The 70,809-nt window shown below is 48.8% G+C and overlaps 1 protein-coding gene across 4 annotated transcripts; it reads left to right on the plus strand.

Moving 5' to 3' along the window:
- The first annotated feature begins 610 nt into the window (after positions 1 to 610).
- Positions 611 to 55,491, plus strand: DUSP22 (dual specificity phosphatase 22). 4 transcript variants are annotated; one of them, XM_087820689.1, is made up of 8 exons: positions 619 to 896; positions 10,352 to 10,385; positions 17,993 to 18,075; positions 39,755 to 39,804; positions 50,103 to 50,177; positions 52,500 to 52,671; positions 53,115 to 53,187; positions 55,028 to 55,491. In XM_087820689.1, exons 1-8 carry the CDS (start codon positions 876 to 878, stop codon positions 55,072 to 55,074), a joined length of 555 nt encoding a protein of 184 aa, XP_087676815.1. In that variant the 5' UTR covers positions 619 to 875; the 3' UTR covers positions 55,075 to 55,491. The 4 variants fall into 4 exon arrangements, with proteins under 4 accessions (XP_087676814.1, XP_087676815.1, XP_087676816.1 ...); XM_087820688.1 differs by lacking the exon at positions 55,028 to 55,491 and having other exon boundaries at positions 611 to 896; positions 53,115 to 53,601; XM_087820690.1 differs by lacking the exons at positions 17,993 to 18,075; positions 55,028 to 55,491 and having other exon boundaries at positions 861 to 896; positions 53,115 to 53,601.
- The last annotated feature ends 15,318 nt before the right edge of the window (positions 55,492 to 70,809 follow it).

A 70,809-nucleotide genomic window follows, 5' to 3' on the forward strand; every position in this document is an offset into this window, starting at 1 on the left:
GGGTCATTCCGGAGATGAGTAACCGAGCCCACCTTTCCTCAGCGGGCGCGCCTTCTCGGTCTCCGTGGGCGGGGGCGGCCCACAGGAATCCCCTACCCGGCGCAGCCGGCCGCCTTGGAACCCCGGGCGGGGCGGGGCGGCGCGGCGAGGAGCCCCAGACCCCGCGAGCCGGTCCCTGCGGGGCGGCGGCTGCTCGGAACCGCCCCCGCCCCGCCCCGCCCGTCGCCCGGGGAGGAGGCTCGCGGAAGCCGGGGCGGCTCTGACCTACCCCAGCGGGGAGCGGGGCGGGGCGTGACGCCCGGCGGCCGGGAGCGGCACCCAGGCCCGGCCCGCCCCCGCCCGCGCCCGCGCCCCCGCGCCCCCGCGCCCCCGCCCGCAGCTGGAGAACCCGGGCGCGCTCCAGCAGCCCCGCGCCCGGCCCCGCCCGGGCTCGAGAACGCGCGTGCGCGCCCCTGGCGGCCGGCCCCGCCCCCCGGCGGTCGGGGACGCGCGTGCGCGTTCGAGGCCGCCGGCCGCCGGGAGCCGGGTCCGCGCCCCTCCCCCCTGGCCGCCGGAGACGGACGCCGAGTCCCAGGGAGCCGGCGGGGAGGGGGCGAGGGCCTGCCTCGGGGCGCACGGGCGAGCCGAGCCGCCCGGGAGTCGGGGCGGACGAGCGGGAAGCCCCAGGGCCCAGGCGGGACCGGGAGCCGGCCCCGCCGCCGGACGGCCCAGATTCTCTGGTGGTTGTTTATACTCTGAGCCCGAAATTCCTCCCCAGCGCCAGCGCCTCCTCGCTCCGCCCCACCTGCTCCGCGGCCTCCGCCGCCCGCCACTGGGGAGCCTGCGCCCTCAGAGCCCGGGAGCAGGAGCGGGCGCCGGAGCCGCGTTCGGCCGCCATGGGGAATGGGATGAACAAGGTAACTGTCTCGGCGGCGCCGTTCCCCCCGCTCGCGGGCCTCCCCTCCGGCGCGCGCTGGGCCTCGCTCCCACGCGCCTCCCCGGGCGGGCGGGGGCCGGGGCGGCGCGGCGCTGGGGGCTGAGTTGGGGCGCCCCCGCCCGCCGCTTCCGGCGGCAGCCCCGGCCCCCCGGCCCCCCGGCCCCCGCCCCCCGGGGGCGACCCGCCTGCGCGGCGGCGGCCGTCGCTCTGCAGACGCGCCGAGCTCGGGCTGCGGTTTCTTCCCCGCCCCCCTCGCGCCCGCCGGCTCCGGGGCGTCACGCGGTGTCATCAGTAGACGAGGGGACCGCGTCTCCTCGGCCGTCAGCGCCTCGCCCCAGGTTTCCCCCCGCGCGCAGGCTCGCCTCCCCCGTGGACGGAGCCTGACGGGCGAGCCCCGGTGTCCGCACGGCCGCGGCGGGCGGGTCAGCCGACGGGCCCGCGGCCTCTGCAGCCAGTGCGCGGCTGCGCCTCCGGGGAGCCCGCGCCCCGACCCCCGCCTCCCGGCCGTGCGCCCGTCGGGCGCCGGCCCTGCCCCGCACGGTCCCTGCTCCAGCTCGTGCAGCTGGAGCTGCCTGGGATGCGTGCCGTGCCAGCCGCACGTTGAAGGGTTGGCGATCTGGTACCGTTTGTGATCTGGCAAAACTTTCTTAAAGCGCACGACGAAGACAAGTCCACAGGCCCCCGAAGCGGCCCGGGTCAGAGACTAGCACCTGGGCTCCTGCCTCTGTCCAGGGAGCTGCGCTCGCCGCTTCCCCGCGTGCGCTCAGCTCACTCACGTTCGTGGGTGTCATAATGGGGCTTAATTTTTTTTACTTGTTTCAGCACCGGGGCCAGCATTGACTCGGTTCCTTTAGCCTGAGTGTCAGGGTGGGGCAGGGAGTGTTAGGCGACAGGTGGGGAAGGAAAAGCGCAGCAGAGGTAGCGCCGTGTACCTGCCTCACTCTTTCCACCTGCCCACATTGCTTCTCGTGTCCGGCAGATCCAGTTGATGAAAGAACTGTTGTGTGTTTTGAGCCTGCATATCCGAGGGATTTTGTTCGTTGTGTGGGGGGTGTTTTGTTGGAGGGAGTGGGTGGCAGGGCAGTGATCAAGCTTGGAAACAGACTACTTGCCATTGGATAAACACTTGCATTGTTATGTCCCCATTAGTACTGGAATCCATCAGCACCACGAGTCTTCTGCTGCTTCTTAAATTAACACAGGACAGTGGAGCCGCTTTCACAAGTTTGTGGGCCCTGCCTGCTTTCCCAGTGATTGTGATCATACCTCAGCTTTCCTTTGGTTCTGTTGACAGTTTTATCCACTTAAATTGTTGACTCTCCAGCTCTTTCAGCATTTAATTTATTACATTTATATTATAATTCAAAGCCCATATTTCAAAATACAAATGATTGCCCAAGGGTTCAAAATTAATTTCAGGCTTTTCAGCAAAAGCAACCATATTCATACTATAATTTTACCTTTCAAAGAAAGTAATGAATTTCTTGATGATGTTATCATCCTAACCATCCAAGGCAGAGAGGGAGAAACATGTACAGGCAGATTTAGAGACGTCCTTAATTCAACAAATATTTACTGTGACTTGCTATTGTAGTCAGGTGCTGTGCTAGTTGAGGGGGTGGGTGAAAGTATAAAGGTAATGACATAGACCAAGGTCCTTCACAGAACCTTCATTATAGACCAGTGATTGCCCAATAGAAATATGTGAGCCAAATATTTAATTTTTTTTAGTAGCCACATTAAAAAATTAAACAGGTCAAGTTAATTTTAGTAATATATTTTATTTAACTGAAATACATTCAGAATATTATCATTTCAGCATGTATTTAATATGTAAAGTTATTCATAGAATGGTTTACAATTTTTTGTACTAAGTCTTAAAGTCTGGTATATATTTTATACTTAAATCACATCTCATTTGGGATTAGCCACATTGTAGGTACTCAGCCACTGTGGCTAATGGCTACTGTATTACACAACATGGGTGTGTGTGTGTGTGTGTGTGTGTGTGTGTGGCGGAGGAGGGAGGTTAGGGAGGAATACAGGCTCCAGATAGGATGTGATGAGAGAAAGCTTGAAGTGTCGTTCAAGCCAGGCCAAGGATCCTGCTGGGGTAGAGATGTTTAAGCTTAGATCAGAATGAATTGCTCAAAGTTACAAGGTTAGCTAGTGGAAAGTAGGTTGCTAGAAGCCAGAAATTAAAAGCCTTAGCTAGAATTTGTTTATTTCTTACTGTGTGACTTGGAACTAGGCTTCGTATTTTCCCTATCTGTAAAAAACAAATGGTTGATTTCCAGGATCAGTGGAATTATTAAAAGGTGCTAACCAAAGAAATGCTTTTCTAAGGACATTGATAAGGAACGTACAATGCCCTTAGAACTGGAAACATCATTTATAGTGTGTGTGTCCTAAAGTTACTGGGACAAGATTTCTTTCCAGTCTCAATAAAGTTGGTCATCCTTGACCAAAGAAAACTTATGAACTAAACAGTGCAGATTCCATTGTGACTGTTCTGAGTGTAGCAGTTTTTCTTTCTTTTCCATGCCCTCAGGGAGGATCTTATGCATGTATGTGTTCCAGTCTCTGTGGGAGAGTGTCATGCCCATCTCAGTTCAGTATACACAGCATGTTACACAGAGTATAAGGAAGAGAGGCTTCTGTGTTCTGGCCAGTTGAAGATGCTGAGAAAATACAGAAAGAACACAGCAGTTGTGATCTATCATTTCTTGAGCTTCATATCATGTGCCTGCAGTTTGTAAAATCTAAGCCTCACTGCAGTCCTGGGAGGTCAGCCTGTCATATCCTTTTGATACAGATGGGAGATGGAGACTTGAAGAGATGAAGTGGTATGACTAAGGTCCTGCGTAGCACTAGGAAACAGCAGAACTGGGTTTGGAACCAGTTCCCACTGATTTTGAAGGTCACTAGAAGTCTTTCCTTTGAGCTAGGCCACCAGAATTCTGAAAAATAATTTGAGAAAGCTCCCAGAATTCCAAATGAATTGCAAAATAGGAAAGCCACCTCCTCTCTTTCTTCATGTTTGACATTGATAAAGCAGAGGAGAGAAAGGCAGGCAACTAAAACTATCATTTCATTGCCTTTTGTTCAATTCCCAAATAGATTCTCTGAACTGGCCAAAATTATAATCACTAATAATGAACTTATTGTGTGCCAGGCCGTGTCTTGAGATTTTACCACATAGAATTCCCCTGATCCTCACCACAATCCTGTAAAGTAGGTACTGTTATTTGTATTCCTATTTTACAGATGAAGTACACAGAGATTAAGTGACTGGCCCAAAGTTACCCACATGGTGAGTGGCAGAGCCTGGACTCTAAGCAGATGATTGGTTTCACAGGGGTAACACAAAGTGGCTCTCTGTGCTGCTAAAGGGATCAGTCCAATAAATGTCTGTGAGGATTAGGGTTAAACTAAACAGGCTATTGCATGCAAATGTCATGTTGCTGTGGAGCCTTTACAGACTCCTAATTGACTCAGAGTTCTCTCAAGTGTCTAAACCCCCAAATCTTTTGGGGAAGACCTATAAAGAAAATGACTTTCCTCATTGTCATCTTATTTGTCTGAAGTAGCACTACCATTCCCTCATGTGTTATGTCAGAGAAATAGGCCCCAGGTGCTTCTCCATGTTCATGTTTTTATCTTGATCAACCTGAACTAGTGACCTAAAAGTGGGCTGAAGTGTTACCATTCTAGGGTAGGATCTGAGGACCTTCTGGCTCTGGTGTCTTTTCCCCCACTGACTACAGGGTTGGCTCAATTCATCCAGCACCCAGCTGCCCAGTCTGCTGGCCCCTTCCTTCCTCCTCGCTTCCATGTACTCTGAAAGCATCCTTCCTGATGGAAAAAGGTGCTGTCCCAGTATTTCATGGGAAGCTTGCTTACGGTAGCGGGAGTCAAGCACTTCAATTAGTAAGTCACTTTTTGATGATAAGGCCACTATTGTAAAAGAAAAAGGGACTGGGTATCAGAAAGCCTGACTTGGAGCGTCTCCCACTCTGCTGCTTCATGCTGTGGTCTTGAACAAGTCTCTTAATGTTTCTGAGCTTCAGTTTCTTTATCTCCCTCGACTCATAGGGGTGGTGGGTAGCTCATCTAGTCTCCTTACCTGCTCTAAAGTGAGTTTAATGTTACTTCCCCCAGTTTCTGCTCAGATTCTTAAGAGAAGCAAATGAGAATTTATTAGAAGTTATTGTTGCAAACTGTAAATTGCAAATCTGCACTTGGATTTGGCGCATCAGTAGTTACAGTGTGATGGCATCTGCCTTGGGGTATGGCTGATACCTGCTGTAGGATGGCTCTTTTCTCCGTAGGAAGATAAGGGAATATCTTTGCAAAAGGAGTAGAGTTCAAGGGGAAAAGAGCAACCCCCCCCCCAAGGGGTAGACCCGGGTTTCTCAGCCCCTGCAGTGTTGAGAGTTTGTGCTGCATAATTTTTTGTCGTGGGGAACTGTTCTGTGCATTGTAGGAGGTTTAGCAGTATCCCAGGCTTCCACCCATTAGATGCCAGTAGCCCCCTCCCTCCATGTGACAACCAAAAATATGTCCAGGTATTACTGCTAGATGTCCCCTGGAGGGCAAAATCATCCCCCATTGAGAACCACTGGCTTAGGGTTTTTCACCCAGAATCTCCTGAGGCCTGTGTGATCTGGAACTGAATTATTCTAAGAAGGCAGAAGAGGGCCTAAGAGGTTGACAGCACTGTTTAGTATGGGAAGGAGCTATGGGAAGGTCAGACATCTCTGTGCTGTTAGATGCTGCCATTCCCACCTGACTTGGCTAACTTCATAATTCATTTGTTTGTCCATTTACCCACTCATCAAATTAAGTTGTTGCACACCTGCTATTGTCGAGAAACTATACTAGACCCTGTAGTGGGAAATAAATGTGAAGGACAAGAAGATCCTGCCACCCAGGTTGGTCCTAGGCAGGTTACAGGGCACTCCCTCTGTGGGAGGCGAATGTGGGGCTGATGGACAGGTGATGCCATGATAGTGGTCTTTCTGTCCTCTTTCCACCACCCCTTGGACATTTTCTCTTTTCAACATGGTAGTTTTATTTCATGTTGAAGGAACAAATGCTTAAGACATATAACTGCACACAACAGTATTCTCAGATTCTTCCTTTTATAAGTACAAACTGATTAAGTCCATAGCTGAGTGGCATTGAGAAAGTCTATGAGCCCAGCTGGGCGTGATTCAGCGGTTGAGCGTCGACCTAGGATCCAAGCGATCGGGGTTTGATTCCTGGTCAGGGCACATGCCCGGGTTGTGGGCTCGATCCCCAGTTGGGGGCGTGCAGGAGCCAGCCGATCAATGACTCTCTCATCATTGATGTTTCTCTCTCTCTCTTTCCCCCTCTCCTTTCCTCTCTCTAAAATCAATAAAGATATATTTTAAAAAAAAAGAAAGTCTATGACATTTAACCCCTCAGGAATCCCCCAGGGTTCTCCCCCTCACCACTGGCTTCAAAATTCAGAAAGTCCTTTCTGATCTAGGGAGAATTATAAGTCTTCTCACCCCCATTACCTTGTACTGCTGCTTAATCAGGAATCTTCTCCCTTACATCTGTTTGGGTGGTATTCTTAGATTCCATGGCATTGTGAAATCTAAGAGAAATGTTTAAAAAGTAAACTCAGAATATATCCTGCCTTAGAAACAGTATTCTTTTGTGCTTAAGATCTTTTATTGTGGCTAAGGGTCTCATTTTATGCATTTCTGTGTGACCTAAGTGTTAGTAAAGTGTGGATGTGAACAATACTGACTAAGATGAGCCATCAGCCATGGAACATGTGTAGCATGGTCTCAGTATTACTACAGAAGGAATCTACCTCCATCATCTACCTCCAGACAGTCTTTTAACAGAAAACAAGAATATTTTTTGACCAGCATTGCCAGAGAGCATCTTCCTTCATTGATTATCTCTTTGTGTGCCAGATTCGGTGGCAGGCTTTTGGGACACAGTAGGGCACAAGACAGATATGTCCCCTGCTTCAAGGTCAGTCAAAAAAGTAAGCAAATAAAATAATTTTAGGTACTGACAAATGCGACGCAGAAAATAAAGCAGGGTGATGTGATAGAGAGTGTTAGGGATTTCAGTGGTCAGGAAAGCCCTCCTTAGGAGCTGTCATCTCATGGGAGACCTAAGTGACAAGGAACCACCTGTGTGAGTGACGGGGGAAGAACACCCTTTGCAGAGGGAAGGGACCGTTGCTTCTAAGGCCCGAAGGTGATTAGGACCAGTTCTGAACTTGTTCCTCTAGCGTCATAAAGCATCCCAAGTTGCATTTACAGACTTTTTTCCCTGTCTGTCCCTACTTCCTACCAGGTGTGAACTCACTGGGCAGTGTGTTCCTCTTCCTGGGCTCCTCTGTGAGCAGCTCTCTGCTAGAAAATTGTTTCATTTCATTTTCTCCTTTTCTGTACTTAGAGATTGCTAGCAATAATAATATTGGGGAAGTAGGAGTAAAATTTTTTGAGTTTTAAGTTTGAATTACAAAGCTGATTGGTATAGAAATTTAAATATTCATGGGCTTTTTATTCTCTTTGAAAATAAAAATGTGATTTTTCTCCCTGCCTATGGTCAGTCCTCTAGCCTTCCTTGACCTTGTTTTGTAATTTTATGTGGCAGAAACTACAGAAACTGAGATTGAGCAATTTGCTTTTTATTTCTAGCCCTTGAAACTCTAGCTTACTCTTCTGGTCTGGAAAATGGAGTTAAAAGTTCACTGACACAGCTCTGTCCACTCCTTATATTACTTTAAAATATTTTAACTGCATGCAGAATGTGCATCTTAAATGACTTTTCGTAAGTTGGCTCCTTGATTTTAGTAAGTTCAGACCCCTGCCTTTGCCAGCTCTCTGCCCGGGCATCCCTCAGGGTGCTGCTTTCCCCCAGCCCGGCCCAGCCCAGCCTGGCTCACTGACTGCACAGGGAAGCCCGCCAGGGCGGAAAAGGGCAAGTTTGATGCCCGTGGCCTCATTCACTGTTGTCTTCATATCTCTCCTTCCCCTGCTCCCCTCCTCTCACCCCACATTGTTTATTTGTTCATTGAAAAAACATTTACTTGAGTACCTACAATCAAGGAAAACCATTTGAGTTTAGAGAAGACATATTCACACATATGCAGGCAGCAAGTAAATTAGACTGTCGTGGGCCATAGCCAGCCTGCACGTTTTACTTATCTGACACAGCATGTAAGGTGGGTTTTCTTTCTTTTTTTCTTTTTTTAAATATATCTTTATTGATTTCATAGAGAGGAAAGGAGAGGGAGAGAGAGAGATAGAAACATCAATGATGGGAGTCATTGATCGAGCCTGCAACCCAGGCATGTGCCCTGACCAGGAATCGAACCCCGATCGCCTGGATCCCAGGTCGACGCTCAACTGCTGGGCCACGCCTGGCTGGGCTAAGGTGGTTTTTCTTAATGTAGTTGACAGTATTTGAAAATTGGGCAGTTTCCCATAAAACCTGGATGCTGGGGTGGGGGGCCTGCCAGTGTCTCTGTGTCCTTGAGGAAGATTGGGGAAGGTGCTAGGCATAGGGCAGAGGCTGTAGACATAGCAACCTCAGTCCTTGGTCTCATCTGCTGAGGTGTCGAGTTTAGGCGACATCTTGATAACTACTTCGAGCCCTAAGATTTTAATCTGAAATATCACATGATCAACTTTGCACCTTGGAGGCCTTGTTGAGGAATCTTTGAAACTGTCAATTCCAAAGGTAGGGAGATATCCAGGAAGTTGTGGCAGTAAATCAGAGGGGAGGGCGGAAGAAGCTGAGCACAGGAACTGCACTCAAGTTCCACAAGAAGCAAATAAATTGGGGCGAAGAAGGCTATTGAGGAGTTGAAGGAAGTGCTCAATGAGGCATAAGTGGACTCCAAAGGAGGGAGGAGTCCCCTGTCAGTGACCTCCAGCTGGTCCTTGGAGTGCCCATGGGGCTGCTGCTTTCAGAGTGGGTAGGACTTTGCTAGTCTCAGACTTGCCTGGTGGTCTGTGATGCTTATTTGCATTTGTGTATTTTTTCTGGATTGAAAGGCCTTCATCAGGGTCTGTGGTCTCAAAAACAGAACCCAAATGTGGCTGTTTTGGGTAGAGTACGTCAGGGCCCTGCAATGGTTTGTACCAGTGCCAGCAGTTTTTAGCAAGACAAAGACACCTGATGAAATGCACGCTCTGAGAGCCTCACTGCATGGTGCTTTCAGATATCTTGGTAGGAGTGCACAAGGAATGGGGACGGTGGAGCAGAGAGGGTTGCAGGTGGCGGAGCTGACATGAAGGTGTCGCCTGGGCCATGGGGGTCTGCAGGGAAGTTTCATCAAGGCTCGTGTGCTGTGTGCACTGAGAAATCTATCACGTTGGTAACTTCCAAAGCTGTGTCCCTAATTGGACTTCAGAGTTTCTAATTTGGCAAGACAAATTAGTTTCTAGTTTCATATTTTGTAAAGTGGGGGGTGCTTGTGAAAAATACAATCCCCAGTTCTCAGATCTACTGAATCATTTTATATGGGAGCTGGGGCTGGGAGATTGTCCAAAAATTTGAATTTTTAACAGACTCTGGTGATTCTGATGGATAGTTTGGTTTGAAAACCACTGTCTTAGGGGAAGTAGACTTTTAGGAGAAAATGTATGTTCTTAATTAACTTGCCCACTTAGACAGTCCATTTATTCATTTAGCAATTCTTTATTCAGTGATACTCATGGCACAAGCCCTGGGTCAGAGCTGGGTATTTAGCTGTGAGTGACAGACTGTTTGCTGCCCAGAGAGTTTTCCTGCCCAGCAGTGGGCACAGACCTTCACCTCGTGGTGCCCCCGTTACAGCATCACTATAAGGGTAGCACAGGCACTGAAGCAGGACAGACCTCTGGGCAGGAGTCAGAGCTGCCTAACAGCGGCAACAGTTTGCACAAAGGCCTCAGACAGTAGAGGGCGGGTTTGGGAAGCTGTGAGAGAAGCCTGGAATGTGCAGGTGCGTAGGGAGGTGCAGGGCATGTACAGGGTGTAGTGAGAAAAGGAGGAGTTGTGGGGGATCTTGGTCTTTAACCTTTAAAAGACGGCATTTAAAAGACAGCATCATACAAACTCCATATATTTTCCAGGATCAACTGTACAAATAATGGTTTCTTTCCTTTTGCCTGTAAAAAAGAATGTATATGCCTAGATTTCTGAGTATTTAAAGTTCCATGAGTCAGTGGGCACCAGCATGCCATCATCTGTAGGTTACTTGGGCAGGCCAGTGCCCGGAGATAGGATGCCCGCTTGTGCGTGCTGTCCATCTAGGGAGGTGCTGGGAGTGGATGTGGCAGGAGACAAGCCTGAGCTGTGCTCCAGCTATTCTGGTGAGGGCCCAGCCTCTATGTGCAAAGCACTGTCAGTTTCAGGTCTGAAACACTCACCTCTGGTCTGTGTCTCCCCTAGATCCTGCCTGGCCTGTATATTGGCAACTTCAAAGGTGAGTTCTCTCTTTCTTTTCTTTTTGTATTATTGTGGTAAAATATGTATAATATGAAATATGCCATTTTAACCATTTGTAAGTGTACAGTTCAGGGCATTAACTACATTCGCATTGCTGTGTAAGCATCACCACCATCCATCCACAGAACCTTTTCATTTCCCCAACTGGAAGTTAGTACTTCCAACACCCATTTACTACATGACAGTGCCCATTAAACACTGCCACTCCAGCCCCTGGAAACCACCATTCTACTCTCCATGTCTATGACTGACTCCTTTAGGAGCCTCATATAAGCAGAATCATGCAGTGTTTGTCCTTTTGTGTCTGGCTGGTTTCACTCAGCACAGTGCCCTCAAGGTGCATCCATGCAGTAGCATGTGTCTGAATTTCCTTCCTTTGTAAGGCTGAGTCGTATTCCATTGTATGTGTATATGATACATTTTATTTATCCACTTATCTGTTGATGGGCATTTGGGTTGCTTCCACCCAAAGGTAAGTTTACTTTTTAAAAGGTCAGTGTTAGCCTTCTCACACACGATTGAGCCAAGCTGTAAACTCGGTTTATTCAAAGTCTGGGCTGGACGTGACCACCACTTGTGCCAGGCCCTTGCTGGACTGGACCCTGGTTCTTATGCTCGACCCCTTGGCCAGTGCTGACTGAGTGGTACGGAGCTTGCAGGTTCCAGTTCGATCTCTGACCTTCATTTTAATCCTGCACACGTGGGAACGTGATCTAAAGAAGATGGCTGAAAGATACATGTAGCAGCCATGCAATTTATTTATAATCTTTTATCACTTTTTTTGTAGTTATTATTAATAAATTTTTAGAACCTTTTTTTTAATCACCTGGGAAAAATAAGAGACAGTTTTATCTTTAGCAGATTCTTCTCATCTTGTGTTGACTTTTCTTTTTACGCATTTCTCTGAGGCTTATTCAGTATGTATTTATTGATTTGCTGTCAGCTGTTGACTTTTTATTTTTAGCTTATCTGTCTCAAAATGCTCTGTGGTCATAGAGGTGAGTAGAAACCGAAGGAGCCACGTACATGGTGGCAAACAGGCTTTTGACTTCCAAGGAGGGCAGGCTGCCCATGCTGTGGACGCTCTGAGTTTAATGAAAAGGCTGGCTCCTGAGCGTGGAGACAGTGTACTCAATAGGAGGGAAAGCATGGAGGAAACCTGCAGAAACAAGCAGCCTTGTAGGGCTGTGAGAGCCAACCTTCCTCATAGGCATCTGAAACTCCGCCCTCGAGCTGGCGAGAACACACTGCTGTCAATTTCTGGTTGTTGCCTAAATTTGTGAGTTCAGAATCAAGTTGATTGTAGAAACAAGCTGTGTGATTTCTCTTCATAATGTTTGCTTCCCTTTCCCCAGAAGGCTCCAGCGCTGCTAGTCCCCTCAAAGAGAATTAAGCACAGGTAGCTGACAGCTGGCTGCTTGCTAATTGCTACTAAAAGCGTTAAAAATAGTGCTGGGGTTCCTAAGTCAGTGAGCTTTGTAGTTCTGAAAAAGCCCCGAGTGCAGTGCGGTAGGTGCCCCGTGCAGCTGGAACACATTCAGGAGCAATATCTTTAGCAATTTATTTAGTGAGGTAATATTAACCATTTTCATGGGGAGAAGGAAATGTCTGCATGTTTGAAACAGAGTTTAGGATAAATTCTTAGAAGTAGAATTACTAGGTGAAGTTTTACAACTTTAAACTTAAAAGTTGTAATAAATACCAACCAAATGAAATACTTCTGCCAACAATTTGTGAGAGTTCTATCCTTATACATAGGTTACTTTCTTATAGAGTGGCATTATGCACAGCTTAAGGAAATACTTAACTCTTCTTGTACTAAAATCTGTACCTATTTTCTAAATGTTCAGTGACAGGAATCCTTCACAACCCCAGGATGCTTGCTTCGTAGGCTTCGCCCGTTAGAGTCCTGCAGCAACCCATACCTGTCTTTGCTCAGGTGGTGATGTTTTGTCTTTGCCTCTAGTTATTCTTACATTAGTATGTCGTTGTGTTTTATTCACATATTAATTCACCAAGCATTTCTTTTTTTTTTTTTTTTTTAATATATCTGTATTGATTTCAGAGAGAGGAAAGGAGAGGGAGAGAGAGAGACAGAAACATCAATGGTGAGAGAGTCATTGATCGAGCCCACAACCTGGGCATGTGCCCTGACCGGGAATCGAACCCCGATCATCTGGATCCTAGGTCGATGCTCAACCGCTGAGCCACGCCTGGCCAGGCCACCAAGCATTTCTTAAACAATCATCAAATGTCAGACTTATCTACATAAGAAGCTGGGAGAGGGTGTTGTGTCCATATAGTTGCCTGTGAATTAATTCCTCTGTTCCACAAACTTGTTGCAAGTGCCCAGTGTGCAGGGCACTGTGCTGAGTCTGACATGGACACGGGTCCTGGGCCTCATTGGTTCAATCACAGGGAGCAGGTCCTGCAGAGTGGAGAGAAGCTATGGGGGGCCTTGTCTTGAAATTCATCCACCGCACAGCCCACAAACCAGATGTTTGCCCTCTACACTTTAAGCAGCCTATGCGTGAGGGGATGAGCACCTCCACCCTGGGGCCAGTGAGGCCTGTGCCAGACGGTGCAGCCAGAGCACCCGCTTCATGCCTGGAATGCGGCAGTTCAGCCAGGATCCGACCCTGCTCACCCTCCCCATCTGTGAAACTGGACCTGCACCTCCTGTGGGCTCATAAAGCACCCACTGGGTGCCAGGGGTGCAGTAGGTGCAGATAAGCGTTAGACAGCAGGTATACAACCCGAGGTGAGAGGACCATGGCTTCTCCTGGACAGTGAGTCCAATTGCCATCTGTGCTTTGGCTAAATGATGTCTCATTTAGTCATTTCTTCTCTTTTTAAATTACAAATAATGCATGCCTACTGTAACACAACCACCAGTATAGAAATGTATACAGAAAAATTAATGGAATTCTTTTACTCTCTGAGAGACCTTTATTTTTCACTGCACTGCGCCTCAGGCCTAGATCTCCTCTATCCCGTCATCAGAAATCCTCTACACTTTAACTTTGCAGTGAATCACAGACAGTCTTCCCACACCTGGGGATTTTTCCACCTAGAGAAAACCCACAGACAAACCTGACTTCTGGATTCCTATCTTTGAGGAGAGCCTCTCATTTGAGAAGCCTGTAAGTGACAGCTGGGTCTGCCCAGACACAAGGAGCAAAGGCAGGGAGTGGAAACTCAAAGGTCAACTACTCCCTAGGCCAAGAGGGTGGGGTTAGCTGCTGCTTCACAGCTTGGCAAGTTCAAAAGTGGCTGTGAGCAGACACAGGAAGCCGTCTAGAAATCTAGAAAAGTAGGAAACGGCTCAGGCTGTGTGTGCAGGTGATGTATGCGGGGACACATTCGAGGTCCCAGAGCTTTTGTTCAGTGAGAATGGCTATGGTTCCTGGTTGTCAGATGAGGCTGAGATGGTGAGCTTCTGAACATTACCTGCTGTCAGTGTTATCTGTGGTGGGCGCTACCAGCGTAGCCTGGGAGAGCTGGGTGTGGAGTGTGGAGCTGCAGGGTGCAGTGAGAGCTGAGAATCAGATGTCTTGGAAGTAAGCATGCATGTGGAAACATTCAGCTGTGATGGAGACTGAGACCCATACCACAGCCTTGGAACTGAATCTGGTCGTGATGATGATGATGATGATGATGATGGCAACAATACCACTTACCACATGCCAGCCAGGCACTGCTCTCAGCTTTGTGTATCATTTAGTAATTCCAGCAACCCTTTGAGGTGGTACTCTCGCCATTTTCCCATGTCATAGGTGAGAAAAGTGAAGCACAGAAACTTTTGCCCAAGCTCAAGACAAATAAATGTCAGAGCCAGGATTTGATAGAGAAGGGAAGAGGTGGGAACTGTCCCATTCTGGCCCCCACCACCAGTTGAAGATGTATCCACTTAAAGATTGGACCCAATAACAGCTAGTTTATAACTAGAAGTGATTACAAGGCATAGTAATTTGTAACTCAAAGTCATTTTGATGTCAGGGGTGAGGGGAGGGTGTTGGAGATTGGAGAGTAAAAGGGGACAGGCGACAAGGGTCCAGGGGCCAAGGGAGATGCTGGCAGAGAGGAACAGAACATGGTTAGCTGTTTTTACCAGTAAGGGGTTATCTACTCGTTTTACTTATTAATGCAGTTTCTATTGAATTTTCCCTCGTTAGAAGTGTGAACTCATCAACTAAAATAAACTTAAAATTTCAAGAATCCAAACCTGAGCCCTGGCCCGGTAGCTCAGTTGGTTAGAGTGTCCTCTGGATAAGGTTGAGGGTTCGATCCCACATCAGGGCACATACAAGAAGCAATTAATGACTACATAAATAAGTGGAACAACAAATCGATCTTTCTTTCTTTCTTTCTTTCTTTCTTTCTTTCTTTCTTTCTTTCTTTCTTTCTTTCTTTCTTTCTTTCTTCTTTCTCTCTCCCTCTCTCCCCCTCCCCCTTCCCATCTCTCAGGTCAATAAAATGAAAATAAAAAATAAAATAAAAATCCAAACATGATGTAAATATGTTAGAGCGAAAAATTCCCAAAACCTCATATCCCGCCATAACCATGGTCAGCAAATTTTCCTGTAGAGTTTTTTCCATTTGAATTCTAACCTGTAGTCTTCCCATTGATGACATTAATATCGACTTGTTGCATTTGTGATACAAGTGGCTGTGAATTGTTTTCTAGCCTAGAAACAGCGCTAACGTTCTGGTGGGCGGGGTCCCATGTACCTTGCGCACAGCCTTCCAGGGCTCTTACTCCAGTGCAGGTTCTCACTGCAGGTGTGTAGTGGGCCTGCATTTCCAGTGTGCTTCCAGGCGATGCCCAGCTTCTGCTTGACGGAGCCCGGGTTGAGCAGCACAGGACTGAGTCCTGTGCTATGGTTCTGTGCTCATAGAGCAGTGTGACATCTCCAGGCTCACGCGTGTGCACGTCAGCAAGCTGGTAAACCATGGCCAGAATCTCACAGCTGCATTCATAGCTCATTCCCACGGTGCCCGTGGTTGTAGGCAGCCACCCAAAATCATCAACAGTGCAGAGTCCTGCAGAGCCCAGTGTCATCAGTAGCTGTGATGAAGCATTTTATGCACTCTCAAATCTGTGGGAGGAGCCTGTGCTTATGGAAAGAGTAGCCCAAAGTGCCGCATCAGTGTGGATGGTGCTATAAGGACACAGGAGCGTGGTCCACCAGGGGCTGCCATTTTCTGTGGAGTCTAGCAGTCAGTGTCTCATTTGTGTATAGAGTGGTCTTCTGTGTGCACAAATGCCATCTTATTCCCAAACCACTCTTTGTGTTGTTTATCTTAATCATTGTTACAAAAGCATATTTATGGGGTGATGAAAATATTCTAAAGGTAGATTGTGGTGATGGTTAAACAACTCTGAATATGCTAAAACCCTTGAATTGTACACTGTTAAAGGGTGAATTTTATGGCATATGAATTATCCTAGTAAAGCTGTTTTTGAGAAAAGAATAAAATATATTTAAACAGATATTGACCGTTGAATCTAAATCCTGGGCAGGATCGGAATCTGGAAGCTCCTGCCCTCCAGTGTCCCAAGCCAGCTTTGGAGAGCTCACTGCTGCTCTGTCTCTCCCGCCTCCTGCCCCCCCTCTGTCTCATCCTGAACCCTGGAAGCGCTAGCTGCTCTTGTTTCACTTGTGAATTCCCATACACACTGGCAGTAATTGGAAAATCACATTTTGGTGACAGTGTGGAGGCTGGCTGCCTGTGGGATCCTAAATGATTCCAGTTCCTGCCTAATTCAGAGCTCACTGATGTTGCCCTGGGCCTTGTGGTTCAGTGGTCAGAGCGTCAGCCCTCCACCAAAGGGGGGGTTTGATTTCTGGCCAAGGGCGTGTACCTCAGTTGCAGGCTCGATCCAGATCCCTGGTCCTGGTTGGGGCGCATGCAGGAGGCAGCCAGTCAATATGTCTTTCTCACATGGGTATTTTTCCCTCTCCTCTCTCCACTCTCCCCTTCCCCCCTCTCTCCCTCTCCCCTTTCCCCCTCTCTCCCTCCCCCCTCCCCCCTCTCCCTTCCCCTCTTTCCTCCACTCTACCCCCCTCCCCTTCCCCCCTCTCTTCCTCTCGCTCCTCCTCTCTCCTCTCCTCCCCTCCCTCCCCCTCCCCTTCCCCTCTCTTCCTCCCCCTCCCCTTCCCCTCTCTCCCTCCCCCTCCCCTTCCCCTCTCTCCCTCCCCCTCCCCTTCCCCCTCTCTCCCTCCCCCCTCTCCTTCCCTCCCCCCTCCCCCCTCCCCCTCCCCCTCTCTCCCTCCCCCTCCCCTCCCCCTCTCTCCCTCTCCTTCTCCCTCCCCCTCCCCCCTCCCTCTCTCTGTCCCTTCCACTCTCTGAAAAGCACTGATAAAAATATCCTTGGGTGAGGATTAAAAAGAAAATAAAATAAATGCACATTCCTCGGCCTTGTCATAGGCCTTGACCTAAGTTGCAGCCAGGAATCTGCCTTTTTAACAAGTCCCCCAGATAGTTAATAAGCATGTTAAACTTTTAGAACCACTTATGTTGAATATACACAAAAATGTATAAAAAATAAAAAAATTGAAAACACTTGTAATTTCCTCTCTTAAAGATGATCACGTCTGGGGCTAATTCCTTAGAGCAGTTTTATCCCCGTGTGTGTCTCTTTATGTATTTTTACAAATTGTATCTATTGTTTTGTACCTGTTTTACCATCTGCGTAACATTATATCCTGAGCATTTTCCCATGTCATTAAATGTTCTCCAGAAACATGAAAATTAAGCAGTTGACCTTTGGTCTGTTTTACCCTCTATCATTTTAAAAAGCTCAGCCCAGGCCGGGACAGGCCACGTGACGCCGTGTTTCTCACTGGACCCTGTTTTGTAGATCAGAGATGGGTTCCATCGTGGGGAGATTTATTCAGCCTTCCCTCTGCACGTGGGCATGTGGGAAAGGAATGTAACTGGGTGTCTCCTTAGTTTCATATGCAGATAATTTAATAGCTGACTCATAACTTATGGGCAGTTCTGTTTGGCATTTTTAGAAAATGCTCCATTTTTACTTTTGCCCAAAGTGAATTTGTGTAAACCATAGTCTTGCTTGCATTTCCAGACCCATCCCTGCTTTTGACATCAGGGTAGTCATTTCTGGCAGGTTCCTATTTCTTACACAGTAAGTGGGTCTTTTATGCTTAATTTTAACTTGAATTATTAATCATTAAGAAGCAATTTTTAATATATTTTAAATGACTTTAGTGTTGTGTGTTTTATTGTGTCTACAATTTAACAAATGCCAACTACAAAATGATTCATAGGTTCACTTCCTTTAAACAGCAGTAATCATTACATTGTTTATAAATCTAAGTACCTTTCAAGTTTTAGACCACGGCTGTGCATCAAAAGATGTACCTGTCAGAAAGGAGCTACGTTAACTGCGAAACACATGGAAGAGATAGCCCTGAATTCCCTAGAGCTAGACTATCCTGGGCATGGTCAGTTATGAAGTTTCAAGGAAGAAACATGTAGGTCATTCTGTGGGGTTTCTGGCTCGACTTCAGGAGGAGTCGCTTGCGGAGTATTGACACGTCTGTCCTCTTTCTCTGACAGATGCCAGAGATGCAGAGCAGTTGAGCAGGAACAAGGTGACCCATATCCTATCCGTCCATGACAGTGCCAGACCCATGTTAGAGGTAAGAGGGCGTGTGCCAGGGTGCAGGGCCCCAGCCACATGCCGCCCCCACGCTCCGGTGATTGCTGCCCATTGCTGGGCTGAGCCGACTTAGCTTCACGCCCGCCTGTGGAATGTGGAGGGTGCGGTGTTCTGACTCTCCTGCTGCGTTGCCGGTTTGGCTTTCTTGCCTCTGTGCCAAAGAATAAGCTGGCACTGGTTATTGCCCTCTGGGTATTAGGGACATTTCAAACCCATTTCATTCCTTTCAAAATTATCTCTGGTTTTAGAATCCAAAAGAATCCGGCTACTCATTTCCTGATTTTCTTTCTTCCATGTAAGCTGTTATATACCATTTCCATTTAGGAATAAAAAACAATGGGAGACAAGTTGTCACTGGAGATTTTCCAAGGCTCCTCTGGTCCAGCGACTGTCAGTGTAGAAGCTGCTGTGTTTTCGTTTTTCGGGTAAACAAGTGTGTGTTCCTGTCCACTAATTCCCAAACTGCCTTCAGCGTTACCCTAATGGACTGTTGGAGTTGTCCAGGAGCCAAATCCATTTCTGTTCATTAGACCTGGCAGAGCCCAAGTTACCTCTTTTTTGGAAATAGTGAATGTATGGTTGTAATACATATTGTGTTTTTCTATTGTAGAGTGGTGTGTTGGAGAGTGGAGTGATTTGTTCTGAAAGAAATAATCCTACTTCAAGCTGTTTCCACTTAAATTCATATTATACAAGAATAGATAATATTTCTTATTGTAAATCTATTTTCCTTAGCCATTAGAGCTGCCAGATTTTAGTTACTATAAAACAAATGAGGATGTGGAATAGTAAGTGATTTTATTAAATATTATAGAACCAGAGAACCATGGGCGGTAAACAGAGCTCAGCTGATTTCTTGAGATCTGTAAGCTGGTGCTTCCCTCTGTTGTTCTAGCTCACAGGTTTTTGTTAAGGTGCTATAATCTGTGTTGCAGCAAGATTTCATTGAAAACCACACAACAAAAAGCACATCATTTTTTGGAGCGTGAAGATTTCTTTGAAGATAGCCACTCCATCTTTTCATCTGTAGAAGATAGTTTGTATGTAAAACATAGCCAAGCTATGGCCACAATAAGTTAAACATAAACAGTTAAACATAAACTGGTCATGATTGATTTCCTTTTAAATCATAACATGAGGCTTGAGGTTTCCTTTATTTTCATGAATGACATAGATGTCCTTCCCACCCCCGCCCTCCAAGCCCACCTTCTGACTCTGTACTCCATGGAATATGGCCCTTAATCTGTCCCGTTGTAACCCTGCTAGATACAAGATCTTCAAGTATGAGAAATAAAGGAGCTCCTGCCCCGATCTGCCCGCCTCTCACTGTACACATGGGAAACGAGGGTTGGGAAGTGAAACGGGGGATTGTAGCCCCGTGCGGGGACCACTGTTTGCCTAAAGCCCTCACAGCTGGGGACAGCCGTGTTCCCGTCGGCATACAATGAGCATTTCTTATTCCCTGTATATCTCAGTCTACAAGAACAGATTACACCTTGGAAAAAGAAGGAAACTGTCCCTTTCTTCACAGGACCTCGTACTCGGTGACATCCTCTTGTAGTCTTTGTAGCTATTACTCCCTCAGCGTGATAAACGTACTTTCCTGTGATTGCATATTTATTAAGGCTTAGACCAGTTTTATAGCATAACACAGTATAGTGTTGCCCTTTGGTTGTATTCATTTTTAACTTCACAAGTAATTCATGAGTACATTCTTATAAAAAATGTAAAAATAGCCTCTCTGGTGTGACAATTAGGGGAAACTGAGGCACCAAAAGTTACTTGAACCGACACACTCACACCGAGTTGTTGGAATGGAGGAGATTCACCACGCGGGGACCAGGCGGCTCAGACCTTTGTTTAGCCCCTGCCTGAGGTCTATGGCAGCCTCTGTCTTACATGGCAGCTCCAGTTTCAGAGGCCAGGCTCTCACCAGCCTGATGGGTCAAGGAATTAACAGGTGGATTTCATTCTACATCGGCCCCGTGTCCTGCTGGCCCAGAGTGAAGTGAGGCAGGGATGAAGGTGAGAGGGTAGACTGTGTTCAGGGCTGAAGTGAGGGGCCCTAGTAAAGAGTGGAGGCGGAAGGAATGGGAGAGCAGAGAGCTGGACCTGCTCCGTTTCCTAAGAGCTTTAAAACCACGTGTGTTTATCTTATGACCCCTGACTTACTCTTTGTTGCCCTGGTCTGGGGTGGGGCTGGAAGAGGGAGGGAGTTTATGTGAGTCCTGGGCTCGTGTAGCTGTCTGTGGATTGGGCAGTGCACTGTGGGTACTTCTTTGGTTTGTTTCCAACAAACATCTGATTGGGTTTAAAAGCACTGGGTACCGCCCGGCCGGGCGTGGCTCTGCGGTTGAGCGTCGACCTAGGATCCAGGTGATCGGGGTTCGATTCCCGGTCAGGGCACATGCCCGGGTTGTGGGCTCATTCAGTGACTCTCATCATTGATGTTTCTATCTCTCTCCCTCTCCTTTCCTCTCTCTGAAATCAATAAAGATAATATTTTAAAAAATTTTTAAAAAGCACTGGGTCCCAATGGGAGAGAAAAAGGGGAACATGTGTAACACTTTTAACAATAAAAATAAATATAAAAAAATAAAAGGACTGGGTGCTTAGCATCAGTTAGCAAAGGACTTGGGGATCTTTGGGTCAGTTCTTATTGTGATGGAAGCTATGAGAGAGGACGGGTCGTATTGTTCAGTGTAGTTTCTAAAACAGAGCTCAGAGGTCAGGGACTTACCTAGGATTCTCAAAGGATAGCCTGTCAGACAGTAGGCCTGGAATGTGATGCTTTGCAAAAGATAAATGAGTTTAGGGAATTTAACACCCCTCTGGAAGATTCACAGTCGTGTTGACAGAATAAGATTGACAGGTTCTGCACGAAAGAATTGGCCAGTCTAAGCAGGGACCAGCGTGCGTGTGTGAATGCTGTGTGACACACCACCTAACAGCCTCTGTGGGACTGTGTTCTGCTGTGTGCAGTCGTAGGGATCCAGAGTAAGGAGTAAGGAGGACCCTGGAAAGGACCTGCTACCCCATAGCATCTGGGCGAGTCTCCTGAGTAGGTGCATGCTCAGAGGAACGTTCAGACACCTGAGAAGCCAAGGGCACTAGTCGAGGAGGTAGTGCCAAACCTGACCTCATTACCAATGGAGTCTGTCTTAGGATGGGTTTCTGTGACATCTTGGTGTGGTTGGGATGGGAAGAAAGGAAGATTACACAGGTTTCATGCTGTTATATCCTCTTAGGTGTCACCTGTTGCAGTACCTGGTCAGTAACAATATTGTAAAGTACACCCACCATGAAAGTCCTTGTGAATATGTTGAAGACGTCTTTAGTTGTTATGCACTTAACGTTTTTATTTAGGAAAGACTAAGGAACTTGGTTGATTTTAGTTAGAGTAGATCTGATTTTCCATCATTTGGGTAATTATTGGGGGTTTCCAACGTCCCATTAGCAGAGCCTCCCACTATTCCCAGCAACCTGACAGGTGGAAGACAATGAATGATGCTGTTCTCACCTCTGCAGTGCCTGGTGGCCCCTGGTCATCACATGCAGCCAGGTGGTCTCCAATGCTTCTGTGGTGGATGAAACGAGTTCTTCATGCTCTGAACTGTAAAGGAAGGTGGTCAGCTAAGGGAGGGAGGCCTGAGGCTTCCATTATTGTCTCTTCTGAAGAGTCTGAGGAATAGATCTTCCAGAATGAAGGCTCTTAGAAACTTGGGCACCTTTGTACTCACTCGAGTCAGTCCTAAACTAACAGGAAATTCTGAAGACCTTGGACTCCCTTCTCATGCCAGCTGAGCAGGGTCCTAGGGAGGATGACCTGCTTGTCCCCATCACTGTGCATGAGGAAGATGAAGATTGGAGACGTTCAGGGACTCGCTTTTAATCCCATGGCTGGTGTATGGCTTTGTAGGAACTCGGATCTTCTCTCGGGCTAGAGGTTTTCCTGTGTGCCTCCTGCCGAGGTCCTCTGATAGCGCGGCTGGTGCCCTGATTTTGCCAACAGTATGAGTAGATGTTGCCACATCAGCCCTGGAAAGGGTGTGCCATTTGTGCCTTGATCAGCAGTGTAGGAAAGTGTGTTTGCCAGACCATCACCACCACTGAGTTTTATTATTATTTACTTTTTATTAGCAATATATTTGTTTTGTTTTATTGCCTCAGGTGCCTTCCTCACACTGCTGAGTCTCTTGTCCAGACATTTCTTCCCTTTGGAGGCAGGGAGTTAATGATGTGTTCATTTCTTGAGCTCCTCCTACATGCCAGGCCCAGGGCTGGTGATGGAGATAACAGAAGTAAATCTCAGTATCTACCCTGGCAAAACCCTTAGTGTATGAACAAGATATGTACTGTGGTTATTTTAGCAATACTAATAATAATCACAGTTAGTGAAAAAGACCCTGGCTCTGGCAGAGTAGGAAAAGAGGCTGTGGGGCTCTGAGAACAAGGCTCCTCTTTTGCCATGTGAGTCTGGGGGCATTTGTAGTGACCAGGCAATTGACTAGGCCTTGGAAATTTGGGAAATCTGGTTGGTAGCATTCTAGCCAGGGGAGGCTGGCAGAGTGACAAGACATACACTTCTAGTGGTGCCCTGACACCACAGGCCACACCTGTCACGTCCACTGCCAGAACTAGTGAGCCAGCAAGCAGATAGCATCATCCAGTGACAACTGGCTCACGTCACATCCCAGCAAGTGGCAGAGCCAGGAGGAAAGAAATGGTTGCCACATATATGGTTTTAACAGGGATGAAGCCCAGCCCTGTAATCATAAGATATGAGTGGGAGACCCTCCTCTGTTTGCATATGTAGGGCTTGGTTAGAGGGTCGCTTGCATTTGGTCCAAAGTGTTTTCTCATTTGTGAGCTGTGTCTTTGGTGCCTACTGATGGCCTCAGACTTGAGTGGTGGTAAAAACTCCTGCCAGAGACGGTGAGTTCAAATCAGAACCCTTCCACTGTTTCTAGGTGCTGAGGAAGTAATGTTGAGTAATGAAAGGTCTCTCCCTTCCCCTGAGGAAAGGAGCAGAACTGTCTTTCTCATGTAAAAGATTTCAGTTTGTTTCATTTTTCATTCTGGGTCTTTAACCAGAACACCTGCAGGAAACGACCATTTTTCACTATTAACAAGTGCTTTAAAAAGCTCTCTCATTCCTTCGCTGGGCTAATAACCCAAAGACTTTTAATTTTTAAATAGTGTGTGTTTTAGGATTGAAATAGGAGAAGTATTGTTTGGTAACTGCTTTCCATGCATTCATGTATGAAATGGTTTATCCTGTATATTCAAATCAGAGCACTGTAGGTCCCTGAGGTAGGTCTTTTCAGCTTGAATTCAGCTTGGATATTCTTTGCAGTTTCAAGCGTGACTTTTATATTATAAGTTGCAGCCTTTTATTATCATTTTTTAAGAATAAGATGTTTTCGCAGGCAGGCATTTATTCCTGGTGGTTCTGTTTTATCTTTCCTTTGACATTAAAGACATTCTTTTCTGAAGTGTCCAGGCCCAGAGCTTCCTTTGATTGTTTGTTTGTAGTTAGCCCCTTCTCTTGGCTCTGATATTTGCTGTTATCTACATGTCTGTACTGCTCTTGCGCTGACCTGCTTATGAGGACATTCATAAGCCAGATGACTCAAGGCCAGATGTTCAGTCTTCCTAGACAGCGGTGCCAAGGGACTGAGGGGCTCCTGGAAGGACCTTGTGCCCCTGCTACGTGTCTGCCTGATGACCAACCCCCTCTCTCTCCCTCAGAAGTTTTTTTGGCTTCCCAAATGTAAAACAAACCAAAACCCGGCTTTTAAATGGCATTGAAGTATAAAGAACTGTGCTTCTTTGTGCACTTTTTCTCCCACCCTGGTCTTGCTCACGCAAGTGCTCCCCTCCCCTAGTATGTTTTGAATGTTGTTTCCAGCTCTCCTTCTAAGGACACTCCCAGTGCCCTCCAACCTCAGGCTCCTTCCCTTTTCTCTGCAGTATTTGCGTTTGTACTGTTGATTGGGTTGTGAATTGTGTATGCTCTGTGACAGCTTCTTATGGTGTGTCAAATGGCTGCCTAGCTCTGTCTGCTGATCAAGCTCCTTACCACCTCTGCCGGGCCCCTGAGCTGGTCTCAGGCCAGCTGCAGCAGGGGCCACACTGGACTTGTTTGCTCTCCTCCAGCACTCGGCCTGGCTGCTTCACAGGGCCCTCTGCAGATGCTTGCTGAGAAGAAGGGTCACATGCACTTTCAGCTCCACTCCAAAGTGAGATATCATGTCTTTGGTGGTCACTGGGGTGGGAGTGAGGGTTGAAAGAAGAGCTGTGCAAGAATGATTTAATCATAGTAACCTGTGAAGCCAGAGGGCCTGGTCAGTTCAGTGCAGCTTTATCTCTGTGGGTTGTCTGTGTAGGTTCTCTCTTGTAAGCATTGGCAGGTGTAGATGTCCTGTTCTATGGAACTGTTGGGGCCTATAGTTCAGGATCACCTCTTCTAAGTTATTACAATTGAGACTCCCCTGTGAAGCTCCTATGACCTTCTGATTCATCTCTTAAGATCCTTCAGCTACTTTGGATTGCGTTAGAAGCTTGGTCGTACAAGGAGGTCAGTCCATCAAAGACACAGTCAGTGAATAATAAAGTCCAAGGTTTGCCACAGCCAAGACAGCATGCTCAAGATAGGGGCAGAGTTGGTTGACATGCCTCAGATTTCAGGGAATTTATGGCCAGGTCATGAAAAGCTGACAGAACATTCCAGGCACAGGGGCACGTTATCTGGCTCCTGAGGGAGAGCCTTGTCACCTGTGGTCCTCCTCTGGTGGCCACACAGTCAGACTGCAGAACCTCACCCTCAGCTGTGCCTTTCTACCTGGTGACCACGTCAGTCCTCAGCTCTCAGAACCCATGGGTCCATCCTGTCCATGACCTTCACATCACAGGAGCTGTAGCCATGCTTCCCCTGGCACAAGAAATATAATTGTCAAAAGCCAGGTATCTTGTCTTGTACACACAGGTATGGGCCAGGCTGTTCACTGCAGCTCTGTTTGTAATAGCAACAGATTGGAGCCCACCCACATGGTCAGCAGAGGGTAGTGGTCAGTTATGACAGCAATTCAAAAAGAAGAGGAAAGTTTATATTGTGCACAGAAAAAGAGCAATTTTATGCAAAAGAAGCAAGTTGTAGAATATCTCTAATATGACCCCATTTAAGGAAAATTAAGTATCAATAATATATTTCCAATGTCATATAGATGTGTAAATGCACACACATAAGGGTTTGAGAGGACCATGTCAAACCCCTAAGAATGGTGAAAAGAAGTGGGGTAGGAGAGGAAGATAGGAAGGATGAGTTTCATTTTTTCTGTTATTTATTTTTTATAATGGGATATCTTCATAGTATGTTTTTGAATGAAGAAAGGTAAGGCAGGAACACAGGCAAGTTGGTGGCCATACTCTTGGTGTTGTGATGATGGCAGGTAGGTTGGGTGTTCAGCTTGGCTAGAGTGGGTTCTGTGTTTAATAACAGTGTTTCCCACAGATTCACATGTGAATGCGTGACATAGACAAGCTACATCCTTGTTGCTCATGGTCAGTAGGTACAAAGCATTCATATCAGTCATCTTCATCATTAAAAGGAGAAGATAGCCCAGAACACAGATTTCAGATGTATAGATTTCATTTTCAGTATCAGTTATGTTCTGCTTCTACTTGGTTGTTTCAGTTGAATGAGTTTATAACCTTTTCTGGGATTCATAGTTCTCCTAGTTATGTAGCTCAAAACATTGGGCAAGATTTCCTATTTGGACTGGCCGGTGTTTCCAGTGTGGATGATTTCAGTTATTTTACTGGTATCGCAAAAAAGACTGCACTGTCAGATCACTGATGAGGTACAGGGCCTTTGAAGACGAACCATTGTCTGACCTGGAATGGTTTTCAGATCAACAGTTGTTTCCAGTCAGCCTCCGTTGTCTTTGCCTCTCTAGGAAATCCTCTTTGATGCCGCTGAATATCCTGGGTTGAGGTAAATTTGTTTGAAGCCAACCTCAGACTTAAATAGAAATGACTCAAATAGAAATGATTATGGTAGGTATCGAAAACTGTCTAGTAATTGCTCTTTCTCGAGTCAAGCGGTGCCTGAGCTCCTGTGTGGGGCAGTGAAGTGCAGAAGGCTGCTCCCCCTGGCTGCTGACCCTCAGACAAGCTCACTTAAAGTGGAGCTCCAAAGCCAGAATGGTGACGCAAGTGGGCCGAAAGGGGCTTGAAATTTTCTAGTTCTCCCTTGGTTCTAGAGAGGAATTGTTGCTCTCTGAATGGCAGAGGCCTGTGCAGATCTTCCTGTGCCTGGCTTCCCAGAGCCCTCTATACTTCAGCTGTGGACCTGCTCTATAGTACTCACACTTGCTGGCCAGCATCTCCACACACCTGAAGACTCCCTCAAAACACTCTCCGCAGACTCTTTCTCTAAGTTGAGTCCAAGTTTTTGGAGCGTTTCCTGCTGAGCCCCCTCTGGTCCCACTTTTTTGACTCCCTATGTGCCAAGTGCTGTGTTCCCACAATGGGCTTGCCTAGTTTGCATCCCTCCTGTCCTCACCAGAGAATACTCCAGTGGCAGGATCTGCCAGGACTTCCAACCCCAGGTCCCAGGAGAGCAGGTAGCACATGGGCTCTCCTCTGGGTGCAGCGGAAGTGGCAGTGGACACTGACGCAGCGGCAACTGGGCTGCCGCTAAGTGCTGGACTGCATGGTGTGGGTGGTGTGGGAGAGGCACTGTCTGTTTTACAAGGTCCTCATGCCCTGGGCTTGGGGCTGGGAAAGGCCTGGTAAGGAGACTTGTTGAAGCAGCCTCCTAGGACTAGTATGGTTTGGTTCAGTGGGGAGCTGTTCCTCTGGAGCCCTTCCAGGCCAGTCAGGAAGGGGGAAGTAAGCCCAGAGCCACTGGGGACATGCAAGTCAACTGCTCATAGCGAGAAGGAGGTATTCAGCCTGGCGGGGTGACAATGGTGACATCTTCAGTCCTCCTTTTAGCTAAGTTGGGAGTCACTCCCTCAGATTCAGCACTTTTATTGAGTAACTACCTTATAGCAAGGATTTGGGATAAAATACAAAGAGGGATAAGGTGGGCCCAGCAGTAAGATGGGACAGGCACAGAAATCCTTACAACAACCTTGCAGAGTTGCAAACACATCACAGACGGAGGATCCCTAGGGGGCCCAGGAGAGAACCGCTAACCCTGCAGGCCATCAGGCTTTGTCAGGGAGTGGCACTTTGGTGCAGCCTAAACGCTAACAGGTTTGTAGGTAGTAATGCTGTGAAGACACCCTTGGAGTGGGGCTCCTGGGTAAGGAAGCACGCATGGTGGGCACAGGGCATGCACAGGCGGCGGACTTGAGCAAGGGCAGGCGTGCAGAGACCAGGTGTGTTCTGGGACTAGTGGGCGCCCAGGGGAGCAGGTCCATCGGGTGGCTGGCTGGGAAGGTAGGCCCACGGCAGACTCAGAAGGGTTTCCTCTGTCAGGTTGAGTCTAAGCTGTATCTTGTGCAAAGCAGAGACTTTTCAAAGATTTTTGAACAAAGTCAGGTGACACATTCAGATTTCTCCTCCAGGATTTGACTAGGGAAAGAGAGAGAGTGAGGGATGTTAGTATTAGCAAGATGTTGCGAACTTAGTGTAGTGATCCTGGTCAGAAGGGATGAGGGTTTGAACTGCGGTCCTGAGGCATAGGTTTTTTTTCCTAGAAGTCATTTCCACAAAGTGACACAGCAAGGTTGAAAAATTGAGGGATGGGAAAGTGTTCTGTAGCATGCATGAACCCAAGGGAAGGGGGCACAGCAGTAGTTTTATCAGACGAACAGAATTGAAAGCAAAAGAAAAGAATTGGAATAAGGGGAAGAGTTCATTAAGAAGTTATACCAGCCATGAACTTGGGGGTACCTTATAAAACAGCTTCAAAATATAGAGAACCATTTCTGAAATGGAGAAGAGGGTCTATTTGCGGTGAGATGTGGGGGTGAAGCAGGGGAGGAGTTACGGGTGCCTGAGGTCACAGCTGGACTGGAAGGACAGCTCTGCCACCAGTGGAGAGCTCCAGAGGCGGAGACGGAGTTGAAGAAGGACCAAGCTTGGCTCTGGGTGAGATGCCCATGTGATATTCCCAGTGAGATGGAAATGTGTATGCAGGGCTCAGGAGAGAGATCCAGGCTGGAGATGAAGGCTTCAGCATCCTCAGCTACGCCCACCCATGAGGTTGAACAAAGCCATGAAAGAAATGCTCCTGCAGTGTGTCTGGGAGGCTAGGAGATGAACAGCATGTTGGAGGTGGAAGCATCTAGCTTTGAGTGGTGGTGTAACACTTAGAGCACATAAACATGGATCCCCTCAGCCACCACATGTTGTGAGGCGGAGATTATTATTCCTAAGGCCACACCCCTTGATGGGTTCTAGTTTGTCTCAACTCTGTTGAGTCTAGTCATGGGGATTTCCTGCAGGGGCACCCCAGGGCACAGAGGGGTTGGAGAGGAGGAGCTCTGGGCAGATATTCTGCAGTTCTTTGGACATTAACCCTTAACAGGAAGGCTCCAGTGCCTGGCCACATTAGGTGCTATGGACAGAGGAAATGATGGGGCAGAGGAAGTGACATTGGAGCAAATCTGAAAGCTTTAATAGGGGTGCAGTTTTCCAAGGAGTTTACAAGAAAGAAGCAGCTTAGTGCTGAGGAAAGAACCAAGGCAAGTATCCTTGGAGGGCAGTGTGTCCTGGTGCCAGGGCTGGACAGCTCAGTGTGTGACTGCAGAGCCTCAATGGCCCTGGGTGTCCTGGCAGTAGTGTGGCGGAGGGTTGCTGGCAGTCTCCTTGTGAAAGGCTTCCCATTTGCAGTCAGACATTTGAGAAGTAACAAGTGGTTGGTTGATTAAAACCCAAAGCAGGTTCATGGCACTCTCAGTGCCATCATTGTTTGTAGCTACAAGAAAAATAATGACTTAAAGGTGGCCTGGTTTCCTGAAGTCTGGTTTAAGCAAATTTGTCGTTTTTCAGGTGCTCATAATAATGCATTGCTGGCAGGGACTGCAGGTGGACCGTGGTTGCCACCTGCAAGGGAAGTGATCAGCCTGATTTTAAGAGCCAGGAATGAAGCAGCGGCACCAGGCTATTGTTGTCACTGCGGTGCTCCTGCATGAGCAGGTCCTGCCCACATTGCTGGGTACAGTGTGCCCCTTGCTATGTCTGACTCTTGGGTGTTCAGAGAACTTTGTGTGTGTGCTGGGGCAGAGTTTGGTGTTGAACCCAGGTTTGAATTGAGAAATTATTTCTCTCCTCTCAGTTATCACCACAGCTACAGGTGTTAAATTTCAGCATCCCTATAAGTCTTCTTCAACAAGAAACACAGCCACCTGCCAGAGAGAGAGGACAGGTGGGAAAGCTGCCACTGGCCATCTCTTTAGCATTTTAATGGCTGCAAAGGGACTGCTTTTCTGACATTGTGTGAATGGGGTGAGGTGTCCAAAGTCCTCACCTTGGCTTGAGCCCCTGGTCTTGGAAACTTCTCTAAGCAGAATATCTTAGAGAGCATGTCCAGGTGCTCTGGCCTTGAGAGCAAGCGGTCAGGGCCTAGCAGTGGTAAGACTGGTCTGACTTGAATTTACCTATTTAATGAAATACATTGTCATAGAGAACACCTCACCGCACCCCAGCAGAAGGCAGTTTAAAATCTACTGGGAATGATTGCTCATTTAAACTGCATTATAGAACGCCCTGAACCTGTGCTCTAAAGACAGAATAAATCTCCTAGCTAACAAAGTGTTGGAGTTGGATTTTTTAAAATATTCCTTTAGGCCAAGGCTTCTCCCCTCTTCTGATGGAGGCCTCTCTTACTGCTGCTTCTGCATTGCAGTGGCATTGTGAATGGCCTCACCTACTCACCTCGAGGTCCTGCTGGCCTCAATGAGAGGCCTCCAGCTTCCTTGGTGGCCTGTGCTTGCTGTCACCTATGAGTTCCCCTCGCACAGGCTCTAAACCAAGGTGGCCTGGGGATTCCTTCTGTGCCCAGTGTAAGAGGATGCAGCTGTCAGAGTAAAAATAGCCCATTGGATTGTTTTCAGTGGCAGCCATGGGGAGAGAGAACTTGGTGAAGTGCTGCCTCTTTGAAGGAAGGACCTGGAACACTGACCAGCCAACATTTAGAGCAGAGCAGGGAAATAGAAGACGTCACACCTGCTATGTGTGAGTACACTATGGACTGTGGGGATTGAGTGCAGTCTAATGACCTATCTCACCTACTATATATGAGTGCACCATGGACTGTGGGGATTGAGTGCAGTCTCATGACCCACCTCGTCTCCTGTATGTGAGTGCGTTGTGGACCGTGGGGATTGAGTGCAGTCTAGTGGCCCACCTCACCTGCTGTGTGTGAGTGCACCATGGACCATGGGGATTGAGTGCAGTCTAGTGGCCCACCTCACCTGCTATGTGTGAGGATTGAGTGCAGTCTAGTGGCCCATCTTACCTGCTATGTGAGTGCACCGTGGACTATGGGGATTGAGTGCAGTCTGGTGGCCCACCTTACCTGCTGTGTGTGAGTGCACCGTGGACTATGGGGATTGAGTGCAGTCTCTAATGAGCTACCTCACCTGCATATAGAGGCTGAGCTTCCTCACATTCAGGAGAAATGGGATGTTACTCTTCTCTGCTTTGCTTCTCTGTACCCCAGCTCTGAGCTCCGTAGCCCTTCCTGGCAGCTCTGGCCTCTGCCATGTCCACCCTTTGCACGTTGTTCGCCCACCCACGGAGGACTGACCAGCTCTCTCTGGCAGCTCCCTGCTCTGTATCAGTGTTTGCTTCTTTCTCGAAACCATTTCTAGGGTCTGATCCCGCATGGAGGATGTGACATTCAGCCCAAGGGATCATAAATGCTATTTAGAAAAATCTTAAGTGCTGTGGATTATGTACAAGTCTGAGGATAAGTGGCAGTCTGTGAAGTCGACAACTCGCCTTCAGTGATCAATCATTCTGTGACAATGAGGGAGTCGGCCACCTCATTGGTTTCTAACCTGTGAAAGAGATTGCGAACACTGTTTCAAACAGCTCTGTGTTGCTCCCTGAGTGGAGAGCTGTATTGAAGAAGGAAAACCATCACCTTGCCGAGGTGAGCCGGCTCTGGCAGGTGCACTGGTCCAGGTCTCAGAGACCAACAGGAGAGTGCACGTGGCTCTGAACTGGTTCTCCTGGCTCGCCTGCTGTCCACATTCTGTGCCTGGCGTGTGCGGTGCCACGTTTGCCGGTAACCGAGGACTGCCATCAAGGTGGAGGTCACTGACAACTTGCCTTCCACAACTTCCTTCGCACCTAGAACTGCACTCAGTATACTGCATCTAATGTCCTTGTTAACAAGTCCTATGTCCTAGGGAAACCCCTCTGTCTCTTTCACTCACAGAGAATTGAGCACAGCTGATGGTCAAAGGTTACAGTTCTAAGAAGGTGGCGTGCTGTATCAGATGTTTAAACACTGAGGGAAAATACGATGCACAGAATGACTCCAGTCAGCAGAATGACTGTGAAATGTCACTGTCTAGACCAGGACTTGGCATACTTTTTCTATCAAGGGCAGTAATTGTTGGGCTTTGTGGGCCCTGCAGTTTCTGTGGTGGCACCCTTACTCTTGTCCCCTGCAGTGCAAAAGAGCTTGAGACAATGTCAGTGAGCGGACGTGGCTGTGTCCCAGTAAATATGGGTCTCAGTTTGCCAGCTCTGGTCTTCACCGCCAGGGGACCAGGGCATAGCTGGGATAGACCTTAGTGCCTGGGCCAGCGTCTTCCAGGAGCCTGAGTTGGGTCCAAAGCTTGGAGCCATTTAGTCCACAATTTAATGCAAGACCTGAAAATGTCGGAGCATTTTGCTGCCTTCACCTTAGTTATAATTTTCCATTGTTAGTGAGACCACTCACAATATCCTGCTGAGACCATTTGGAGCACATAGAAAACTAAAGATGGAGGCCTAGCCCTTTAAGACCACTTGCACCTGGCCTGCCCACCTGACCATGACCCTGGAGCCAGCTGCAGGTGTCTCTGTGCAGCCTGGGAACAATGCTCCGAGGGCACATTGGATTGGTGGCCCTGTGCTTTAAAGTTCTAAAAGTGAGTCTCCCTTCTCATGTATTCCTTCCTTTGAGACATTTATTGATGGTGTTTGAAGAGAAGAGTGCTAGAATATTGAAAGAAAGATCACTAAGACAGGATCTACGCATTGAAGGATTTGGGGGTCTGAGGGGAGAGACACCATTAATAAGCCATTGTTTCCTCTGTGCTGGGCCTCGAGTGCCTTCATGCTGTCTTCGTGTGTGGTGGGTGCTGTGGGCACTTAGAACAAGGAGCTGGAGCACATCTGAGGAGGGGAGGGCAGGGAAGGCTCTGTGCAGAGGCCCGGGATGTTTATATCTGAGAGGTTTCCCTGAGGAAGTGCTGCTGGGAGGAGTCCTGCAGAAGGGTGTTCCAGAGAGAAGCACCACAGGAACCCGGAGGGGAGTGCACAGGAAGGCACAAGGCATTTGGGGAGACTCACAAGCAGGCCAGGACTCCTAGAGTTTGGTGAGCTAGGGGAAGTGTCAGGGAGAGAGCATGAGGGGTGATGAGGAGATAAGCCGCTGCCGACAGGTACTACAGGACTTTGGGGAGGGTCATCTTCACTTTGCAGACAGGAAGAACCTGCTGGACTTTTTTTTAGCATCCCAGACATGACTGGATGAAAATTTACATTTGTACCTGTAGAAGGCTCCTGAGGTTTCTACTGCTGATTTCTCCTGATAACTCCTAAGCATCGGTTTTTATTCACAGTAATTTTGTATATGGTCATCTAGCATTAACATTTATTAAGTGGTACTGTGCCATTACTTGGTTTGGAGACGTTGCTGAAACTGGCCCTGCTTTCTTCATGAGTCACACTGAGTACATCAGCAAGTCCTCAGACAGAACTGAAATCACAGAAGAGGGCTTTCGGTGGTGAGTTTGAGCTGGCCTGCACCTCCCTCGCTCTCTTCCCATAACCCACCCTATTGCCTCGAGGAAATCCGATGTGCTGACTGTGCCTGCTTTAGCCTTTCATTGAAATAGCTCAAGCAAAAATAAGCATTCGGGTCCTCATCTGGTGATCCGACAAGTCAGATGTATGTCATTTTTTGACTAACCTGAAAGAAGTCAACAGGTGTTAGAGGTTTCTCATTTGCATTTTTTTCGCACAAAATCAAACCAGGGCTAAATCTTGTCTCTCCACTCTGCCCTTACTCCCCCTCTCCGGCCCATCAGGCACCACAGAGTTCCTGGAAGTTGTTATTTGTGGCAGTGTTTCCTAAATTTAGCAGGTGCAAGAAGAATCAGTGGCAAATAGGTGCCTTAGGAAAATTGATCTTCAACTTAGAACGTAGACTTAAAACATGAATTATGTTGCACAGATAAAGGACTGTGTCTATCCTCTGTTCATTTTCCACAGTTATTTATGTGAGATTTTTGTTACAGTACAAATAGTTAAAAAGAGGGATGGCTAAAAATCTCACCCCCAGGACCTTACCGTTTGTGTTTTTTACTCTGACTTCCAGTTCTTAGTCCACAGACATACCTAAGTTTTTGCAGACGTAATCTTACTATGGGCATATTTTTGTATTCTACCGTTTCCTCTTAAAATGTTGGCTGTGTGAAATTCTTAAATTCGGGAATAATAATCAGAACGGACATGCCAGTACTGGGTTTGGCTTCCACATGCACAGCTAGGTGGGAGTTTCTGCCTGCTTTCTCTGTAGCGCAGCACTCTGCAAAGGGGCCTGGGGAAGGAGACAGGTTGTCAGATCCAGCATCTGCAGCGAAAACAAGTTCAAGCCAGCGATGGCCATCTCTTGGTCTTCACAAGTGTGGCCAGACTGATATTTTCAGGGTCAAATTACCTTTAGGTTGATAATAAAATGAAGTGCAAAGAGTGGTTGTCTCAAGGGTGGGGGAGCCTTTTTTTTTTTTTTTTTTTTTTTTGTATTAACACACTTATCCTAGGGAGATATGTTCCAAGATCCCCCAGTGGATGCCTGAAACCAGGGATAGTACTGAACCCTATATATACATATATATATATATATAGATAGATAGATAGATGATAGATAGATAGATAGATAGATAGATAGATAGATACACACACACATATATACATAAAATATGTTTTGTCCTATACATACATACACTTGATGGCTTTTTCTCAGTGTATTCAAATTGCCAGCATCACTCCTCTTGCACTTTGGGGCCATTATGAAGTAAAATATGGGTGACCTGCACACAAGCACTGCGATACCTTGACAGATGATCTAATAAACCTAGACGGCTACCAGGTGACTGGTGACAGGGAGTGTCTACAGCATGGACATGCTGGATGAAGGATGATTCACATCCCAAGTGGGATGGAGCAGGACAGCACACGATTTCATCACGTTACTCAGGAGGGTGTGCAGTTTAAGCAAGTTTTAAGCTCATGAATTGTTTACTTCTGGAATCTTCCATTTAATATTTTTGAACTGTGGTTGACCATAGGTAACTGAAACCACAGAAAACAAAACCTCAGATAAGGAGGGACTACTCTATAAGCTGTGGTCTTGCTTCTGGTCAGGTGTGGGATAGTCCAAATTTAAATTTGTTTTAATTTTTTGTTTCTTTTTTGGAGTCAGATTTTTTGAGAGTATTGTGAAATTAGTTCTTAATAGGGTCCCCAGTTTATTTTGCTCAACTCGCTAATGGGTGTTAGATGATCAGTATTAATAAAGAGTTCTGTGTTTGGGAACTGCAAAGTCCAATTCAGCATACTACCCTGATATGTCGTAAATGTGATTGTCAAAGTAGTAGTGCCACCTCTCTAGGAGGATCTCTCCTGTGTACACACCCATGCTGCTCTGGTATTTGATGAGATAGGATGAAAAACCAAGTTTTCTAATCATGTCACTTTTATTAGCAACTGAAGTGACCTTCCATTGCTAAGACTTCCCGATTCTGGCCCTCAGCAAACTCCCTCTCCTTCTGCTTACATTCTCCCTTAGGTTTTGATGGGTCATTGCAGGGAATATAAGTATATTCTCTAACTTGCTTTTGTTAGCTTGAAAGAGAGAACACAGATTCTGAAGGGCTTTATCTTTCTTTTCAAAAGTAGAATGTCAACGAGATTCTTGAGATGACTCTTACGATGTTTCAGAAAGAAAAGACAAGTGAATTTTAGAAATTGTACTTGAAACAAGCGAGAGTTTGATCTTTTTACTTGTCCTGAAATCAGAATCTTCCCCTACTTTTAAGTCCTGGCCTGCGTACCATTTTAGGTGTATTCTTTAGTTTCAGGCCCAAACAAAGGCCAAAACTTGCTTTTGGTGGTTACTATGCTTGTTGAAACAGAGAACGGAACACATGAGAACTTTTGAGAATGTGCACTTAGAGAGCTTTAACTTTTGTTCAAGAGTCGTCTCTGGAATACTTTCTAAACTGTCCTCTCAGCCAGTGATGGCTGTTGTTTCTTTCAAACCCTGATGCAAAAACTTCATCCAAGAGGTTTCCTCAGCAGATCTCATGTAACTCCTACTTTCTGTGTTTTCCTGTTCTTTCCCACATCGTATCTACTAGCTGATGTACTGCTTGGTATTGTGAATATTCACTGTGCATGTGGTCAGTGTGTGTGAGAGGCTTTTCTAGAATTCTCTGCCTTTTCCTCCCTCTGGCCCCCTCTTACTCCATTCTCTGAACATGTCAGGCCATTTAAATTGCCATGTAGTCAAACAAAATTAGCTGCTCTTCCTTTTCCTTCATAGAAATCATGACAGTCTTAAAGCTTAGACTCAGTTTGGGGTTTTTTTGTGTGTGGTTTTTTTTTACTAGCTACATAAAAGTTTAATATTAATTGGCTGCCCACCAACCACTTTTTGAAACATCATGGAAAGTACTGAATTTTTATTTATTTAGTAAGACTTTTATTTTAAAAAGAAGATAACCGATTTTAGTTTTATGGATTTTTTAAATATTAGAGGTAATATGAAGTAGTTAATACCACAAATGCTGTGCTAATGGAAACGCTGCTGCTATTTTATAACTTGTGAAATTTTCAGGTTGTTCTAGAATGTTTATGTTCTTTTGTTTTAAATTAAGTTTGTTATACTTTCCATGATTTGGCTGAAGACATAGACATCCTTTCCCCTATCTGTCTCTTCAAACCTCAGCACTAGGGAATGGTCTTTCGTTTGGGTCCAAAAATGAAAAGTCAATTCAGTCACAGTGAAACACTTGCAGAGCCGGTCTGTTACTACTGGGCTAATTTTAGGGTCATCCAGACTTCTCGTAGCCCTGTGGTCCTCCATGCTGCCGGCAGTCCTGTTGCTCTCTGAATTAGTAAGTAACGGCCATGAACTGTCCGCGTGTGCAGGCATCCGAGGCCTTTGCAGGTACCTGATGTTCTGCAGTCTGGGCCTCCAAGAAAGATACTTCTCATGCTTTGTTAATGACTAAGCCAAAATAAATAGATGTTCTTGGGCAGCGAGCAGCTGAGCATTTCGACAGTTTTGACTCCTTTCTTTACTGCATTTGCATAGGTTGTTCCCTTCTCGTTGTAGATCATAGTGAGGGGACTCTGAGCACATCCCAGTGGAGCAGGCAGGAGGCTGGAGTCTGGGGGTCCATGCAGCGTGCCCTCACCGGCGAGGCCATAGGGCTTGCCTTGTTCCCGTGCTCGAGGGATAGGCATGGGTACTTGACAGCGTTTTCCTTCCTGTGCAGTATTCTTACAGTGTGATCGTGTTACTAGTTTTCGCCTTGTTCTCACCATCTAGCAGACATTTAGTGACTGCCTGCCTACTGTGTGCCAGGCACCATTCCAGGGAGACAACATGATCTTTTATATTTTCTCTGTCCTGCCTAAACTTGTGGCCAGGAGCTACTTTGTTCCCCGTGAAGTTTCTCAGATGGGAAGCTGTACATGCCGCACGCAATCCCAGCCAGTGAAGGGGGGAGCCCACCACGGACCGCAGTTGCCCCTAGTCGTCTAGCTCAGAAGGGGAGGGATCCCCTTTGTCATCTCTGCAGTTTGCCCCTTCCTTGTGGGGCCTGCCTCCTTTCCTTGTGCATCAGGCACCACAATGGGGAATGTGACACGTTTGGGGTCCCATGGACGCCTAAAGGAAACAGTGATTCTAACCACACTGCTGTTGGCATTTATTGCTCTTAATCAGCTAAGGTTCTTAGCCTTCCCTCCTTGCACTCTCCTCTTTCTTCCTTTCCTTCTCTCTCCTGCACTACGTGGCTGGGCTGACTTCAGACCAGCAAGAGTGGCGGGCAGGCATTTTCACTGTGAGGGGTCCGCCTCCGTGGGGAGACTCCGGGACTGAAGATCACGGTGAGGGAAGGAAGGCGGGAACCTGGAAGTCCTTCCAGCCGAAGTGAGGTTCTGCAAGAGGCTGGGGCAGAGGCTGGGAGGAAGCGCTCCACAGCCTCTGGGCCTGGTCTGTGGCCAGGTCTCACTTAGGAGTAAGAGAAAGAAGTCACTTCAGTGACAGACGTGTGAAGTGGTCAGTGTGGTCCACACAACAAGCTTGAGTGGCCTCTGTGGACGGAAGGAGTGAAATGACTTTTACAGCCTACTTTCCTTTTCCATTCTGCTGGCTGAGTCGGGCGGGGCTTGGGAACTTCAGGCAGCTGCTTGGGTCCTTGCAGGAAGCGCAGCACCCAGTGGGGAATGAGGGCAGAGCCCGGGAGGCCTGGAGGGCGGAGCAGGCCCGATGCAGGAGAGTCTGCAGCTCCGCCTTCTTCCAGCAGATGATCCTTCCCTCTTATCCTTGCGCTTTAAAGCCTGTGGCTCCTGTGAAGCATTTCCATCCAGACAAGCAGAGGGAAGCACATCTTCAAGACCAAAGGAGCTTCGGCTGGGAGATGTAGTGATTGACTCAGAGCTGGAAAAAATGTGTGGGAACTAAGTAGGGAAATGGTTTTTTCTGGCTGCTCATAACACTGGGAGACAGGAAGGGGAATTGTATCACTCGTGTCTTCATCGCAGACAACATATTTCACTCTGAGCCATTTCAGCAGGAAGGGGTTTGTCAAGAGCGATGGTCTCAGAGGGGCTGGAGAAACAGGATTTCAGCTGAAGTTCTGGGAACAGCCTCCAGACCACATCATACAACTGGCCAGTGAGCTCTGCCAGTGCCTCTGCCGCCATCTGCACCTGCCAGGCAGGTGCTATGTACCTGTCTTACTTCCCCATGTCCCATTTCCAAATCTGTGTGGTGTAAGTGTGTCAGAGGACGAGACTCAGCCCTGAGTCTGCAACCTAATAGCAAAGGAGGTTGAGAAGTGTCGTTGGTGTGAACTCTATATTGGGAAAGTGGGGTTCACTATGTGGGAGAGCATCAAAATGTGGAGCTGTGCCCTGGCCGGGGGCTCAGTCGGTTGGAGCGTTGTCCTGTACACCAAAAAGTTGGTGGGTTTGATTCCCAGTCAGGGTACATACCTAGATTGCTGGTTTGATTCCTGGTCAGGATGTGTAAGGGAGGGAACTGGTTGATATCTCTCTCTCTCTCTCAAATCAAGAAACATATACTCAGGTGGGAATTAAAAAATATGGAGCTGTGACAGGGTTTGGGGCAGCCACAAATTTAGATGTTTGTTACAAAACTACATTAGCAGATATTCCTAATGACAGGAATTAATAGTAAAATTTTAATGATCAACTGCAAAATTTTCAAAAATCTAGAAGACCTTATTTTATAACTTTGTCTGTTGAGGGACCTATGGTTGTCTACACCACTGTCCTACATGTCTGTCTGTCATTTGCTCCCTTCGGTTGGTTATTGTTTAGTTTCTGATGTGTCCTATATACGTAGACTACATGAGATCAGGCTACCAGGAGAGGAGGGCCTCACAGTGGTCCAGCTAAGTCTTTATCCAGCTGTAGTCTTTTGCAAGGGTTGCTGAGATGTCTAGACTTTGTATTTTCACTTGACACTGAAGACATTTGAAACTATACTTTAAGTCCCTTTGAAGAAGAAACAACCAGATTCTTAATAAAACTGAAAGTGAGCCTGATTTTTATGCAGCATGAATTTACATAAACATTTTTATAGATTTTTTTAATAGTTTTTTTATATGAAGGTTGTTTTTATTCTTTTTAAAAACCTATTAGTTTTGTAAATAAGTTTTTACTTTTCTGGAAAGGGAGCAAAATAAATCACATTATTTATGGTGTGTAACAGCTCCTATCGGGTGCATCAGTGAAACTGAATCCCCTCATACTGAGATCTGATAGAACTGTACCATATGTTATCACTTCTAGTTACCATGTGAAGGTTTTTACTAACAGTGGGTCCTGCATAGAATAGACAACAGTGTGGACGTGTGAACAGGCATCTAAGGGGAGAGGTCTGGAACTTGTACCACTTACCGGGAAGGAGGTGCCCAGTGGTTTGGCTTTTTGATGCCCCGGTCTACACGCCGCTTCCCAGCCAGAGCATGAACATTTGTACAGTCATGGAACGTAACCAGGCGCGTTAATTAGAGAGTTCCCCCAGTTCCTTGGCAACAAAAGATGAGTGAAAAACTTCTCCTTTTTATTTTTTATTTGTTGACCTCAGTGGATAGTTCCTTTAAGTATTTTTCTATACTGGGTATCATCTTTTTAATTTATTTTTTATCATCCTGCAGGGGGTTAAATACCTGTGCATTCCAGCAGCGGATTCACCATCTCAAAACCTGTAAGTTGTGTTTTCTGTATTATTGAGGGGTATTAAAAATGATTAAAGGACTGTAAAGATGTCAGATAACTAAAGGAGCGTGAAGTGTGGGAGCCCCGAGCCCCTTGCTGCTGTGCAGAGCCTCTGCCTCACCGGAGGGACTAAGGCCTGCGCTGGTGTGTGCTGCCTGCCTGCCAAGTTGGCAGCCTGGAGCTGGAGGCGGGCTGCTGTTGCCGGTCTCTCTGTACAACACTCACTGACGGGAGGTCTAGAAAAGAGTCTGGTTTTTAAAAAGAAGACCTCATACCAAACCGTTAGCATGTCCATCCTTTCTCTAGAAGCAGACCCTGGTAGGTTTTGTCTAGCAGCTCTGTCCACCTGAAATAGACTGAGCACAATGCAGGTCACACCTGTAATTTTAAATTTGCTGGGAGGCACATTAAAAAAGTAAAAAAGAAGTAGATGACAATAATTTTAGTAATATGTTTTATTTACCCCAATATATTCAAAATGCTGTCATTTCAACCAGGTGCTTAATTTTTTTTTCATGAGATACCTTACATCCTTTCTTTATGCTAAGTCTTCAGCACCAGGCAGGCTTTCTTTACGCCAGCAGTGCGTCTCAGTCGCACCAACTTCATTTCAAGTACTCTTACCACATGTGGCTAGTGGCCACTCTGTGCTTCAATGTACTTGTAAAGTCTGAATCGAGTGATGGATCTTTCTGGTTTAGGAAAGTCCAGCCCTCTCTCTCTTCACAGCTTATACATCTTTGACACCACTTTGTCCCTATAAAGAGAAATGTGCCATTGCTATCTTTTCCAGCAAGCACTCGCATGGAGACCATAAGATTAGGCTTTGACAGAATGGGGGACAGGTCTCTGGAGACCAACAGCAGTTATGGCTCTAACATTCATACTCTTCAGTTTCCAAAAATGACCCAGAAAGGCCATGACATGGATTAAAGTTTTGCTGAAGCATGGACTTGAGAGGCTGGGGGCAGGAATAAAGTACTTCGCCATTCACTGCACCCACAGGCCCCAGCCTCTGCCTCTCAGGCTGGCCTTGTGCTGACCCTCTTAGAATTACATGTTACTGCTTTTTATCAGGGAAGTTAAAAGGTTTGGTGGTGGCTGTGAATTTGGGAGTCTGTAGGCTTGTTGGGATACATTCCTCATGCTTCCCACGTTCTGTTGCCTGCAAATCCTACACACCAGAAGCGTAGACCACGGAATCTTACATGTGGGATCCCGAGTATCCATCCTCGGAAAGTTATCAAATTGGACTATTAGCCAACCTTGACTTTTCACTGCTGCAGAGAAGAGAAATCATAGGTTATGCAATAATTTTGTGCGATCTACCTATTTGACCAAAAAAAACAAAAGGGGCTAGAGTCAGATGGACTGGTGTGGGGAAGGAAGGGTGAGAGGGCTAGGTCAGGGCACAGGTGGTATAGACTTAAACCAGGAGAGGGCAGGGGCAGGTTGGAAGTAGGGCAAATATGTTCTATCCAGGGCTCATGTTTTCAAAGTGACTCCATATTTCCCAGGAAAAGTCATTCTTTAAGATGGGTGGAGGAAGGATTTTACTAAGATCACTAGGAAAACAGTAGTAGCTTAAGTCTGGAAGGAGGGGAAGAAGCTTTAGAGAACTTCCGTGGTTACGAGTCGTGTCAAGAAACAGAAGTGGTTTGGAGGGCATGTGTGTACGGAAGGAAGTGAGCACTGCCTTTCTCTGAAGGCCACAGCAGTCTTCTGCCTGTGTTATGGTGGCTATTTTTAGAACAGTTGCTTTGCTCTTATCTCAAACTGAGGTTCTGACATACTGGTGAATTTGTCAGTACCTGATTGGCCAGCTGACTCCTTGGAAGAATCAAGCTGTCACACATTCTGGGCACTTGTTGTCAGGGCAAGTGACCACCTGCACTTGCACTGCCCCCAGGGCTCTCAGCATAGCAGACGCCCAGTGCTGGGCTTTCCAGGACCGTGACCTTACTCACCACATGGAGGTGGAGCAGTGAGTGTTCCTGGGCTGTGTAGACAAGGAAGCAGTGGACCTAGAATTAGACATCTCAAGTTTAAAGCCCATTCCATCTGCCATGGGAGAGTCAGTTCATTCATCTGAAAGGGACTACCATTAGGATTTTTGGAGTCAGATCATGTATGTGAAAATGTTTCCGTGAACTCGAAGCACTTTTGAAAATAAGAGTGTATTTCCATGGCTTGGGAGTTACAGAAAAGGCAGTTGAAAATAAGTTTTGGGGTTCAGGAAGCCTGCTTCATTTACTTGGAGGGTGTGCTTGTGTGGAGAGACCAGGTGACAGGAGGGTGCAGCTGCTTCTGGCAGCATCAGCCCAGTCATAGTTACCTTGGGCCAGAGGACTAACCCATAAGATTTGAATTAGTTCTCGTGCGCCCCAGATATGTACAAGGGTGTTGTTACAAGGTGTGGTTTGCCTTTAACCCTCTGCTTCCATCTGGGTGGAAGTGCAGTGTGTAGTGTGGGGTGCGAGTTTCCGGGGGGGATTCCATGGTTGGGGCTGATGATAGACCTGTGCAGAGAAGGCACCGTTGCTGCTGTTCGGAGTGAAGTCTTAGAAAAGCCCCTCTGTTTCAGGTGGAAATGGAGGTCAAGACCATAGCTCATCAAAAGGCAGCGAAACGGGTGCCCTGCTGTTGGGAGTTGTGCACACAGGCATTCCTGTGACTCTTTGGGGAAACTTTTCTTTTTAAATCCTTAGTAATAGCAAAGCTTATGCATAAGTAAGGCTTGGGGCATGTCAGTGTCCATGATTCTGTAAGTATTTCTTGCACTACTGAAGTTAGGTGAAGATTGTGGAGTTAAGTTGAACTGTGGGTGCACTTTGTATGCTGAGACAGCCTAGAAGGTAGCTTTTCTCTTTACCTGTTACATTTTATTGGACCGCATCTCATGGAGCATGCTTTCATAATACAATCAGACTGCTAACTTAATGTTGCAGGCCGAACATGCAACTCAATCGATGTGACCTGCCTCATTTCCTGTGGCCTGTAAGTATTAGGAACATATGAAGACTGAAGTGGACCTTCATATCTGTATCGTCAACCAGTGTGGGTGATCAGGAGACAAAATACTCTTATGCTCTTGCGAACAAAAGCGAGAGGTGTCACGTCCCTCCCTTGGAAAATGTTCTCTGGGTAACCCAATTAGAGCTGGTAGTTCTGTAATCCAGCCCCTTGTAATTCTGATGCCTGAGAGTTCCTATTTTTTTTTCTTTTCTGTAGAGGATATTATAATAATAATAATGGCTAATGGCCAAGACTGGTAAGATTTTTAAATATTTTTTTATTGTTTTTAGAGAGAGAGGAAGGGAGAGAGGGAGAAACATCAATGTGAGAAACATCGATCCATTGACTCCTGTATTCACCCCACCTGGGGATCGAACCCACAACCTGGGCATGTGCCCTGGACCAGGAATCAAAGTGGCAACCTATTACATGGGATGATTTCTCAACCAGTTGAGCCACACCGACCAGGGCAAGAGTTCCTATATTTAATGACAAAATAAATTCTAGAAAACTGTATTGTTTATTGTTTTAAACTTATAGATTTTTAAAATTATTTCCAACTTTGGATATAATTAAAACTTTTTTTTAAAATATATCTTAATTGATTTCAGAGAGAGGGAGGGAACGGGAGGGAGGGAGAGAGAAACATCAATGATGAGAGAGTAGAGTCATCATTGATCGGCTGCTTCCTGCACGCCCCCAACTGGGGATTAAGCCCACAACCCAGGCATGTGCCCTGACTGGGAATCGAACTTCGAACTGCCATCTCCTGGATCCTAGGTTGATGCTCAGCCACGACTGGCCGGGCTATAACCTGACTCTTTACCCACAAATTTCTAGACCCACAGGAATTCTAGCTAATGTGCTTAATTAGTTAGAGGATTGTGACCTTTTGAGACTAATTGCTGTCACCTGGGATTCAATTGCTGCAAACCCACTGCCCAGAAAGGTCACTGTTCTGTCTTTGCCTCAGTGCTCACAGATTCCCTATGTCTTCCAGGGCTTTGACATGCAGAAACCTGGTTTGAGATAACATTAACACATTAAGATTTTAGCTGTTTCCCCAACCACCTTGCCTTGCGAAGTCAAGACACATGAAAGTTCAAGTTCTCATCCTCATAATAACCGCCAGATCCAGGCTGCCTGTTCTGCATGACTGGTCACAATTGGAGACATCCTGGAGCTTATACCAAGTGCACATACTGTGTGTTCTCCAGGCGGCCGTTGGAGGTGGGTGGGTGAGTTAAGGCTTTGGAAGTACTTGCCTTTGCTTTCTCTCTGTGCTTTCTTAGGCAAGCTATTTTAACCTTATTTCTCTCACTATAAAATAACTCTCTCACACAGTTTTTATGTTAGGTGAGATAAGTAAATGTGTTCTTTACGAACACTAAGCATCTCCAGAAATAAGATTATGTTTGCTGTGTATTGGAGTGAGGAATGTTGATGCTCTTTGAGAGAGTGGCTGGATGCGTGGTGGCCTGTTTTGTTCACTCTTTCTTTTTAATCTCATCTGAGGGTATTTTTCCCATGGCTTTGCAGAAAGAGTGGAAGGGGGAGAGAGAGAGAAGCATCAGTGTGAGAGAGACACATTGATTGGTTGCCTCCTGCACCCACCCTGACATCCGGGGCCAGGGACCGAGCTTGCAAACGAGGCGCATGCCCTTGACCAGAATCGAACCCGTGACCCTTCAGTCTGCAGGCTGACACTCCAACCTCTAAGCCAAACCGGCTAGGGCTTCGTTCTTATTTTAATGTTCATTAAATTGGCACTTTGTATGTAGACATCATTAAGGGGGTAACTCTGGTTTTTCATTTTCTCCTCCTGTCAAGTGCTGTGGAGTCGGCAGCATTGCCTTGTGACCCTAGAGCCTTTGTGACGTCTGCGGGGTGGAGAATCCAGCAGGTCTCTGAATTACTTGAGGTTTCTGTTAGCAGAATAGGCATTAGCAGTACAGAGATCTCATATTTAAAAATTCAGCAAAACTTTCTGACCTTATTCTACGTCTCTTTTTGTGTATTTTTCTTTAGTTCAGCTGATATCCTCTGTACTCTCTCTTATTTACATTTTTCTTAATTTTCATTATTTAAAAATCAGTTTTGCAAGATCAGACCTATGTGGCCCTTGGTAGCCCTTCCAAACATATGCACATGTGTGCATGCACACGGGAGAACATATACACACCTGCTCACACATAGCTCCTAAGGACTTCGCAGACTATAGAAATGAGGCATATGTGGGAAGTATGTGTGGCATCTTTTTCATAAGGCTCACCATATTTAGCTTGAACTATTGTTTAGTCTTAGACTGTCTTCCTAGTGTCTGTAGTGTCGAACTATTCTTGGTGAAGTGATTTTGTACTAGATGGTACAGAGGCTGTCTGTTTTGTTTTGTGTGTTTGTTTTTAAAAATAGTTTGTTTTTAAAGTAACCTTATCTTCCAGAATGAAAAAGTAAGGTACAAACAACCTGATTTAAAAATGGTCAGAGGATCTGAATAGACAGCTTTCCAAGGAGGACATACAAATGTCCAACAGACGTATGAAGAGATGCTCAACATCACTAATTATTAGGGAAATGCAAATCAAAACCACAGTAAGATATCACCTCACACCTATTAGAATGGCTATTATCAACAAGACAGTAACGAATGCTGGGGAGGTTGTGGAAGAAAGGGAACACTTGTACACTGTTGGTGGGATTGTAAGTTAGTACAACCATTATGGAAAACAGTGTAGAGGTTTCTGAAAAAATTAAGAATAACACTACCTTATGACCAGCAATTCCACTTCTGGGTATTTATTCAAAGAATATGAAAACACTAATTCAAAAAGATATCTGCACCCCTATATTTATTGCAGCATTATTTGCAATAGATGAGTAGGTAAAGAATACATGGCATTTATATATAATGGAATATGACTTAGCCATAAAAAAGAATGAAATCTTGCCATCTGTAACAACATGGCTAGACTTAGAGGGTAATGTGCTGAGTGAAATAAGTCAGACAGAGAAAGACAAATACTACATGATTTGGAATCTAAAAAACAAAATGAAAAAATTAAACCAGAACAAACTCATAGACACAGAGAACAGATTGGTGGTTACAGATGGGAATGGGGTGGGGGATGGGTGAAGGGGGGGAAGGGTGGTCAGTTATATGGTCATAGATGGTAACTAGATTCTTTGGGCGTGACCACTTTGTAGTGTATACAGATGTCAAATTGTAATGTATACCTGAAACTTAAAATAAAAAAAATCATTTTAAAAGGAGAAAAATATGCCCAGCCGGGCGTCGCTCAGTGGTTGAGTGTCGACCTAGGATCCAGGTGATCTGGGTTCGATTCCCGGTCAGGGCACATGCCCGTGTTGCGGGCTCGATCAGTGACTCTCTCATCATTGATGTTTCTATCTCTCCCTCTCCTTTCCTCTCTCTGAAATCAATAAAGATATATTTTAAAAAAAAAAAAAGAAAAATATGGTATATACATTCCCCCATTTTTTAAAACGTTGACAGTATAGGAGATATAGAAGTTGGGGAATTGCTAATATAAATGTGGGTGGTTTTGTGTGCTTTTGCCGGACACTGATGGAAAAGCCCTGCCAGTGTCTAGGGGTGTGGAATGTTCCTTCCTGCTGCTTCTGGTGGGGTGAGAACCACTCAGCTGCAGAGTGGTTTGCTGAGCCCCATGGGGGACATCTTGGCTGAAGTGCCCCCCTGCCTGCCCCATGGGTTTCCTCTGGTTGTCAGCAGCAGCAGCAGGCACTATTGGGTGAGTGGAGCACACGTGGCCCAGGTGTTCCCTCTGGTTAGCAGCAGCAGCAGGCACTATTGGGTGAGTATGGAGCACATGTGGCCCAGGTATTGCCCCTGGTTAGAAGCAGCAGCAGCAGCAGGGTTGTTGGGTGAGTGTGGAGCACATGTGGCCCAGATGTTGCCCCTGGTTAGCAGCAGCAGCAAGATTGTTGGGCGAGTGTGGAGCACATGCAGGCTGTGCTTTCCCACTGGACCAGCAGCTGTCTTGCCTAGGAGAGAATGTCTCCCACGGGTCTTTGCATGGAAGCAAAGGTACAGTGAGGAGCAGGAATGGGGAACCTGTGCTTATGGAAATAGCTTGTGGTCCAGTGGTGCCTCAGGCTGTGCTTCTGCTTCACGTCGGAGGGTTGAGCAATATCAGGACCAGAGTTGTGGGTATTTCCCACTGTGGAGGAGGGAGTTTAGTGGCCAGGGCTTGGGCTTATGTCATTGGCTTCCCTGGAAATAACCCCACTTCCAACAGTGAGCACGCCTGCCTCTGGCTTTTCTTGGAAAAGGCATTTCTAGGAATGCCTGCCTGCCTGGCTTCGTGCCCAGTGTGTTATGAGCCAGTTTCATGGCAGGGCTCCAAGTGGCCCTTGGTTGGCATCATTTTGCTCCTGGGCCGTGTGCCCTAGGCTCTGCAGGGTGCACAGGAGCCATCGTGGGCTCGCCCTGCACTTGCACTAGATGCCCTCAGAGCTGGAGAAGCAGGGGTCTGGTGGGTGCAGAGTAGGGGCATGTCCTCGGCCCCTCAGCTACTTCACGCCCTGTCTCTGGGCTCGCCCAAGCTTAGATTTGCCCTGTGACCACCCCCACACCCCACACACACTTACTCTGCGATGTGACCAGGCCGATGCTTGAACCCAGGTGCACCCCACGATATTTAAGACCCAGGTTCCATTGTGCTTGTAGTTTGGGACACACAGGTGTAAAAACCAGACATAAGAAGGTGCTCCCGCTCCGAAGTTTCAGTAAAAGGATTTGCTTATAATCTTTGCAAGGTCTTGGTGATGGCCACCACACCGACCATGTCCCCAGACAGCAAGGCCTGCCTGCCGGGCGGAGCACTGTTAATGGTGTGACTGGACGGCCGTGCAGTGCTCCGAGGCGAGGCGATGTGATCTGTGCACTTACTTAGACCGTTGTCCTTTATTCTTCGGTGTGCTCTTCTCTTTCTGGTGGCTTTGTTCTCCCCGCCCGTCCTGTCTCAGATGCAGCTCTCCACAGAGGACAGGCGGGAGCTCAGGCTGCAGCCTGGAGGGTTTCTCCGGCTCCCCTGGATGCCCCCTCTGGCCGGCTTGGTGACAGACATGTGCTCCCACTGCACCCTCAGCCGCTGGCCTCCAGTCGGGTGGGCCTGGGGCCTGGGCTGCGCGTCCGGGCCGGATCTAGTCAGACCTGCCTCCGCCTGGCCTCTCTGCCATATGCAGTTACCTCCAGGGAAGAACTAGCGCACTGTGTAAGCCACAGAGCCAACTGCAGACTTTTAAGTTATGAAGACATTTATTTACTTAACTCCTGGACCAAGAAGCCTGAAGGTGGATGCTCCCAGGCCTGGGCAGGAGCACCCTGGTGCCCGCCTGTCCCTCTTGCTGCCTTTCCGCCGCGAGAGCCGTCCCTTGTGGTCCCAGGCGTTTGATGCAGTTCTAAGCACATTCTTACATCCAGTGCCTGGGCAGGAAACCTGGCGCAGAGATCACTTTCCTTTCATTAAGAGGGGGAGACCTTCCCCGAAGTCCCCACTACAAGTTCTCCCTCCACTTCTCTGACCAGAACTGGAGGGAAAAGGGGGTTCTGAGACTGTGCACTTTGCTGCCCAGGTCAGGTCAGTGCAGCCAAAGATGTTCCACCACCTGCAGAACCAGAGGGTTCGCTGCCCGTTCTCCATGGCTGGGAAAACTGAGCACCAAGCCCTCGCCTGCCTGCAGTGCCTGGCTTCGGGCTGGGATCCTGCGGTCCCGTCAGCCCATGCCCACACCCCCTCCACTCAGCGTCATGACTCCATACCCGCTCTGAGGACTCTCAGTACCAACACTTGATGTCAAGATTCTGACAGGAATCTTTCCTTGCCCGCTTTGCACCAAGCTGATCTTTGGAGTAGAGTTGCAATGCCCTGAGTCACTTTGCAGATTTACACCTGTGAGCATTCGTCCCTGGAAATTTAACAGAAGCATGCCTTGCACAGCTCTGGTGATCAGGTGAGAACCTGGAGCCTTTGACTTGGGCCCTAGGACTTTCCTCGGGTGGCAACATCGCGCTTGTGTTTGCTGAAAGGTATGGGCCTGAATGCATGCTCTTGCACTGCCCACCTGTCCTCATCATCTGGGCACCTGCACTAGTTCATAGAGCTTCCTCTGCAGTCAGTGCCTGGCTGCACTCATGGTGCCGCAGCTGGGTTTCCAGACCCTACTAAATGCACTTGCCCTGTCACCCTCCTGAGACAGGCGACCTCGTGTGTGGCTGCTCATCTCCGAGTCTGCTGCAGCCCAGCAGAGTCCCTGGTGAGTAGCAGGCACTCAGTCAGAGCTTGCAGGGCGATGAATTCAGTCCATGGGCAGCGCTAGGGGTTTTGCTGCTTTATGAGCCATTCAAAGGTAGAGGTCACTGTAAAGCATTTAACCCTGTCGGTGCCCTTGGAGTGAATGCACCTAACCCACTGAGCCTCCCAGAGCCCAAGTGGAGCTGCTGCACACAGCTGAGGAGTGGCAGGAGAAAGGGCAACGGCAACATGAAGGCACAGAAGTAGGGATCATGGTCCGTTGCCATCAAGGACTGTAGAGTCTCTAAAGCATTTCGGCATGTAAGACACTATCCCACTTTACTGCTGAGGTGAAGGGAGCCAAGGGCTTTCCAAGGCCCCTCAGACCAAGATGCTGAGCGGGTCGGCGTTGGAGCTGCAGTTGTCATTTCCACGCAACTCTTCTCTTCCACGCATACAGGACCTGCCCTCGTTGAGGAGGCCCGTGTGGAAGACTTCCTGGTTTTTCAGATGGTCAGAAGGAAACCAGCTTTTAGGACTTGGGGAGCCTGCGTGACATGGACACCTTCCTCATCAGAGTGGCTGTGGGGTTGCTGGTGTGGTGCTGAGTATCAGGGCCAGACTGACCACTGGTCAGGGGTAGCAGAGAAACTCCGAGCAGCCCAGAGGTGGGCAGCCTCCCAGGCCTCTGCGCTCCCAGGCCTCAACCCCCCCAGGCCTCAGGCCCCCATGCCGCAGTCCTCCCAGGCCTCAGTCCTCCCAGGCCTCAGCACCCCCAGGCCTCAGTCCTCCCAGGCCTCAGCCCCCCCAGGCCTCAGTCCTCCTAGGCCTCAGCCCCCTCAGGCCTCAGTCCCCCCAGGCCTCTGCTGTGCCGATGTGGAGGCAGCTCCACCCCACAGTGTGGCCAGGAAGACCTTTCTCACAAACCTCAGGTGGACTTATCTTTCGTCATGTGTTGAACAGACGTATGTCACTTCTCTCTTTTTTTTCCCCTCAGGACAAGACATTTCAAGGAGAGTATTAAATTCATTCACGAGTGTCGCCTCCGGGGAGAGGGCTGTCTTGTCCACTGGTACGTATGCCTCTTGCCTGCTAGCAGCTCAGCTGCTTGCTCAGCTGGGTCTCTCCTCAGGGCTTTACTGTGTGTGGTTAATTATCTTACCTCCTAATGTTTTCTCCAGTCTCAGAACCTCAAGCACATACCCCACCTGACCCTCCTGTTTGTTAGACACCATTGGCTTTTGTGGAAAAAGTCCTAAAACTTCATTTTCACTTAGGATTCCCATCTTTGCAGTAGGACTTCTGTGGGCTGTCAGGTGCCTGGACAGCAGGACCCTTCTTGGCACACCTCTGCTGTCTGCCAGAGCAGCCCCCACCAAGGGCATATACTGCAGGCTCGAGTCACGCCTGGGCCTCGGTGCCTTGGAGCGCTTCCTCCTGCAGGGCCATGACTGCGCGTGTGGGCAAAGCTGGGTTACTGTAGCACCAGAGAGACTGCTTCCTCCGTGTAGACTGGGGCTTTGCATGTGTTTGCTTTGAAAGGATCTGTCTGAATAGACTGAGAATTAAACAGTTACATACACCTCTCCACCTGGAGTCAGCTGTGCTCTCTGTGGATGTGGATACATGTATGTGTACATGCATACGTGTACATGCTGCAGAGGAAGGTGTCAGACCACGTGGAGCCAAGGCAGCACATGCCAAGCCTGGCACTCGGTGAGCCGCAGAGTGTCGGCTCTCATTTTATTTCCTCTAGTCTTCATTCCGATAGCATAACTTGCCTGCGTAGGGGGCAGCAGCCAGGTGTGGAGCCAGCACTTGGCCATCAGAGCGCAGCCTACAGGCCCCTCCCTGCCCTTGACCAGGCCTGATGCTGACCAGCAGTCTTGAGTCCCCAGTGAAGTGCTCTGGAAACACAAAATGGTGTCTTCAGGAGTGTCGCGCTGAGTTGGGCGCAGGCCTGGTGGTTGCAGGGGATCCATTGCATGGTATCCAGAGGGTCACTCATGGAAATTGTCATTTGTTCTAAGGACCAGGAACCCCTAATGGGGCAGCAGGGACACTAGATCATTTGATTGCTTAAAAAGGGTGTTCTACAGTTTTATAAAGTTCTTGAAATAGTGTGGTCATTTATTTTACCTTTTAAAAGAGTGGGATATGTTATAAATATAAATAGTGGGTTTCACAGCATCATTTCCATTTGCTCTAAAGCACTTTGGGGGTGTGGTTAGAGCCATATAAAGACAGGTTGAGCTTCCTCTACCTGGGCTCCTAGGGCTCAAGGGTTCCACTCAAGAGGGGATGTAGTTCTTCAAAGTTCACATTAGTTCTAGGATAAAGCCTTAGGGAGAGCCATCACTTCAAAGTGGTTTATTAGCATCATTACCAAACTGTTGTTATTTATATTTAACTATCTGTAGGTCTGATATTCTAGGAATTTCTATTTCATACAGTTGTGCAAATCTGAAGAGAGGCTTTTCTCAAAATGAGAAACGTGCTAAACTTCCCCATCCTAAACCGTTGCTACGACGCTCCAAGTCTGACACAGCATAGCCCTGCCTTGACCACCTGAATTTGCATATGCATTTAAAATCGGTCCCCTTACTCAGCCTGCCAGAGACACGTAACCCTTGCTGCCCGCAGAGCTACGCCTTGGCTGAATTTCAGGACGTGTTTATGTGTTCAGGAGCGCTGCTGGGTGGTGTCAGAGCGTGTGTGAGTGTGCTCGGTGATGCTCTGCCCGGTAGTGTCAGAGCACGTGTACATGTGCTCCGGTGCTCTGGTTGTGTCAGCATGTGTGCATGTGCTCCGGGTGCTCTGACTGGTTGTGTCAGAGCCTGTGTGCGTGTGCTCTAGGTGTTCGGCCTGGTTGTATCCAAAGGACACAAGGTATCGGGTAAGGCTCTGTATTTAATAGGTTTTCAAGTTATAGATGTAGCCCTCCCATATCCCTGAAAGTCAGATATTTTAAAAATGTAAAGCCTTCTACAGTGCTGCAGGTTATAAATGGACTTCTTGCCTGGATGCCAGACCCCTCAAGTTCCTTCAGTGTGGATGTGTTTAGTAATTTTATCTGTCTGGGGAAATGGGAACTATCTAAAGACGAGCTCAGGAGTGATAGCAAATCGTAGCACTGAATGGCCAGAGCCAGAGCCAGCAGGAAGTCTGTAAAACTGAGGCTAATACAGATGAGAATGCCTGAGGTTCTGGTGTAAGAGGGAGGAGGAGCTTGTGTGTTCTGAGTGATTTCCAAGTAACAAGCTTGCTGCCCACTCACAATCCAAGGCAGGAAGACTCTAAAATCAGGTCCACAGAGTTCCTTCCTCCAAATGGATCGGAAAAGACTGTGGACCCTAATCTTCCCCTCCCTCGTGGGTTCTCTTTGGCCCTGCAGCCTGGCCGGTGTCTCCAGGAGTGTGACTCTGGTGATTGCGTACATCATGACCGTCACGGACTTTGGCTGGGAGGATGCCCTGCACACCGTGCGTGCAGGGCGGTCCTGTGCCAACCCCAACCTGGGCTTCCAGAGGCAGCTCCAGGAGTTTGAGAAGCATGAAGTCCATCAGGTAACCATGCTCCGGGGACTCATGGTGTAGGCAGCAGGACCCAGGAAGGTGCTGCAGTCTTTTCATGCACCCCTAGAAGCATGGAGGTGAACGCTGGACAGGCCCACAGAGGACAGCTGGGCCAAGGGCTGCACCATACACTGAAGTCCTCCCTGGTTCCTAGTTCACCAGCCCTGGCCCCAGCCGATCACCCCCTACCATCTTCTAAGCCCCATGTGAGCTCCGTTTTCCCTCTGGGTCAAGTGCCGTGTTCTCGGCTTGGCTGGCTTTTGTGTCCTCCGGTCAAAACCCTAGAGAAGCAGGGACTTCTCTTGCTTGACCCTGGCTAGCCAACCACAGAGCCGTGACCCCCCCATCCCATTTACTTCCCAGTTTGTATGTAATGCGTCAACCTACATGCATGCAGGTGTGTGTGTGTGACATTTGCTTTCTTTCAACTCCAGTACCGGCAGTGGCTGAAGGAGGAGTATGGAGAGAGCCCTTTGAGGGATGCAGAAGAAGCCAGGAACATTCTGGGTAAATATAAAGAGCACGGGAGCACGGAGGCCCTGCCCGGCGCCTGGAGGGGGAGCAGCTTTCAGGCTCTGCCTCCTCTGGCCTACAGCAACTATACTACAGAGACCTAACGCTGCAACCCAGTGCCCACCTTTCTGCCAGGCGCCTTGTGTGCTGGGTGCCACCTCGCCTCGGAGGACAGGAAGGGAGGGTGGCGAAGAAGGTGGACCCAGGCTCTTACCCAGGACCTCCCCCAGCCCTGCCTCAGGTCCCTCTACTCTGTCCCCCAAAACTTGCTGCACTGTCTGGAGGCTGCCCACTGCCCACTGCCCACACCGCCGCACGCCTCTGTGCGGGTCATTGTGCTGTGTCTGTGTGCGTGTGTCTGTGTGTGTGCGTGTGTGCACGTGTGAGTGTGTGCATGTGTTGTGTCTGCGTGTGCATCTGCGTGTGTGTGTGCGCATCTGCGTGTGTGTGTGCGTCTGCGTGTGTGTGTGCGTGTGCGTCTGCGTGTGTGGGTGTGAGAGCAGTGTGGCTGTCACAGTCCACACTGCCAGGACTGCTGTTGCCACCTTTCCCCCGTCAAGCGCTGTGGATGAGGCTTTCATGTCGGCACCTGCAACACTGCTCAGCCAGAGCCTGTGCCTGTGAGCCCACGGAGAACCAGGGGCCAGGTGGCTGAACACAGGTGCCCCAGAACACAGGGCCATGGCAGGGCAGCAGGAGGCCAGACTCCGTCTGAGGGTGGCTCTGGGGCCTTGGACGGTGTGGCGGACGGTGCTCTGAGCATCGCCTAGACTTACTGATGGTGCACCAGTCCTGGGCTCCTGCTGCTTCAAGTCAGGTCCCCTTGCAGCCCATTGTGTCCCCAAGTTCTACATTGTGTTTGTTCCCTGTAGCACCCACTGCATTTTAGTCCCATGGCAGCACTACTAATTCAGCCATGTGCCCAGCATGCCCTGCCTTTCACTTCCAGTCCAGCTTCTCTTACTCCTGGCTACTGCTGTCTCACTCTGCAAGGGACCTCCTCCAGAGGCTTGCATGCACCTGTAGGTATTGGGAAGAAAGCACTTACTAGACACTGTAGCAGTTTGCATTTAAAAATGCATTTAAAAATGCAGTTATTAAGCACCTTGTGTATGCTGTGGATTTGATATTTGATCTCAGCTACCTCATTAAATGTTTTTTGAAAAGGTGTTTTTCGTGGTTCCAATCAACTCTGCCTTGTAGTTGAAAATGTTTGGTCGTGACTACTTTTGAAGCCAAAGGGGAGAGGGCCCGTATCATTGAGCTATTTAAAGTTTCTGATTTGGGCTCCAATAATGCTTTCTGGTGGGTAAAATTCCATATTCAGGCTGAGGCCAGCTGGTGGCCAAGTACCTGCATCTGCAACGGTTCTGTGCCCCTGGCCTTCTACTGGTCCCGATGGGCTATGGCAGAGCCATGGGATAGAAACCTATCCTCCCTCTCCCTGCAGAGGTGCTGCTCTCTGTTTCTCTGATTCGACCACACAAAGGGCCCCTGAGTAACAGGAGCGGTTTCCCATGCATTAGAGGGTGGGTCACATGTTAGGGGGTTCCGGAGAAGGACATCTCCTGACCCCATACTTGCACAGGCCCCAGATACACAGTGGGAACAGAAATGTGGCCACAGACTTACCCACATGCAGATGAAACAGTTCGCCTGTAAAGTACACTATTCCCTTAAACCAAAAAGACGTATAAATGTGTTAACCAGAAAAGTATTTAGGATGTCAGCTTGAATGTGAACTATGTGTACACTTGTGAACATCGCAATATACTCCTGTAGGAATTGAAGTGTTGCTTTAACCTCTGTTGCCAGCGATATTCTTTCTCCACAGCCACCCCAGGAGTCCTGAAGTACTGGGCCTTTCTCAGAAGACTGTAAGGTCCCTGAAGCCTGAGATAAAGCAAAGCCACGGAGTTTAGTCTGGTGCTGCCAAAAGAAAAGCAACCCAGAGTTTATTTTAAGTGTCCAGAACTGATTTGTGAGCTTGTCTGTTGTTTTAAACTGAGCACCTGTGTGATCGTGTTGTTACCTGCTGAGCACCAAGGATGCTCTGTAGCAAGAGGACATGTTTCTGCCTTAATTACGGTGACCTTAGTGCCTGTGTGGCAGCCTCGGGGTCCTGCCGCAAGGCCGCAGTTGCTGTTGTCATCCTGACTGCTGCTCATGGCAGCTGTGCCCCGTAAACGCTGCTCCAACCTCTCAGCTGGCATACCTCTTGGTGTCTTATCCTGGTTCGTGTTCTCCATGGTGGCATTTACCAACAGCTACACATTTTTGTTAATAAAAGGCAGCTTAGCCACATTAGCTCCGTGTGCAGAGCATCCTTCCTTAGCGGAGGCGTGGGCAACATGCCTTTCTGCCCGGGAGGGTCACAAAGCAGGTTCGGGGTCTGCTCCCCCAGCAGTGATGCTGGCTTTATTTTAGAGCTGTTTTCCGGGGGGGGAGGGGCAGCAGACATTAGGAAACATGAATTAATTTCTCCCTGGGAGAAAAGTCAGTCGTCCATGTGAGCAAGAAGAAGTTTGGAGACTGAGCTGTGCGCTGGCTGCACAGCATGGGAACTGAGTGTCCGGCAGCCTGGAGTGACCTCAATTCCCATGTGACTGGCCTGGGCCAGGAGCACTGCCACACGCTGCTGAACACAGCTTCTCGGATCCCATCTCATCTTCTAATGTGAAAAGCCGCACACTGGCTCAGAGCAGTTTAAGTAGACTTCCTACATTTTCCTTGTCTAAATCCGGAGTGGGCCTGGGAGGCTGTGGCCTGAACTACAGGCAGGTGACTGTGGACCCTGGACTAAAAGGGGCAGGCTTGCCATAGGTTCCAAGTTTCTGCTTCCATTGCCAGGAAGCTCCTGGCAGGGAACTGGGTGGCTGGGAGCTGTGTGGGCTGCTCTGGCAGCCCCTGGTGGTGAGATGCCATGGCATGGTTAGTTTGTGGTATATATGTTTATGCTCACTCCCGTTAAGGTAGTGTCAACTGTGCTTAGATGTCAGAGGCAGAAGAGGCCCCTTCTCGGGCTGTGACCAGACCAGGTGTTCAGGTGACACTTAAGATGCAAGCAGCAACCTCCTGCTGCCTGGGCCTGGGCGCTCCAGATGAGTTGGTCCAGGCCTGGCAAGTTTTCTAGGCTGTTTTTTCTGTGACTGACTTTTGCACATGGATCCTTTCTAGCCTGCAACTCAGAATCATGGCCTCCAGTGAAGACAGCTGGGCCACCTGCACTCACCTCCACTCCACTCAGGTGTCTGCTCGCTCACTGCACTCACCTCCACTCCATTCAGGTGTCTGCTCGCTCACTGCAATCACCTCCACTCCATTCAGGTGTCTGCTCGCTCACTGCACTCACCTCCACTCCATTCAGGTGTCTGCTCCCTCACTGCACTCACCTCCACTCCACTCAGGTGTCTGCTCCCTCACTGCACTCACCTCCACTCCACTCAGGTGTCTGCTCGCTCACTGCACTCACCTCCACTCCATTCAGGTGTCTGCTCGCTCACTGCACTCACCTCCACTCCATTCAGGTGTCTGCTCCCTCACTGCACTCACCTCCACTCCATTCAGGTGTCTGTTCCCTCACTGCACTCACCTCCACTCCACTCAGGTGTCTGCTCCCTCACTGCACTCACCTCCACTCCACTCAGGTGTCTGCTCCCTCACTGCACTCACCTCCACTCCACTCAGGTGTCTGCTCCCTCACTGCACTCACCTCCACTCCATTCAGGTGTCTGCTCGCTCACTGCACTCACCTCCACTCCATTCAGGTGTCTGCTCCCTCACTGCACTCACCTCCACTCCACTCAGGTGTCTGCTCGCTCACTGCACTCACCTCCACTCCACTCAGGTGTCTGCTCCCTCACTGCACTCACCTCCACTCCACTCAGGTGTCTGCTCCCTCACTGCACTCACCTCCACTCCATTCAGGTGTCTGCTTCCTCACTGCACTCACCTCCACTCCACTCAGGTGTCTGCTCCCTCACTGCACTCACCTCCACTCCATTCAGGTGTCTGCTCCCTCACTGCACTCACCTCCACTCCATTCAGGTGTCTGTTTCCTCACTGCACTCACCTCCACTCCACTCAGGTGTCTGTTTCCTCACTGCACTCACCTCCACTCCACTCAGGTGTCTGTTTCCTCACTGCACTCACCTCCACTCCACTCAGGTGTCTGTTTCCTCACTGCACTCACCTCCACTCCACTCAGGTGTCTGTTTCCTCACTGCACTCACCTCCACTCCATTCAGGTGTCTGTTTCCTCACTGCACTCACCTCCACTCCACTCAGGTGTCTGTTTCCTCACTGCACTCACCTCCACTCCACTCAGGTGTCTGCTCCCTCACTGCACTCACCTCCACTCCACTCAGGTGTCTGCTCCCTCACTGCACTCACCTCCACTCCACTCAGGTGTCTGCTCGCTCACTGCACTCACCTCCACTCCACTCAGGTGTCTGCTCCCTCACTGCACTCACCTCCACTCCACTCAGGTGTTCGCTGGTTCACTGTACTCACTGCATACCTGCCAGATGCACAGAGACTCCTGATTCTCAGAACTACTTGGTGGCTGGCAGTTCGGAAGACTGGACGTTACAGAGCAGGTCGTGAGGACTAGAGAGGTACTCCCAGTGCCATGTGTGGGACACGGAATGGAGAAACTCCATTCGTTTGGGGGGTGGGTAGGGTGCTCAGGAATTCATCTCAGAGTGATACCTCGTGTGAGACCTGAAGCATACATGCTGAAATTAGCTGGGCAGAATGGGAGAAGGGGAGTCCAGGCAGAGGCCAGTGGCACAGAGAACGCAGCTGTGGCACGTGGGCAGCCTGGCGAATGGTGCAGACACAGCAAAGGCTGCTCAGCCAAGCTGTTACTGTCAGCCCTTTGCTTACTCCCTGCTCTACAGCAACTGTTTCACTCCTTCCACCAGCCCAGGAGCCCACCAGGCTCAGAGGTCAGGTGCCTGCCAGCTTCCTGCAGCTCCCATTCCCTAGTTTGGAGCCTCGTGGCAGCATGGGTGTCACCCTGCAGATGGGGCACGAGGACAGGAGTGGCTGCTGAAGGTGCCAGGCAAGCAGGTGCCTCTGGTGGGTGGGTGGAGAATGGGCGTGTCCACCAGGTGGCCAGGCAGAGCCCTCCAGGTGATAGAAGGTGGCACCCTGAACAGGGTCAGGTGTGGAGATGAAGAGGCGCCATGGAGGCTGCTTGAGGAAGGTGGGAAGAGAGAAGAAAGCACTCTGTGGTGCCGACCGTGGCACAGAAGTGAGGGCCAGTGGCCTGGCGCTCTCTGGGGCTTGACCCCTCCCAGGGCTTTGGGCCAGGTTCACACGGCTTCTGCACTGCGCTAGTGCTGTGCAGGTCCTGCCATGCCGAGGTCACTGCCATGCCCGGGTCAGTCAGAGGGATGGCTGGGCCTCCCTGGTGCTCGTCCCTGGGTGTGGCCCAGCTTTTCGACCAGGTGTTCAAGCCTGTCCATGCACCAGAACAGACTCCCCAGAACCAGACTCGCGACAGTTAATGTAGAATTCAGATGTCCAACTTCTTAATTTATTGCGAAAGATAAAACATTAGCTTTATGGAGACTAACTTATCCCCTAGCCAAGCCGTCTCTCATCAAGATTTTTGGAAATCGACATATTGTACACCTTGAACTTACACAATGTTATGTCAGTTATGTGTGAATAAATCTGAAATTAAAGGAATGAAACATCTTTTAAAGTATAAAAAAAGATTTTTTGGAGGCCAGGTTAGTCACTAGGCCTTGTCCTGTGGGCCTGGGCAGGGAGCCGAGAGCCCGGGCGGGGGCATTCTGACCTGCACTTGCCTTTCCTGGGTGCCAGGCAGACCACCCTGTTGATATACTCTCTCTGCCCCTAGTGATTCTTTGACTTAAATCCCGTTTTTCAGAATAGCTTCATTAGCTTTGCTTGTCCGCACAACCCTCAACAGCATTTTTCTCTTCCACGAGGGTGGTTCCCACTAGCGGCTTTTTAAATGTTTCGGGTTCCGGTTCTCCAGTTTCCGCCTCAGCAGGGAAGCCCACTTGCAGCTTCCAGAGCACGTCACTCACACACACAGGCAGCCTGTGAATCTAGTGATCGGTGTGCATGAACAGCTGTTTATCATTTTTAGATTTTGTTTTAGAGAAATTCTTAACCCTCAGGGGGGTCCTGTCTGCAACATCAAGGGGCTCAGGTACCTGGGCTCCCAGGAAAACGTCAGAGCTGAGTTGGTCATACAGGCTGCTGTGCAGACCCGCCTCTAGTCACAGAAATGGGGAACCCTGCCAAACCCTGTGATCCCATAGACGACTCCTCCCATCCTGACTCGAGTTATTAATAATTTTATCAAGAATGTTCTTTCAACACGCTGTGTTTATATATGTATTTAACCAGAAATCACCAAGACTTCGGAGGGAAGTTCCTCTTCCCTTCCCTTTTTATTGCCCAGAGCAAGGGAGAAACGAGAATAAAAAGCTGCCTCTGCCTGGTCCTGGAGGCCTGAGCAGGCCCATCCCTTCTTAGGATCCAGGGGGCTCCTGGGCCTCAGGCTGGGGCTGTCACGTACTTGGAATCGGGTAGCACACCGGCCCTGTTTCATCACCCACAGAGATCTAGACGCTTTGCTCTCTTGTTCCCCTACTCCTGCTGGAGACCCGTGACTGTGACTGGGCATAATTATTTCAGCTAGTATCAAAATTAGTGTCTGTTTTGCAGTTTAGGCTTAACCACCTTAACAGGCATCTGACTAAAGGTTACAAGTGCTCTGTGTCTCTTTCCATTGGGGGAGGATTTCCAGCACATGTCTGAACATCTGCAGTTGGGGTCATTTGGGCCACAGAGCTCTATGCAAACTGCTGGTCATAAAGAGTTAGTGGTTCCTGAAGCTTCTAGTTCAGTTCATTAGAGTTGGTGTCAAAAGAGCTATTTTAGCAGGTGACTGAAAGTGCAGGCCGTGGATATTCTAATTGAGTGTGGTGTTGACTTTATTTAGGAGACTTTTTGTGTGGGATCTTTTGTACAGAGGCCTGTTTAAGAAAACTAGATGGAGGCTGGGGAAGGGGGGGATTTTTAGGGTCAACGATTCCCTCTAGGAGCAGTGTGGACTGAGACAGCTTTTGGAAACAATGCTGACCCCAGTGTTTGCTCACTCGCCCAGCCTGAGCCAAGGAGACCAGGTGATCTCACAGTGGCCGCCCAAGTGCTCCGTCCTCCAGCCAGCATGCGCCGAGGCCGCATGCCACCAGCCTTGTGTGGCCCCTCTTCCCTCAAGGTGCACTCACCATCCATTGCCTTCCCCTTGCCTCAGGCACCCACCTCCAGAAGTGGCCAAACCCAGCACAAACAGGAACCGTACTTTCTGATGAGCAGGTTTGCCTTTTGTTGCTCGGCTCTGGGTTTCCCCAAGGCACTGGTGGGGAGCCTTTTTGGAAAATAAAACATCAAAAGACTTCTACATGTGCATCAGACAAATGTCACCTTCTGCTTTGCAAAGGGTGTGCCCTTCACAGCAAGAGGCCCGAGTGGCGCAGAGCTTCCTCAGAACAGGAGTCCCTAGAGAGGCTTGTCATGTGCAGGGTCAGGTGTTCCACCTGCTTGGTCTGTGCTGAGCCACAGTGACATGGGGACGAAGGGTAAGGAGAGGGGCGAGGAGGCGAGCCCTGCTTGGCTTTGCCGCGGCTCTCACCACCAAACATGAGCTGCATCCCCACTGTGCGCAGGGCTTGGCCGAAACCCACCTCCTGCCTGCTGTTCACTGGCTCACAGCAGACGGGCGCTTCCTGTCTTGCTGCACCTGGGAGACAAAGGTACAGGTCCCCGTGGAGCAGGCGGGGGGAAGGGGTTGTGTTTAGGGGATGAAGCCAAGGTCTTGAACCAGTGGCCAGGCGGGCATGGTGGTCACGTGGCAGGCCAGCCTGGCTGGGTCTGGTTCTCTGGAACACCTTGGGGAAGTCCCAGGGGAGCCAACCCACACATGTGGCAACTTCTTCTCAAGACTGGCATGAAAGAAACTCCCTGGAAAGGGTGAGCAGTGCTGGACAGCACCCTGTTTGGTGGCACAGCCTTCCTGGTGGCACTCTGTGTGTCTAGGAAGCCCCTTCTAATCCCGGAGGTGCTTCTTCTAGAGAGCAAAACACCCAGCCTCATGCTGGTCGACCGTAATTGAACACTGGTGACAGGAGCCGGCATGAGACTCCTGAAATTGTACCCTCAGGACAATCTGTGGGGTAAGTTTTAATATCACCCCCGTTGTCAGATGAAGAAACCAAATTCCAGAGGGCTTGAGCATCACGCAGTCAGGGCCAGAAAGTGGCCAGATTAGGACTGGCACCCAAGCACTGTGGCTCGGGGGCCTCTACCTCAGCCCCCCTTTCCGAACACCGACAGTGCCGGAAGGCTGGACTGACGGACGGCTGACAGCCATGGACAATCGAGTCAGTTGTTTTCTGAGATGGGCTTCTGGTCGACTGGAGGCTGCGGGTGGAGAGTAAGGTGGAAGGTAGGAGTGGCACCAGGGAGAGGCCATTCTTTTTCCACCCCAGCCCCCCCTCTCGTGCACATTGTGGCTGCCACGCACACCTCCGACGGCATTTCCGATTAGCCTGGGGGAGGAGCAGAGTACGGGGCTGTGCGGGGCCCCAGGAGGCCCTTGGCAGGAACCCCAGATGTCCCGTGTGTGAAGTGCTGGATGGTGCCTTGCCCCTCGGCAGACAGTCTTCTATCCTTGACATGCCACCATTATTCAGATTGAGGAACTCTGACATCTGGTGAGTTTTTTGCAAAAAGCTCAGGGATTTGCTGTCAACTCAAATGACTCAAATGGAGACACTCATCCAGGACAGAGCAAAGGGGCAAGAGTGGACACTAAAGCCACCAGAGACTGGCAGGACCCCTCCCAACGCTTGGGGCTGAGGGGCAGGGCTGGGAGACGGGGTTTCCAGAGCCTAGTAAGAGCAGAAATGTGCAAGGCTGCCCTGTAGAGCAGGACAGGGTGCATCCATGAGAAGTGTTGGAGAGGCTGGGGCTGGGGGGAGCAGGGTACAAGCGACCCATCCCAGATCTTCTTGTCCTGTTTCCATTAAGTAGTTGGGACACTGGCCAGCAGGAGAGCCTCTGGGGGACAAGACAGAGCAACTGCCTTACTGCAGGCGGCCCTGGCCCTCAGCCATGGGTGTGGCAATAGACTGAGGAAGTGCCACCGGCTCCCAAGTATCTGAGTGTCAACAAGCCAATGCTGAATGTTCTGGTGCTTCGCCCCAGCAGCTGCTCTCTGAAGTCATGGCTTCATCTTTAGAGAGCGTTCCAGAAGCAGCCTGCCTGCCATACTTGCCCACAGCGGCCTGGAGGGATGCCACCCGCCAAGGGAAGGCCATCAGGGTCCAGTGGCATCTGTGTCCATGACAAGACCCTCACCGTGAACAGCAGGGGAGACCAGTGTCCAGCATGGGAGCCACTCGTGAAGTGCTTCCCAGCTGCACCAGGCAGACTGCCAGGAGAGAAGGGGAGAGCTGGGCAGGCACCCTGACTTTGAAGGCGCTCCAACTGAGTTGGGAGGAGCAGGCAGTCACTCCCGATACTCTGCGGAGACCAGGTGCATGTTGGATGGAGAGTGCCCTGGTGGGGTAGAGGCCTTGGGAGCAGGGTCAAGGGCATCTGGACAGAGGGTCGCATGCAGTCACAGCAGAGATGGGAGTGGATACAGTGGACTTGGAAGCCGCCCTCGGGCCAGCCCTAGGGAAGGCAACTGAGGGAAGCTAGAGGTGGGGAAGCAGAGGCCCGATTTAGGCCGAGGAAAGTCCTTGTCCTGTAAGCTGGGGGCAGCCATGGGAGGACTTGAGTTTGATCTGGGCTCCTGCAGGACAGGACAGGCTGGAGGCAGGAAGAGCAGTTTGGAGGTAGAGGGGGCAGACATCAGGGCCTCACTGGATGCCCTGGGACGTGTCTAAAGACGAATCTACCGAGGGAGGTGGCCGGCATAGGCAGGTAGTGGCCACTTTGGGGTAGTGATGATTGGTGCTGGTCTTGAGTTCTCCAGAAGTGAAGCAGAGTTAGGGGTGCAAAAGGTTATTGGCAGGTAGCACCTGCAACAGCAGTGGGCTGGGCTGACGGGGCAGAGAGCCTGAGAAGCCTGGGGGCGGGCACGGCTGGTGGCCCAGAGGAGTGACCTGGGGATTCGGGGTTTGTGGCACAGAGAGGCCAGAGCTTAGGGTGCTCGCCAGGGAGGGGCAGCTGGCCATTCTCCTGGTCACCCGGTGCCAACCTGCGACCTGGCACACCCTTCTCCACAGTTTCACAGTAGGACTTCCAAATGCTTCACTCAACTGCAGTGCTCCTCTGCAAGCCTTGCAGTGCACCCCTTCCCCTCCCTCCTCCTCCCCTGCCCCCCTCACATCAGAGCGGGGTGCCTTGAGGAAGGAAGCAGGAAAGCAACAGCCCGAGTTAGGGAATCCCACCTGCCCCTCCTCAGCGGCCACCAGGACTGCAGCAGAGCCCCTCCACTCCCAGTACAGATGTAGAACATTATAAAAACATGTTTAATAAATAACTAAAAGTTCATCTATTTTTTATTGCCAAGAGCCAGCAATCCTAAAATACCCCTGAAATAGCCAGTGATAAAATACCCCTCCCTGCAGAAATTCTTCTGCTGATCTAAGTTTCAAGTCTAAATAGTGTCTGTGTCTGTACCTGTAGAGTGTTAACAGTAAACTCCAAATGTCCCCACTCCTCTCAGTAACAGTGTATTCTACGCAGAAGGGAATGTGGTGATTCCCAGGCAGCAGGCAGGACCGGCACATGGGGACTCAGCCAGTCTTCTTTCCAGTACCTTCCGCATGCTGTGGCGTTGGAGCTACCCGGGCACCCGTGCCAGCCCCCGCAGTGCCGCGCCTCTGCCCTGCTCGCGGCGGGGCTGGAAGGAGCGTGGTCAGTCGCTTCAGGCCGCGTCCTGCCTGCCACTGCATGTTTGCCTGTCTGTACAATGTCGTCACAGCAGAGATATTTGAACACCACTAGAAGTGGTCCCAAAGGAACATAGACACGCTGTTTATGGAACCTGATGTGACATGAGGTTGTTATGAACCTCTCCTAATCTCATCCTTTTGTTTAACTCTTTCCCTAACTATTTGTATATCTGTTTCTTAACATAAAAGAAATTTTTCAAAATTCAAGAAAGCAAAAGTGTTCTATATCAATGATGAATGAAGATAGATAATCAGACCTAAAGAGAAGTTCAGTTTTGACAAAATCACTTACAAATTTGCAGAAGTTAAGGCTGAAAAACAAACTGTAAGTGTTCATCAATGTGATAGACCAACATACAGGTTTATGTTTCCTCATTTTTCAAAATATTCGTCATTGTAATTAAAAACTCCTAGTACATGAGTTTTTCTTCTTTCCACTGTGATACTTTATTTTTGTTCTCATTTGTATATTGGCACAATAAACATAAAATTCAATACGAGAACATTTCACTGCATGTATTGCTTTGCCATCCCTTGTTAGTCTTTGTTTCATTCCACACACAGGTGACCTGGGGTGAAATTCAGTAAGTGTGCACCTGTGTTTACAAGGTCCTTCATGAAAACAAAACCAACTTTTCTATGTGCTTCACTGTCTTCTTTGTATATCAACACCCCTTTCTTAGGAAATGGGGGCCCTGGAAGCCCATCTGATTTTCCTGTGGCCAGTGCCACGGGGTGCCCTGCCCTCTGTTCTCATTTGGTTTTCTCGCATCTCCTGAGACTTGGCCAACTCTAGAGACAGAAGTAAAGGACAGGGAGGATTCTCTTTTCACCGGTTCCTTTCATTTTTCCGGTTCTTTCTTCAAAGGTAATTGCAAGTTTTTTGTTTATGTTTGAGGACCCTGGTGGGAAGGCTGCTTTCCTGTGCTCTCCCGTGGTTCCCCTCCATTGTGAGGCTCAGTATGCAACAGTCTACACTCCACATGGGGCTGAAGCTTCCCCCTTACCCCTTGTCAAAGAATTGCCAGTGTGAAGTGCATCTTTAAACTGCCAGCTCCCCCAGTGCCTCCCGGAGAGTCTGAATCGAAATAATTCTATGTGCAGACAATTTATTAAGACTACTTCCTCTATTGCAAAAATCACAATATACCTGTCTTTGGTGATGGGACCTAATTTAAAATTGGTAGATTTTTGATAACTCCCAGTCTTGACCGTGCCCTTGCTCTGTGCTGAGATCACCTGTGGTTCTCTGACTTAAGCTCCAAGCCTCTGCCAGCGGCCTGGCGGCCTGAGGGTGAGCCTGGAGCACAGTTCTCGCACCCTGTTCTACCATGAACTCTTGTCAAAGCACTGCTGTTCTCTGGCCCTCGCTGACTCACCTGCTGCAGTGCCTCCCAGGGGCCTTGCTTGGTTCAGGCTGTTGGTCCAGAAAGCATGGGGCAGGGACCCCTGAAGGCCCCTGGCTCCATCCTTGTCCTCCAGCTCATAATCTAGACCCCAGGGCACGTCTATGCTTTTCACTCCCACAACCTCTCTCCTGGTTCCTTGCATACGTGTTCAAGGAGCCACATGGTCTCCATCTCTTGTGCTTAGTGAGATGGGCCAAGTCTTCTAATGGTGAGCAATTCCTCACTAGCCACCCACCCCATTTTTAGAACTATGCTTGGAACCCTCCTTGCTCCTTGCCATTAGCACCCTGGGAACTGTAGACATCGGAGCAGCTGTGCAATAGGCAGGACCTGGTCTGACCCACCTGGAGCTCAGCCTTTTCCCTGTGTGCCCACAGCACGTTTTCTGTGTTTAAGTCAACTGATGAAACTTCTTGGTGACGCCACTCTGCGCTCAGCAACGGGCCAGACCCCTGCGCATCTGGGTCCCCGTGTCCACTCGAGCTCGGGGCTGCTCGGGTGCAGAGGAAAGGGTTGTCCTCTGTGGACTGCTCCTGCAGCCCAGCTGGAGCCCTCATCCCCTTTTCTGGCTTTACCTACCTCCTGTGGCTTGGGTTTTTCATGAGGATATTTCTCGTAACGTCGTCGACATTATTCTTGTCACCTTCCACCCAGGTCCACGCGCTGACCATCTGACGGCCTCGCTGCACTTCCCAGTTTCCCCGTTCACCGCCGTCCCCACAGTCTGCACTCACTTCTCAGAAGAGTTTGATGCTGATTGTTTGCTGTGACACCAGCTCTGGACAAAGGTCACGGCACCAGTTAAAACGCTGCTCAAAGCAACTTTTCTCTTAGAGATGCAACTCCTGATACTGATGCTCCTCCCTAGAAAGACAGGCTCGCGGCGCCGGCGAGGAGCCCGGCCAGCAGCTGCGGCCAGGGCCGCGGGCGGACCCTGTCCCACCGAGCGCCCTGGGTGTGCGCACGTTTTATTTACAGCATCTCTTCTTCAGGGCTCTCGGGGGAAAGGCCAGACTCTGGATTTTCTGTCCAACCGCTTCTTTCTGAGATTATGAAAATTTGTCTCCCCCCCAAATAAAAGAAGTTGACAATGGAATTAAGAAAATTATTTTTGTTTGGTCAGTTCTATACTTTTGTTTGATCAAGTGTTTTTCATTTACAGAGCGTCTTCACGAATATTTGTTCATTTCCCAACAAACCCGTGGCATCACTGGCGCCCACACTTAGCTGCTGACAGCAGGGCCAGGTGGAGAACTCGGGCCTGCCCCCCACACTCTTTGCCCCGGACTGTGCTGAACCAATGGAAAACCAGCCCTTCATGGGAGCAGTCTGCCAAATAATTTAGAGACAAAGGTCGGGCAGCTTTATCATTTGCCATAGTCGGTTCTCGATGGATTAATTTATGAATTAATAAAGTGGAAATGAATAATGAAGAGGCCACAGTTAACTATGAGAGTGATGTCTTCACACGATACATTTATGCAGGAAAATTGCGCTCCCCGAGGACTTTGAATCTGAAATCATCTCTGAGGCACATAGATTTGCATTGGTTGTGTCCGGGATCTACTGAAGAGGCCTGGACAAGCCAGTGAGTGGCATCTGGATTTGGAGGGCCAGCAGGTAGAGTCAGGTCTGTCTGGGAGGGACAGCGCTGGAAGAGCTAAGAGAAACCCAGCCAGAGGAACCGAGGGTGACGCGGGCGCAGGAGCAGTGGGAGCAAGGCAGGAGCTGTGGGAGAGGGAGGAGGGAGTCAGGACGGACAGGACAGAAAGAAGTCCTCAAGCGGAAGGGGTGCCCTGTGCTCCTGGGGATCTGCGGCCTGACAGGTTGAATGCTGAGTTAGAGCCTAAGGAACACAGCTCTGGATCAATGAGAGCTGTTCAGTCTCACACCAAATCATCAGATATAAGTTAACATACTTTTTACCCATAGAGCTCACCTCCTCTTGCCCAGAGGTAAACAAACAAACAAACAAACAAACAAAACCACCTCAAGTCTATGGAAAAAAAAATGACTTTTTCAAAAGACAAATTTGGGTAGGACAAGAAGCAGTGGGGCAGTTGAAGACCAGTTCTGACAACCATGCTAAAGGGACAGTAAGTGCGTGATTTTAAGGGGTGAGGTGAAGACGCGTGACTTTCTCAGCTGGCGCTGGGCCAGTCCTCTCCTCCATTTTGGTTTCTGTAAGTTTAAAACTCAAAGATCAGAAAGCAGAAGATGACAATGTTCTTTAGAAGTAAAAGACGGCGTGGTATTTGGGGAAGTAGCCTAACCTGCACCTCTCAGGTAGTGAGGATTTTGTTTGGTCCCAGCATATGCTTCTCAGCTTGACCACAGAGCTTGACGACTGTCAATGTGTGAAAAGAAAACATTTCAAAATTACTTCTGAAGCTTATATTTATTTGCCAAAAAGAGGTAGTAGGCAACATTTAGTCTAAAAAAAAGCCAAACCACTCTGGATGACCTTCTCTAGTGATGTCACCTTGTTCTTGTTTCCATACACCAGGAGATGCCTGCTTATAAAGCGTTTGGTGCCTGGATCCTGCTCAGCAACACGTCAGTGCAGAATTATGATGTGTGCATCTCACACATACACGTGGGACAGACACCGCCCTGGAGGTCTCTCAGTGCCCGTGCCAGAGTTGATCAGGGAAAGCAGGCATCCTGCCGGCCACTTTCCAGGACGCTGGTGGGTGTGGCAGCCCAGCCCCTCATGCCCGCAGCCCGTCTGCAGTTGCCTCGAAGCAAAGGGCGGATGCAGTAAACATCGTTACAGAAACCGGCAGCAGCCAAACTTTTCCCAAGAAGCCCTGTGCTCAGTAAGAGGCCCCAGGTTTTTTCTGACTGGTCACACAGAGTCATTTCATGGGCACCAAAGGAGGGTTTGGGTTTTCTTTTGTTTGTGTTTTCACCATGGTAGAAGTTTGAGAGGGCAATAGGAGGTCCCAAGTGGTTTAAAACCCTTTCCTGGACACACCACGTCACCCCAGACGTGTTTCATCGTGAATGCGAATTACTTTATAAACTAACAGAAAGCACAGAGTGTCTTACACAACAGTCCCGGCGGATGGCCCTGTCTCCTGCCTGGCCACGTTGAACATGGGTGACCATGCGTGCACGGTATTTTCCATAGAAAGATACACACTAGCAGCGACTACACAGCTCGTTGAGTTGCATCAGGTGCTAACAGAAGTGCAGCTGTCTGGCTGGCAAAATATTGTGGGCTTGCTCTAACGGTCGTCTGGGTGACCAAATGTGGGGAATCTGATCTGTTTTTAGGAGACAGCTTCCCGTGGTCAAAGGAACTCACTGGGATTAGGCTTACCTCCCGTTTTGATTCTCTCCTTCAGCAATACATTTCACGCTCCTATATTTGTCATGTGTTTTCTAAAAACGGCTTTATTGAGGTCAAATTCATATACCATAAAATTCACCCATCTAAAGTGTACAGTTCGGTGATTTTTAGGACACCTACCAAGTGGTGAAAGCTGTCACCATAATCCAGATTCAGGCCTTGTCTTCACCCCAGCAAGGCTCCTCCTGCCCAGCTGCAGTTAAGCCTCACTCCGCCCCCAGGGCTGAGGACCACGGGTCTGCTCCGTCTCTACAGCCTGCTTGCAGGATATTTCATAGCAACGGGGTCACTCAGTACGTGCTCTCTGTGACTGGCTCCCTTCACCTAGCACCAAGTTTTTGAAATTCGTCCATGGTGTCGCATGTATCGGTGTTTCTTTCCTTTTCACTGAACGGCCTGGTTTGTTTTTTATTGGAGTTAAAGGTTGGTCCCTAGTGGGTTGGGCCCGTAGTTCTCTTGGGCCAATCTGTAGGATCTCTGGAGGCATTTAGATTGTCACAACTGGCATGGTGAGTGCTACTAACATCCCACAATGCACTGCACAGCTCCACACACAAAATTACGTGGCCCAAACGTTAATGGCGCTGAAATTGAGAATCCCTGGGTTAAACTTTACTGAATTTCTACTTATCTTGAAAGTACTTGATTGAAACAAAGCGTTGCATGGTGGAAATCTTCCCTTGGATTGTAAAACATGTCATTGCATTGGGTTTCTATTTGTCTAATTTTATGTATGTTTAAAATATGAACTCATTTGTGAAACTGATCATTTTCTTAACACTTGGGGAAATTCTGGAATCTCCTAAAATAGTGTTCAGTAGGTTGCATTGAGAAAAAGATGAGGGGAAAGAGTATATAATTCTTATTTCCTGAAGTAGCTAGAGATGTGGGACATACGGCTTAAGGTTCTGGAAGCTCCAGGAAGCATTGAGGAGCTTATAACAAAGGCATTTAATAAATTACATTAAGTTGATTTAGAAACAAATTGCGCCATAATTTTGTGGTTTGAGGGCCAGTATTAACACATTTGAGCTATAGTTTGCCAGTTGAGCTTCGGAATTTTGAACCTACTGTGTTATTGCGTTTACATGGGGACAGAGGGTGAAAGAAAACAGATCTAAAACCACAAAACTGAAGAGGCTCTTCTTGCCTAGCGTTTGGTGCAGCCAAAATCCCTCTTGGGTCGAATAAGAAGAAATCAGCCAGAATGGAAATATTTTGTTTTCTCTGAGACCAGAGAGGTGGGCTGGTGCGGCACCCGGAGGTGGAGGTCCGGCCCCCTCTGTGAGCCTTGTGCGTGGGGAGCCGGCCGGCCGCGTGGAGCTGCGCGGCCGGGAGACCGACGTGCTGGGGGCCAGCCCGCCACACTCGGCACGGCTGCCTCTGGGGGTCTCACAGGCGGCAGGGCTTCAGCTGCCCAGGCCGCTTCTCCTCGCCCTCGGCCCTCTTCTGTGCCAGTGGGCAGCTGGGCCTCAGCGCCTCAGAACTGGGATGGTGACAGAGTGGACAGGATGTGGGGGACCTGGAGTAGGTGTGCTGGGCAGGAGGAGGCAGGGCGGAGTGGGGTCTCCCGGCAGCTCTTCTGCGTTTCAATGTCCTTTATCACCCGTGTCTTATCAGCATATCACTTCCTGTCTATACCGTCTCAGCAATACACGGTGGAAGTAAACTGAGGGTAAAACACACACACGCACATGAACGTGCACCTATACAACACGCATGTATAACACACACGTACACACCTGCACACCCAATGTGTGCGTGTACAGACACGTGCACACATGGATGCACATGCATGGCCATATAATACATTGAATACATGCACACACATGCACGTGTCCAGACACTCGCCCACACACGCATCCCTCAGAATCACCATAGGCACTTTGTTCCATTT

Source organism: Miniopterus natalensis, chromosome 9, assembly GCF_054644295.1.
Source record: "Miniopterus natalensis isolate mMinNat1 chromosome 9, mMinNat1.hap1, whole genome shotgun sequence".
Classification (NCBI taxonomy): Eukaryota; Metazoa; Chordata; class Mammalia; order Chiroptera; family Miniopteridae; genus Miniopterus; species Miniopterus natalensis.

Bases quoted from the DNA above. Each gene is read 5' to 3' on its own strand.
- DUSP22 (XM_087820688.1), top strand. From the start codon at position 876: ATGGGGAATGGGATGAACAAG. The intron at 897-10,351 runs GTAACTGTCTCG...TGTCTCCCCTAG, and splicing joins TGGGGAATGGGATGAACAAG to ATCCTGCCTGGCCTGTATAT. The intron at 39,805-50,102 runs GTAAGTTGTGTT...TTTTCCCCTCAG, and splicing joins GATTCACCATCTCAAAACCT to GACAAGACATTTCAAGGAGA.